This window comes from Vicia villosa, linkage group LG7 (assembly GCF_029867415.1).
Source record: "Vicia villosa cultivar HV-30 ecotype Madison, WI linkage group LG7, Vvil1.0, whole genome shotgun sequence".
Taxonomy (NCBI): Eukaryota; Viridiplantae; Streptophyta; class Magnoliopsida; order Fabales; family Fabaceae; genus Vicia; species Vicia villosa.
Window position 1 is genome coordinate 107,878,058 of NC_081186.1, and position 72,089 is coordinate 107,950,146.

Genomic DNA, 72,089 nt, shown 5'->3' on the forward strand with positions numbered 1-72,089 from the left:
ACTACCTTCCAAATGTACTCCACAAAAAACACAAAATAAATTCGAAGCGGTCAAATGAATACCCCTAACCTTTAGAAGATCTTTTGTTGGAAGTCTATTCACAAAAAGTCTCCAAGCAAAGGCTTTGATTTTGAAGGGAATTTCCAACTTCCAAATTTTTTCCAACGCTCCATCATTCTTATTAATAGGACCGAAAGGGATTCGCCGGGACTCGTACCGTTTGTAGCAAGAAGAAACCGTGAAGCATTTATCCGTCTCAATATTCCAACACACGGAGTCTTTCTCCAAAACAAACCCCGTAAAAGATTCTAAAAAATTCCGTAAGGACACTAATTTAGAAACTAACCCCATCTCTACCGCCACTTCCTCCGAAATGCCCAAATCCCCCCATTTCCAAGAACCCTCATTCCACCCTCCCATCACCGCTACGGACACATATTTCAACAAAGAGATAGCATAAAGTTCCGGGAAAACATCCGATAAACAAACATTTTTAAGCCAACACCCCTCCCAAAAAGGTGTGTTAAAACCATTACCCACAATAAAGCAACAACTCTCTATAAATGGATCTTTTAGAAAAGAAGATATTTTACCAACCTTTAACAAGTCGCGCCACCAATGAGAAGACAAAGGATTTTTGGTATTAGCTCCACCACCGAAAATTTGCATATTAAGGTCACCGTAACGAGCCTTCAAAACATCCAACCACAAAGCCTCCCCCCCATTAACAATCCTCCATCTCCACTTATTTAAAAGAGATAAATTGAAATCGTTAATATCCTTGATATTTAAACCCCCTTTTAAATAAGGCAAAGTCACACCCCTCCAACTCACCCAATGAATTTTCCTATTCTCATTCACCCCTCCCCATAAGAAATTGCTTTGTAATTTAGTTAATTCACTCACCACTTTAGCCGGCATCTTGTAAAAAGACATGGTAAAGATAGCTAAAGAACTCAAGATAGACTTCAATAGCGTTATTCTTCCACCTAGATTCAAAAACCAATTTTTCCACCCTAACAACCGAAATTTCATCTTTTCCACGAGTGGTTTCCAAGTCCCCTCCTTCCTAGGATTGAATCCAATAGGTATGCCGAGAAAATAAAAGTTACTACTTTCAATCTTGCAAGAGAGATACAACGAAGCCGCTTCCAAAAAATTAGGCGTGACATTAATCCCTATCAATTTGCTTTTGTGGAAATTGATTCCAAGACCCGACACCAACTCAAAAGCTCTCAAAACAATCTTTACCGCCTTAACATGCTTCCACGAACCTTCACCTACTAAGAGAGTATCATCCGCAAATTGGAGAATATCCACATTACAAGCCCGATTAATCACAAAATTTTCGTATTCTCCAATCACTATTGATTTCCGCACCAATCTGGTAAGCGCCTCCGCCACCAAAACAAAAAGAAAAGGCGATAAAGGATCCCCTTGTCTTAGCCCCCTCCTAACCTTGAAATCTCTAGTAGGACTCCCGTTTACCACCACCGACATGTCGCTATTGAACACCAAAAGCTCCATCCAACTCCTCCATTTTCCACCAAACCCCATCTTTAAAAATAAATGCCTCAAAAATTTCCAAGAAACTTTGTCATAAGCCTTTTCAAAATCAACTTTAAAAAGGAGACAAGATTTACCTTCTTTGTTTGCAAAATCCACAACTTCATTTGCCACCAACACCCCATCTAGCAAATGTCTATCCGGAACAAAAGCGCTTTGGCAAGGCGAAACTATAGAATTCAACACCACTTTCAATCTCCCCGCCAACATCTTTGCCATGAATTTGTACATGCACCCCACCAAACATATCGGTCTATAATCGTCCAAAGAAAGCGGATTAACGGACTTTGGAATCAATGCCAAAAAAGAAGAAGTGACCGCCTTCGATAATTCTCTTCCCTCGTAAAAGTGTTGAAAATAATTCAAAAAATCTACTTTTAAAAAGTTCCAACATCTTTTGATAAATAGAAAAGAATAACCGTCTGGACCCGGGCTCTTAGTGCTTCCAGAACTCTTCAAAGCCTCATTAATCTCTTCCTCTTGGAAAGGTCTTTCAAGCCACTTCTTATCATCTTCACTAATACGATCAAAATTAATACCTTCCAACACCGCCGCCCTTTCCTCGTCTTCAAACTTTTTAGAGAAGTGGTTAGCCACATAATCTTTGATGTCATCGACCTTCTCCAACCTCCCATCTAACGTGTTAATGGGCCCTATATGGTTGTGCCTTCTTTTCTCCTTCATAACTTTGTGAAAATAACCACTATTAGAATCACCTTCCCTTAACCACTTCATGTTTGCTTTTTGCTCTAACATATTCTCTTTAATTCTCAACTTCATCCAAAATCGGCTCGTAGCTTCCTTCCTTCTAATCAAAGAATCCGGATTGAAATCATCTCCCTCTAATTCCAACACATCATCCACACAATTAATCTCTCTCACCTCTTTTTGAATTTCCAAGTCGATTTTCCCAAAGATCTCTCTATTCCACCACTTTAATCGCCCTTTAAGGAGAAAGAGTTTTTGTTTCAAAATGTAATCCCCTCTACCTTCCACCTTCAAGCTTTTCCACTCCTTCTCCACAAAAGAATAAAAAGCTTCATGAGAAAACCACTCATTATTAAATTTGAATGGTTTAGGTCCCCAATCTTTGTTGTCCACTTCAAGCCATATAGGACAATGATCGGAAATATCCCTCTCTCCCACCATTTGCCCAATCACCCCCCATTCATCCAACACTTTCTCCGAAACAAGAAATCTATCTAATCTACTCATAGATTTACCATCACCGCTATACCAAGTAAATTTCTTTCCTTTGCAAGGAACATCCACCAACTTACTATTTTCAATAAAAACCTCAAATTCCATAGCTTCGTTAACATTTGACAAGACACCTCTACCCTTCCTCTCTTCCCTTGTCTTTATAGCATTGAAGTCTCCTCCAATAATCCAATCCCCATCATTGAATTCTTCTTTTAAAACCAACAACTTATGCCACAAAATTCTCTTCTTCGTAATGTCGCAAGGGGAATACACATTAACCAAATAGATAAAAGAGTTATTTTTAATAACTTTCACGCCCAAATACCCCTCCCCTTTAAAGCTCAAAATAACTTCTACCTCCTTCTCCCTCCACAAAATAATCATACCGCCCGATCTACCCGCGGAATTAGAGAAAGAATAACCAATGTCTTTATCATTCCAAAAACTTTTCGCTACAAATTCATGCATGTTTGTCAACTTTGTCTCTTGGATGAAAAAAATGTCCACTTTGCTCTTAATCACCAAAGAACTGATTCTTCTTCTCTTAAGAGCATTTCCACCCCCTCTAATATTTAGAGAGCATCATAAAGACAATATGTTAATCTCCTTCAAACCATCTTTTCGCAAGGATGCCTCTTGTTCCATCACATCAATTCTCTCGATGACCTTATCATCTCCCCCCATAGATACCACCCCCAACCCTTCCATCGCTTTCCAAATTTTCGTACCGGACTCCTTGTCTAAAAAACTCCACTGCCTCCCATTGTTCCTACTAATGTCGCTGTTACCACTGAGGTTATCGTAACAAACAGCCCCCCTGAAACATTCCCCTTCATCCTGAGAAAACCTGGCTGAAACTGAAAATGCACTTTTTTTCATTTTCGCTACTGTTACTACCGAGACTGCTTCCTTTCCTTTCAACCTGGGCAGATTCCTCAAGGTTTTCCTATGCAGAGAACCCCCACAGTCGGATAAATTCTTAAAGTTCACCTTCTTGCTACGACCACACTTTCTGGATTTAATACGTTTTACAGCGTCGTCGAAAGCCCCTACCTTATCATCTTTCCCCGAGCCCCCAGACTTATTATTAACAGAATGAGGCACCATACCATTGATAACCCCATCCAGCCCATCATAACTACCGTGAATTAACACTGCCCCATGCCTGGGACTAGCAGCTGGCGTATCAACAGCAACAGCAACAGCTTCTGCCAAAACCAAGCTGTTACCGCCACTCCCGACCAGACCTGGAGAAACGATAACCGCCTCCGCTCCCTTCGTTTTAATTCCCAAATTACGCCCATCAACCGACCTTGAACAACCTCCAACGCTAAAAGAACCGGAACTATCAATCCCCTGCGAATTTGGAGACGAAATCAAGCTCTCCGGCACACGAGATTCCTTAGATCTGTTACTGCCTCCGCTGGCCGTCGCAGAAATACCAAGAGCTGCCTTACTGTTTGCCTTCATCTCCCCAGAAAACTCCATCTGAACATTCCCAGCACCTCCGCCGATAACATCACCATCCGCCCCTCTACTCTTCATACCACTGGAACTCGAGAACTCTTCAATCTCATCTTCCGATTCACCGGCAACTCGAGACATGACATCTCCTGATTCGGAAGATACAGAAACAGAGGGTTCCAAGACAGAAGAAACATTCAGAACCTTACCGTTTGTCTCCACAGAAACACAGACACCAAAAGATTTTCCATCCACCATAATATCAATCTTATCGGGCAACCGAAAATCCAGCGCTAACAGAACCCTCACCCTGGCATAGTCGAAAAACAAGCCACTAGCGGTATGATCATCCACCGATAAAAACGTACCCAAGGAGTTAGCAAGCAAGGCGAAGAAATCTGTATTCCACGCGTGGATCGGGATACCACGGAAAATGATCCATACCGGTCTGCAATCACCCACCACCTCCTCTTCCCATTTGAAGACCTTTTCAAAACAATTCAGCCACCACGGTTCACCCTCTGCTATGAAATTATCAATTGTGCCCTCCTCATTCTCCTCCAACAAACAAAGATATTCTCCCATTGGAGAAGCTTTAATATTATAGTACCCCTCCATCTCGAACTTAGTTTGCAGACTGTAAGTGAAACCGGGTATGCTTACTCTGCCTACATACGCCTTAGCTAACTTCTGCCTGGCTACCGTACTAGAGGAAAAAGACACCTTCTTCCTGATATCCTCTACATGCCCTTGCCTGTTATTACCCACCACATCTGCAAAAGTCCTGTGTTGACCCCCCGAAACATTGATGCCCGGTGTCTTCGGAATCTAATTCCTACCAGCGGATACCCCAGGACCTTTATCCCTAAAGTTCCTAAAGCCGCTCATACTACCATGAGCTTTGGGTGCAAAGCGATCGAACCTAGGCACATTAGCGTGAATCTTCCTCCCTCCGATATGAACATTGTCTAAAGATATTGCCAACAACCTCGAGTCCTCAACCTCCTTGAACCTCGCAAAACCAAATCTCTTCCCAAATTTATTCCTCCTAGGAGAAATAGCAACCTCTACCACCGTGCCAATGCAGCCGAATAAACCATACAAATCACAAGCTTTAGTGGTATCCGGGAAGTCAGAAATGAAGAAGGAAGAAATACTCCCCGGATTTGCAACCTTCGACCTGCCATTGAAAGGGAACGTATCCCATCTCGCTACCCAATTCCTGAAGGTTTTCTTTCTGACATCTATCCACCCCTCCTCCCTACGATTATCCATAAGAGAAAGAACAGACCACAAAACAAAGACTTGACCTAAAACAGCTGCCGGAAGCCAAAACACAAACAGAAATCTTGACACAAGACGCCGAAAGCCCCAGCTGGGTACAAATGCCAAAAGCCCCAACTTCCTCTCCCTCCACCAAGGTCCCTGATCCTAAAACCAGGAGTTTAAACCAAAGATGAAGTGAGTGGACTTGGAAAGAACCCTTGACACAAGATACCCAGAACGAGAGCGAAATACGAAAATAGCGTACAAAAGAAAACCCAGAGAACGAGATTCAGCCAATAGCTCATAGAACACCAGATCCACCACCGCATTAACCGGTGGAGACCCGCCGGCAGACGGAGCTGAAGCTAACCATAGTCGCCTTTTTAGTCAGTATAGTATTCTTTAATTCATTTTTAAAAAGATCGTTACATATTGTATATAGAAGAAACAAAACAGGTAATAAAATATGATGCGCGGAAATGTGTTTCGAAAATGTGTTTGAAATTGATGGTAAATAAATGTTAGTCTCTAACATTGAAAAATGTATTTACGTTATATTTTATTATATTTTAAAAAAATATTATCGATGTTAATATCTTAGTGTGTATTTATTGTATACTATCTTTTTAATAAATATTAAATAAATAATAGAAAAGAAGGAAAAAATAAAACAATAAAATTGGAGATAATACAAATAAAAAAAATTATGCAAAGGAAAAAGATGAGAAGAAAAAATTAAACAATAAAATTGAGTACACTTTCTCTGGCCATGCAATCTTTATCTCGTTGCACACCAATAATGGGACTCTCTATTCCAAGTGGATCCACAACCATAGCAAAATTGATGACCACACCTGCATGTTATTTTAGTGCATCCACGAACTTTTTCTACATAGTATTTGCATTTTGGACATCTTTTCCAATTCTTTTTCTTTGCAAGATTCATTACCAATTGATCTTCCCTCCCTCCCTTCAAGCTTCGGAACGTTCTACAATCAACTCCTGAATGCCACGAAACCCTACATTGCGCGCAGAATAGTCTATGACAATGTGGACATTCCGAAACTGTCACAACTTTATTCTCATCATTCAGTAACATAGCTGAACAATCCTTAAAAGGACAATAAACTTTTTGTGATTCTAACACCGAATTCTCACAAAGTGTTTTTTCCCATCTTTCAAACATAACTTTTGGTATAACTGAAATACAATGATAAGCCTCTAAAATTTCTTTGCAGTTCGGTTCAGGACAGTTTATTCTTGATATCTTCTCTTGAATTTTTGCAGCTAGATATCTTCGGACACACGTTTTACAGAAAGAATGCGAACAACTTCCAACTTTGAACATTTTTTTAATAGGTTTAGATTCCATGCAAATACCACAATATAAATTTTTCAATTGAGGAGAAGATTTGCCTTCAATAATATTTTTCAATTTCAGTTTGAGGTTTCTTAAGAGGGTATTTTTATCACCAAATATTGGAAAGTTTTCTTGAGCATCATAGAAAATGTCTTCATGTGTTGTAGAGGAAGAACTTCCCTCCATGCTTTCACAAATATTTTTCTGAATTCTTGAAAAGAACTTGCCAATTCCCTTGGATCTATTTCAGAAGAATAAAAAGAGTATCAAAACAAAGAAAAATCATCGGAAAAAAATAAGAGAAAGAAAAGAAAAAGACTTCAAACTCACACCCCGCCGACGACGACTCCGCCTGCGACAAGAGACTTTGCATATTCACCGGCCATCATGGAGACTTAAGGCTGATCAGTTACAGAAATACAATAGCAGCAAATAAAATTTCTCAGTTCAAACAAGTATTATATATAGCAGCATAAACGTGTATTTTTTTAAGGGATTTAATTTAATGATTTGATTTTTATTTTTTAAGATTTTATTTGGTGTGAAGCAAAGATATCGGGGATCAAAGCGCGTTTAGGAAGGGATACTCATGAAGTATAAAATCTTATATAAATAAATTTTTTTACTTTAGTTTCTAAGTTGGTTACATGCGTACACTAATTATATTTTAGTTTTAATTTGTAAAATAAGTATTTTTCTGGTTTTTGTATCTGCGGAATTTTCTGGTTTTGGTTATAGGTGAAAAACAAAAACAAAAATTTAAATCAAATAATTAATAATTATTGTTACTTTTTTAAGATTTATCAAATACTTTAATTTTATCATTCTTTATTAAAAATAAATTACTTAAATATGTTTATAGTTTTTATAAATATTCTAAATTTCGTTTTTACTCCCTCTAAAATTTTCTACAAACGATAGTCCTCTTAAAAAAATTTATTCACAATTTTAATCTTTGTCGTCAATTTTCATTAACGAAAACTGATGTGACATGCCACGTGAAAGATAGCTTAGCAAATTTTAAAAACGTCTTAGATTGGGAAGGTTACAAACCTCCTCTAAACAAATCCTAAAAAATTAAACAATACCTTCTAACTAACCCCATAAATCTCATGTGAAACACAAAAACTTGTCCCTTTCTTCTTTTTCTCTCATATCTCACACAAACCAAAAGATTACAAAACAATAACAAAAAATTTAAATCTTTTGCATCATGAACTCAACAAGTTAAAGAAAATATGAATGAAGAAAAATATCATTCACGTGGACTAATCGGTCTGGTCCACTCCATCCATCCATGAGAAGGAAAGACAAATGCAACGATTAATTGTTAAGTTTCATTTTCTCTTCTTCTTTGTCTTGTCTCTTCTTCTTCTTCTACGTTTTTCCTCTCAAACTAATTGAATTTTCATCTTGTTCTCATCTCACCATAATCTCCACATCCTCTCTCACTCATTCACCACCTTCAAAACTTGAATCCAAACATCAAGAAACTTGTATGGTATTAAAGTTCCCAAAGATTACTCATCAAACATCAAGAAACTTGTATCAATAAAAGATCTCAAGTTAATTGGTTTAAAATCTTGTATTGATGCAACAACTTCTATCAGTAGATATCTGTGAGATCCTACCAAAAAAAATGTGAGAGTGACTATAACGAGATTGTGCTTATTCTTCAATGTCATATGTAATAAAGTTCTTGATTTCAAAAAATTAGATGAATTAGAAGATCATGCTTCCATAATCTCATGTCAATTGGAGATGTATTTTCCTCAATCATTTTTTGACATTATGGTTCACTTGTTCATCTAGTCACAGAAATCAGATTTTGTGGTCCAATTTATTTAAGGTGGATGTATCCAATAGAGCGATATATGAAGATCTTTAAAGGATATACGAAGAATCATCACCGACCGGAAGCTTCGATTGTCGAAAGGTATATCACAGAAGAAGTTGTTGAGTTTTGTTGAAAGGATAGATGAAGTTCAACCTTTCATAGATACTCACAAAAGAATTTTGAGGAAAAAATATCCCCGAATGAGTGACAAGTTGTTGTTGATAGAGCATAACAAGAGATTCATTGATTGGTTTAATGAAAGTGTATCTAGTGATCGTAGTGCATCCGATATACTTAAATGGTTGTCGTACGAGCCAAAATTTTGTGTCATAACTTGGACTGCATACGACATTGGTCATTATACCTTTTGTACAAAATCAAGAGATGAAATTTGTTACTTATGCAAAAAATTTAACGGTAATATATCATATCCATTATAATATCTCACGCGCTTTCTAGAAAAATATAAATAACAAAACGACGCAGTCGGGAATCGAACCTAGGACCTTTAATTTACCATAACGGTCCTTAGTAACAACCATTGTAATAGGGGGCGCACTTTCCAGTTTATGACAACGGTTATTGGGCCGTGATTGTAAGTATCATATATACAACCACACGCTACATAACAACGTCTAGGCCTGCGTGATTATATATTTTTAACAACCGCTGTTGTTTGCCTTTTTCGTAGTAGTGACATGAGTTGTCCCTCTCATACTGTTGCAAATATTACCAAACAGGGTCCCTCACCGTCGTGAGAAAGCCCTAACCACAATCACTTACTAAGACCTCTGATTATCCCTTACTCGCATAGGGATACTGCGCACTCCTGTACTTTTTGTCAAGTACAAAAATTATCTTATAACCGATGCTCTCTTAACATTATGATTTTTGCTTATCGAGAAAAAATAATGATTCTTTGGAGCCTAACCGTGTTAGAATCTTAAGAAAAAACTTAATGAATCGTGATTGATTACATGTTAGTGATATAAGTTAGATAAAAAAACAAAATTTGGCTTATTGTGAGTACAATACACAGATTAAGCAAAACACTTACCATGCTTCATTAATACATTTTGTGAGGATTGTGATTCAGATGGATTGACTTTTGATTGAAGTATTTGAGATCAATATTTGATTTAACAAATCTTATGTCTACTTTGATACACTAATAGCATGATATTTCCTTGAACATTGTTGTTGGCACAAATCCTACAAGTGTTAAAAAAGAGGATGGGAATTTGAAAACATTTTTTGATATTTACAAACCTAGATTGTTCAATTGTGTTATGATGATATATTCTAACAATACTCTATGTGAAATTTAAAACTTTTGTTTGGTTAGAGAGTGGAAATCAGGAACCCAATTTTTGAATGAAGTGCTAATTTGTTAATTAAGATTACATCGGAATTAAGGATTAGGTAGTTAGTTTATACCTTACTTAACGCCTAAGAAAGCTCACTTAGGTGAAATTGTTAAGAAACAAAAGCACTAATTTATCTGTGTTCAGAGTTCATCATTAAGTTTAAGTTTAGAATCTATGAAAAATTTAATTAATCAACACAACAAGATATTGAGGCAAGCCACATTTGCTCTATGCCTATCCATGGTGACACTGAAAAAACAAATACGACTATATAACTTTTTCATTCTTTGACAAAAAAACTGACTATTCAACTAGTTATTGGTTACATGGAATTTGTTTATACTTTAGATTTCAGTCTTTGCATTCGAATGTCCTTCAGAATAAGGCTTGTCTCTCTTCGTGCCTCATTACAACATTGCCTATAAGATTTCACTATTCTTTTAGTAGAGATCTCTAATTCTTTCATCTCATCCAAAACTATCTGTCTGTTCCGGCACTCTATACTGCAGAAACCTTGATCTCCTCTGCATAATTAATTATTACAAACATATCAATAACATGCCAATATTTTTATGTGTAAAACAAAAGCATACATACTATAAGCATATGTTATCAATATATATATATATATAATATATAATATATATACCTGTACATGTAGATATCTTTGTCTTGGCTGAGGTTTTTATCACACAAATTGCAAGTTTTGAGGAAGCAAAAATCCATAGGGATGGTTTGGTTTGGTTTTTTTAATGCAGATTTGATAAGAATATTTGAGTTATTCTTTGAGGTGATAATATGAGGAAGGAGTCTTAGACCAACTTCCATGGTGATAGTATGAATGGAAAAGAATGGAAGATGGTTGAATAGTGTAGTGGGAATTAAGTAGAGGGAATTGGATGAGGTTTGAGAAAGGAAGAAGTGGTGGATATTTAAAGGGAGATAGGCCCCATGAAGAAGACAAGCATGTGTTTTTAGTGTTTAACACATAATTAACACGTGCTATGTTAGAATATTGTATTTTTGATCAAGTTGTTTGATACACTTTTTGAGATCTTTATATTTCATTTGGTGGTAGACCGGTAGGGACAAAAGTGAATACTTTTTTGAAAATGTTTAGATATGTTTATAATAAGATAATTGAATAGAATATTTATACCACAAAAAATATAGTGTGTAATAAAATGAAAAAATGGGTACTTGGTTTTTATTTCAATCTAGAATGAGAATTGTTGTTGAAATGGTGAGATGCATGTACGAGGGTGCATTGAACTTTTGATACGATGTTGCATAGGTAGACATGCAATGTTAACACTCTAATATTCAAGTTATTAAAAGAATCGAAGTGATTTGAGAGTGATGATGGATTTGAATATTTAAGAATGATGCATTTTTCTCTTTATATACATAGAGTGGTTAAAACCACCTGCGAGAGAGAGAGAGACACAACACGCTGCATGGACAGACGTCTGATTGATTTGAATGTTGGGTGATGCATCTATTAGAAACTTAACTGTGTTTCCTTATTCTTTAGTTAGTTAGACTATTTGTTAAGTTGTTGGACTATATGTGGTTAGTTAGTCAGAACCTAAGTGTTTATACATCACACTTGAGTCTTACCTTTGTAGATGGAACATATCATTTTCTGTTAATAAATTCATCTCATTTCAATGGGCCTTTCATATCATATCAGTTGTAATATAGTATCAGTGAACAAAAATTTTCCTCATCCCTTTTCCTCCTCATTTTGCATTTAGAGTTCCTCTGAAACCCTCATTCATCTACCTTTATCCATGGCCACTGATGAAGACTCTAAAACGAACAATCTCACCAACGATTATACCCCCACTGTCATTATTACCGATCAATCCACCACCACCTCATCCAAATATCCAGCAAAAAACCCTATAAGCCCATTTTACCTTCATCCTGGCGAAAAACCTTGGTTCAATTCTTATCGCGCCTCCTATTGACAATCACAACTATCACAACTAGCGCAGATCCATGTGTCACGCTCTTACATAAAAAAAAGTTTTCTTTCATCAATAGCACTCTTCGAAAACCTGATTTCTCAGATCCCAATTTTGAACTATGGGATTGAGTAGACAACATGGTTATTTCATGGATTAACTCAAGCCTATTTCCTCACATTGCTCAGAGCACCATATGCTTCAATTCCGCCTATGAACTCTAGGATGATCTCTAAGAAAGATTCCCCAAGGGCAACGTACCATTTCCGCATCTCTGATCTATTACGCAACCTCCACTCCATTAAACAAGGTGATCATTCTCTTTCATAATACTTTACTGATATCAAGATTCTTTGGTATGAACTTGAAGATCTTTATCATGTGCCTTCTTGTTCTTGATCATATCCCTAGCATCAGTAAAGTATATTCTCTTATTATGCGGCAAGAAGTATCTATACCTTAAACCTTCCATCATCCTCTTTTCTAATAACCCTAACTTTAGTGGGCATGATAGAGGATGAGGTCAACTTGAAAATCTGATGTTTTTTACAAATTGCAACAAAACCAATCACATTGTAAATACTTATTACGTTAGACACGGGTTTCCTCCTAGCTATTGTAGTAGAAACTCCAAATCTTCATCAAATTCCAAAACCACAAACAACTAGGGCAAGCAAGGTGTCATATCCAAGGAAGACTATCAACACTTGCTTCTCCTTCTCCAACAATCCAAGAAAGATGCTCATGCCACAAATCCTGGTAAGACATCCTTTGTTGAAACTCCTCATGTAATTTCAAGTATCTCCAATACAAGTACTAATTTAAAACACTTATCTATGTGGATTCTTGATTCAGGGACATTTGATCACGTATTCCCCCACATCAAATATTTTTCTGATATTCAACTAATTGATCTCATTCCTATACATTTCCCAAATGGGAACACTCTCATTGCTAATTTTTATGGCACCATCATTTACATATTTTTTAGATCTAATTGCTTTGAATTAGTGTATATGGACATATGAAGACCTTTTAATGTGAATTCTATAGATGGATTTCAATATTTTCTTACCATTGTAGATGATTTCACACGTTATACATGGACCTTTTTTATGCATCATAAATCGGAAGCTAGAACATACATTCAAAATCTTGTTGCATATTGGAAAACTAAATTTTCATGTAAAATCAAAACAATCTGTAGTGGTAATGGGGAAGAATTACTCATGGAATCCTACTATGCATCACTAGGCATCATGCATCAAAGAAGTTGCATTGAACACCTCAACAGAATTCCATTGTTCAAAGAAAGCATAAGCACTTATTAAATCTTACTAGATGCCTTCTTTTCCATGCTAAATTATCTAAAATTATTGGTCTTTAGCTTTATGTCATGTCACTTAGTTAATAAATAGGATATGTAGTCCTACCATTAACAACAAAACATCTTATGAGTTATTCCTTAAAGAACCCCCATCCTTTACAAATCTTAGAACCTTTGGTAGCCTCACCTATACCACCACCATAACCAGACATAGAGACAAACTTGACCCTAAAGCTATTACATGCCTTTTCTTAGGTTACCCCAATGGCACGAAGGGATACTTTCTCTTTAACATTCAAACGTACATTTATTTCCAGAAACTATTCCTTTTATGAAAATGAATTTCTTGCACTTCTCCTACCCCATCCACATCCAATTCTGACCCACTTCTAGATTCTACAACTTTAAGCCTAAATTTACTTTTTGATTACCCTACAGACCCTCATACCCAGCCCATACAACCTCCTACTCAACCTATACAACCTACCATACCAACACTCTCATCCCAACACCATACTCAGTCTCATTCTCCTAATTAGCCCTCCTCGCCTCAAGAGACCATTAGTCAGCCTCCCTCACCCATAAACACTATTAATCATCCTATTTTTAGAAAAACAACATGACTACTCGGTTGGAGGATAACATTCATGAATATATTTTCCTTTAATGATAGCCATCAATTGGAGAAAGAATCAGTATCCCAATGATAACATGTAAATGCCTCTATATAGTTCTTGAATCTTCTTTGAGTTAAGGCTAGCCCAATTATTTAAATCAGTTAATCAAGAGGACTCATACCATTAAGTGAATTCACAGTCTCATAACAGACCCTGAAATGTTGAAGAAGTCTAAATTTAATATCAATCACACCATAAATTTGGGGATGGTAGTACTTTGTTTGAGCTTGTGATTTCAAATCATCCTTTTCTACAATGAAATCCAAAATGGACAACATTCTTTCAACAATATAGGAGTCCAGTCAGGTGATATCCGAATAAAATCAAAGAAGACAACAAATTTACTATTGATAATAAATTATTATTTGTCTACAATACTTTTGTCTATGAAGTAGATGATTTAGTCTCTACCACTACTACAATTAATACATTTTATGGAAAATCTTTCACCTCGGCCAAAATAAAATTGAGGTACTATGCCAAGGCGTGCTATTTTTTTATATAAAAAAACTACATATTTTCTAAGTTTTTAATATAACTAAGGGGAAAAACAATTCATAACATGCTTCGAATCCTAAATATTGCAGTTTATATTTTTATTTTTTTTATAAGTGTATTCCAAATTATCTATCCCATTTGATTTTCGTAATAACCAAAGGATACAATAATCAAATTTTACTATAAAAACACTCGTTAAACATATTTTACCTTAATCCTAACTTATATGTAGACGCCTCAAACTCGTACGCATCATTCTTTGGGATTGATGGCAAGACAAAAAAAATCATCAATGTTTTTCTATCCTTGAACAAAGTATTTTTTTCTACCCTTGCAATCTATCTCACATAACGGTTTTGGCTTTGGCTAATATGCATAAGGATTTCCTTATGCACCATGCATAAGCCTACATAAGTCATTGGATCATGTTTTTAATCCAGTATTGAGTATTGAGTATTGAGTATTGAGTGGTGAGTATTGAGTAATAACAATTGATGTCTAGAATTTGATCCAAGGGTCCATAATAATCTATGCATGGTGCATAGATTTTTATCTATGCACGGTAACTGCACCCAACGGTTTTGATGTTGTTGTTGTTGTATTTTTGGAACAACGCTCTGTTAAAGAAGGTTGGAAAAGTTATTTATGATAGATTGCAAGTGTAGAAAATTATTATTGCTTCAAATTTAACAAAGAAGTGAGTTCAACCTTTAAAAATATTAGAAGTTGGATGCATACAAGATATGCAACAAAATATTGAATTACAGCGACGATGATGAATCTGGATTTGTTTAATATTTTGTATAAACAATGTAATATTAAAAAAAATTATTTACAAGGTTTTTTTTAAACTGAAGGGTAAACATATTTTACCTTAGTTTTTATAAAAATCGAAGGGATAATTTTTGCGTAATTATTGAGGATATTGATCACTGTCCTTAAACAAATCCTTGTCGTCCATTTCATGAGTATCAACGCTCAAGACACTACCATTAGTGATTTGTCTAAAATATAAAAAACTTCCATTATAAAAGTATTTTAAATATCAAAAAAAGATAATGAAACATCATGAAGCACTTAAAACCATCTACATCCACCACTTTAAAGTTTGCAAGAGCATTTGCCTTGAAAAAGATCTCTATGATGGATAGCAAGAGCATAAAATTATTTGGGTTTAAAGTTTGTGTTCTTATATATTTATTTGAGCAGAAAATCATTTATTTATCTAACCCTTTATTTGTTTTATTTCATAAACAAATTCATACAAAAGCATTTGAAAATATTCTGCACTCAACGTTTTCTCTTCACCAAAAATCCATAATTTGAAGATCTAAAATATATATCTTCAGGGAAATTAATTTTTACTTTAATATTTTGTGTAAACAATGTAATATTCTGGGTAAACAATGTCGTTTGTAAACAAATTAATTTATTAGTATTTTGTGTAAACAATGTAACGAGTTTTAAAAAAATATATCTTACCTCTCGGTTTTGTTGATAAATCGAGTGGTATGATGCTCTAGTTTTGAAAATAATTAAAATGCAAATGTTGAGGTTTGAATCCATGTGCAGATAACTTAATCCATCGGTTTTATATTAACTGAGGGGTAAAGCGGCAGCATTTCATGACGTCCTCTGTTACCTCGCTTTTGTAGACGAGGTTAAATGCATTTCACGTCTGAGGTAAAACATGTTATTTGTAGTAGTGTATTGTAAAAATTTGGTAGAATAAAACAAAGAAATTAAGAATAGAATTCAAATACACTAAGAAATTTTATGCGTGGAGACAAAGAACAATTTCAATCAAAATAAATGGTTTAAAGCAACACAACAACCCGCCAAAAGTGAAAGCAAAATCACTGCAAGTCATAAGAAGATAAAAGAGAGGAACGCGATAAGTTGTTTACTCTGCTTAATCAAACGATCTACTCTGAGAGAAAGATGGTAGCTTTCGAATTCATTAAACTTTCAAAAGTTGTTACAAATGAGTTACAAGAAAAAAAGTCTTTGGAGTTTCCACAAACCAAACCCTGTTTCTACACAAGTGTTTTTCAATCTCTACAAATCTCAATATAAAATGTTGTGTCTTGGCGATTCACAATGTGTTTATAATTGTTTTCCGGACTCTTTAAATACCTCCAAAGGTTTTCCAAATTTCAAAAACTCCTAAGAATTTCAACTATTACTTCTTTAAGTTTACTGGGAATTGTTAACTCTTCTCTCTATCTTCATCTGATAAAATTCTAAAGATTGTAAAAACAAAAATGATAAAGATACATGTTTATAACTGCCGAAATTCGACGAATCCTTAATGAATCCAAAACACAACTCATTATTTATTAAAATAAAAATATTATAAATATCTTATAATATTTTTTATATTAATTTAGAGTACTCTAAATATTTTTTATATTAATTTAATATATTTTAAAATATCCATAAATTAATATAAAATATTCTAACATTAATTTATTAACCGTATTAATCAATTCCTATATTGTGAATCGTCTAGACACAACTATTTTTTGACAGTCTAATTTTGTTATCGTCTCAAAACATTTTTTATTTTTCTTCTTCTTCGCTAAAACAATTTTAAGTATACTTCTACGATCACAATTCTAAGTCAAATCACACTACAACAATCTTTATTGTGAAACAAACATAAAGAATAATTCTAAATCAAACCACAAACAATCTTTATTGTGAAACAAACACAAAGAATATAATTTTGCCGTAGAAAGTTTTAAAAAAAAAAAATCTACGAGGACTTTAATAAGATATTTCAGACTAAAACCATTGGCTCATTTCCTTATCTAATAATGCAAAGATGACGTTGGAGTAAGTTGCATGATTTTTCCATGGTAGAATAACAAAAGTGGAGAGAGATGACATAAAATAACCAGTCATAAAAATATAATAATTTTTTTAAAACACCCATAACATATGTTTGATTACAAAACAACGCGGTCATAAATAAAATATTTTTTACTTTTTTTTTGTAAACACCAATAACATATGTTTAATTAGTAAATATGTGATTAATTTAGTTGGATAATTAATTCAATGTATCATCAAAATTGTTAATAGTCAATTTTGATAATTTAATTATATGAACTAATAAATTATTTTACATGAATTGAATTAATTATTTATTCACTTGAATTAATTATACCTTTATATATAATTAATTAACCTGTCAAAAAATATATATAATGAATTAAATATTTTTTACTGAATAATGTCTAGCCCCTATTTCTACAGTTTACATTGCTTAAATATTTGGCCCCACACGTACGAAGGAGTAACAAGGACGGAGAATTATTTTAATTATTTCGAATATAAACACATGGAACTTGTGGTACAGATAAGCAAAGATTTCTTCATGAAATCTTTCAGTTTCATGTCTGTTTTCTACATGCTACTAACGGATTTCTAAAACGAATCAATTCTGATTTCAATTTAAGTTGAAAGTTTGAAAAAAAATATTGATTTAGGTTGAAGATTTGGGAAAAATATTGAGTGTGCACTGAACTAATGTTTTGTAAGTGGCATAGCTTATATCATGTAAATGTGTAGCAATAAAAATTGGTGCATTTGGCTTTTCAAAAGAAAATCTATGAAACTCCTTGAAGTACCAAACGAAAACTATATAAATTGTGTATTTTAAATAATAGAGTGAGAGCATAATCAAGAACCGTAAAATATTCATAAGTTAAATTCTATTTTCGAGAATTAAAAGCCACAAACACCATGTACAATGATTATATTTTTAAGACTATTGAACTTGAGACTCTTTAATAAACAAAACTTCGGAATCTACTAACCACCACTAAGAATAAGCTTGAAATTCTTTAATAACCAAAATTTTCACAATCTATGATCAGCTAAAAGATTGGAAGTTATATAAATTATGGTTATCAATTATCATTGAACAAAATTGGAAGTTATACAATTAGCTGAGGCTAATGACAATTGCTCAAATAAATCTTTGTTAAATTCAAAGAAAGAATGTTGCAGAAATGAGACTTGGAGTAAGCTATTGTGGATAGCAAGATTATTGAATCAAAATTATTGAGGATCTTGTATGTAGAAATTAAGTATTTGCATCAACAGAAGGAAAATTGTCATTTAATTCGTTGATAGGCTAATACAATGTGGCTAATAGCATTCAAATTAGTGATAGTGTGTTATATCAAAATACTTGTATATTAGTTTTTTAAAATAGTGGAAGACATGAAAATTTCCCAATAATTTTAAACCGATGAAGAGTGGAGTAGCCATAGCATAGACGGTAGTGGAACTACTATATATCTCTGTGTAGTTTCATTCTCCCTTATCATCCTTTAATTTTAAATTTATGTATTTGTTATGCACATGTTCATTATAGTATGGCTTGTATGTGTTGCATCAAACCAATTGAATCGTCTTTGAATCAATTGTAATGAAAAATTTGTCTATATTGAAATACTAAATTGCTTGGATCAAGCAACTTTTTTTTGAATTATCATATTTGATATATTTGATTTATGTCAATGGTATGGTTTCATTTGCTTTATATCCAAACAATTTCCTCAAAGCCCTAACTTTTACTCTCTTGTGGAATTCTTGTAACTATTTTTTGTTTTTGCAAGAATAAGGTAGATATCTAAAGTCATCAATCAGCTAGCTACACTCAATGTATGTTTTTTTTCTCTCTCATTTTTAAAGGGTTGAACCACTTTTGAGTTTGTATTGTGTGAACATTGCTTCTGAGAAGTGATTAGTTGGACTGCAAATAACTTTTTTTTTTCGGGAATATAAATAAAAAGATTTAGAAGGGGAAAGTTGAATATATCGATCTCCTAAAAAATAATTTTAAAATATTTAATACAAAAACAAAAAGTTTTAATAGGCGGAAGCTAAAAGAAAGTTAGATGGGAGCTATTCCATAAGACCATTTATAATGGGGTGTTGAAAAAATTATTCAATAGTTGAATAGGTGCAATGAGGTGTTGAATAAAGAGTTGAAAGTGATGTGGATTAATATGTGTTGAAAACATTCAACATGTTGAATGAGAAAGTGTAGGCCACATATATTACTTTTCAAAATTTTATTGGTTGTTGTGGTTGTTTAAAATGGTGTGATTGGGTGTTGAATTTTATTGGGTTAATGAACTTTTTGGTCCCTCTAAATATTGCAGATTTCGTTTTTAGTCCCTCTAAAATTTTCCTTTAAGAAATCGTCCCTTCAAAATTTTTCGTCTAAACTATTGGTCCCTAACGTCAAATTTGCTAGAGATTAGCTACGACTTTAGCCACCGATTAACTACGAAATTTGACTTTAGGGACCAAAAGTTCGGAAGAAAAATTTTGAAGGGACGATTTCTTGAAGAAAAATTTTGAAGGGACTAAAAACGAAATTTGAAATATTTAAAGGGACGAAAAAGTTCATTAACCCAATTTTATTAAACAAAACCATTGTAGTAAGTAAAAATTAAATGAATGTTGAATTATTATGTGGAAGAAAGAGAAGATGATGGGCCGGCCCAATCAACGCGAAGGCCCCGTTCTAATTTAAAAATGGACTCAAATTTAAAATAAATACAATTATAATAATTTAAAAAACACATAAAAATTACATTTATGTATTTATCAATAATATATTTAATTATAATTATAACACTTTTTGATTTATTGAATTTTTATTATAATATTTTATTTATTTCAATTAATATTTATTTATGAAAAAAATTAGACCTTTTAAAATTTTGGGGTCTCTCAAAATTTGAGGCCCTGTGCTGTAGCACTTCTTGCACATGCACAGGGCCGGCCCTAGATGATGTGGAGAATAAAAAGTGAAAAAAAAGTGTTGAATATGCAAACCATTGTACATAGTCTAACATGATACTTAGGCTCTAGTAGCTTATAGTTGGTAGCTTATAGCTTGTGACTGATAGCTGATAAGCTAACATGATTGTTTGGTAAATTAGTTGTTTCATTAGTTGATAGATACAAAATGACATAAAAGATTATTTTAATTAATAAGGGTAATAATATTTTGTTAAAATAATAAGGGTATAAATGGAAAGAAAACACAAGCTAAAAGCTACAGGCTCAAAAACTATTTCAAATAACTTTTAAAAAAAGCTAAAAACTAGTAAAAAAGCTAAAAACTAAAAGCTAAAATAGCGTTATCAAACAAATTTTTTTCATTAATGTGATCTGAAAAGCTAAAAGTTAAATTGAAAAGACATAGTGTTATTGAAACAATAGTCAATTATAAGAAAAATGCATAAGAAATATGGCTAATTAAGTTTCATGGCTAAAACCGTTAATACAAAAAAGTTAGATTTTCTCTTTTTGTTAGGTTTATATAAAACGTAGGTGTATATAAAACGTAGATCTCTTTTTGGAGAATAAAGTTAGATTTTCTCTTTTTGTTGTAGGTGTATATAAAACGTAGATCTCCTCTTTTCTTTTGATTTTGGAGCATAAAGTTAGATTTCTATTATCTTGCTTATTGGCTCTAAAATTATATTATATTTATATTAATTAATTAGTCTATGTATTAATCATATAATATTTTTTTGTGATAATGAAAGATATTATGAGCTGAATTAGTCATTAATATAAAATAGTATTTTTCTTACAACATTAAATATTTAAATATTATTTTTTATTAAGTTTTTTTAATTACAACATTTTAGGATAAGAAAGTATTTTATCATGTTTTTTAATGGTGAAATTTGATAATAGGATGGATAAGGAAGTATAGGACGGAGTGTTAGAAAATAGGGGGTTTGTGTGTGAGAGAAATTTGTTAAATAAACCTTTTTATCACAATGTAAGACAAAACATGTATGACACATTATTTTTAATGTAGTAAAAAAACATTAAGTTATTGATCCAAATTTTGAATATTAACGGGAATAAATTTTAAATATTAACGAGAACACGAAATTACTGATCAAAATAATAAATATTAACAGGAACACAGAGTTATTTACAAAATATTGAATATTAACGAGAATACGAAGTTACTGATAATTGTTTTGAATATTAACAGAAACATTAAGTTACTGATAAATTTTTTGAATATTAACGGGAACAAAATTGGAATATTAACGGGAACACGAAGTTATTGATCAAAATAATGAATATTAACGGAAACACGAAGTTACTGATTAAAATAATGAATATTAACGGGAACATGAAGTTACTGATAAAAATGTTAAATATTAACGAAACAAATTTAGAATATTAACGAGAATACGAAGTTACTCATCAAAATAATGAATATTAGCGAGAACACGAAGATATTAACGGGAACATGAAGTTATTGAATAAAATATTGAATATTAACGAGAATACAAAGTTACTTATAATTTTTTTGAATATTAACATAAATATTAAGTTACTGATAAATTTTTTCAATATTAACGGCAACACATTTGGAATATTAACGGGAACACGAAGTTACTGATCAAAATAATGAATATTAGCGGGAACATGACGTTACTGATAAAAATATTAAATATTAACGGAAACAAATCTGGAATATTAACGGGAATACGAAGTTACTGATCAAAATAATGAATATTAGCGGAAATATGAAATTACTGATCTAAAAATTGAAACTTAACGGAAACATGAAGTTACATAATAAAATATTCAATATTAATGAGAATATGAATTACTGATCAAAATATTGAATATTAACGGAACAAATTTGGAATATTAACGGGAACACAAAGTTATTGATCAAAATAATGAATATTAACGATAACACAGAGTTACTTATCAAAATAATGAATATTAACGAGAACATTAAGTTACTGATAAAAATATTGAATATTAACGAAAACAAAATTGGAATATTAACGTGAATACGAAGTTACTGATCAAAATAATGAATATTAGCGGGAATATGAAATTACTGATCTAAATATTGAAAGTTAACGGGAACATGAAGTCACTGAATAAAATATTCAATATTAATGAGAACATGAATTACTGATCAAAATATTAAATATTAACGGAAACATGAAGTTACTGATCAAAATATTGAATATGAACGAGAAAGAGATGTTTATTGATCAAAATATCTCAAACTTTGTCTCAACCTATTGAAAAGAAATTTCTATATTTTACACATCTGTTTTAGGACATTTATCTCTGCAATAATATCTATATTGAACAAAATAACATGGCCACAACGGGTATCCGTGCGGACGTACGGGTATCGCACTAGTTTTTAATTAAATATATTTGATTCAAATTTTAGCAGGGAAGGGGAGGGGAATAAAATTTCTTTAAACCACACTTTTTGCGTTCCTCTAAACTGGAGAAATTTGGAGGAGAGGGGAAGGAATATAAATTTTGATATTTTAAAAATAATTATATTTACTAAAATATCTTCGATTTAATTTTATTATTTCAAAATTATTTATTTTCTTTCGTGTTACTGTTTTTTTTTTATATGATTTTTCTCGATTGCTTACATTTATTATAATTGTTATCTATGCTCAAAAAAATTTCAAATTTTTGTACTTTATAAAAATTATTATTATTGCACTTTTTATACTTTATTTTTATTTATATTCATTTTTTCTTCTAATCTTGTTATTTATTCTATCATATTTTCTTTTATATCAAATTTTAAATCATTTTCATATTATTATTGTTTGCTTATACATTTTACTGAAAATTTTAAATCATTAATTTAATAATAAGTTATTTTATGTATTTGTCTTGTTAGACGATTCATCACGATTTACAAGTTATTATTAGTTTAATTTGTATCAGAGAATTATAATTTAAATCAAATGCACTCAATTTTTAACGTTATGTGGTAAATTATAATATTTTTAGTCATTTAATATTAAAAATTTTATTCCCAAAAAAAAAATATGTATGATTTGTTACATTTGAATATCATATCACTTATATAAAATTATAAGAATGAAAATGTTAATTATTAATAAAATCTCTCACCTCTTGAACAAAACATATTTTTAATTAAAACTCTTTCATTTCTCTCTCCTCCCCTCTTTTGAATCAAACACTTATCCGATTAAAAAAAATTATCACCTTCCCTCCCTTTTTCTCCATTAAAATCCCTCTCATCTCCTCTCTCATTTAAACCAAACTGACTTTAGGTTTAAATATAAGAAATATTTATATTTAAATTGGATTAAAGAAATCAATAAGGATATTTATTAAAAATTAAGTTAGAAAATTGTTAATGATATAATTATAGTCTGAGATTTCAAAACTAAGAATCTATAAAGATTTTTAATTATTGCAATCTTACAAAAGATATTATTTAAAAATAAAAATATTTTTTTTATAAATAAAATAAAATCTCCATAAATGCTTAGTGATTTTGATGTGGTTATATGTTTTTATAAAAGGGAGGATCATCTACTATTTTAGCAACAAGTCTTAATATTCTCTCTTTGTATCTTATTGGCTTTTTTTTCTTCTATCATCTCTTCTTTTGGAAAAAGATCCAATGAGTTCTTCTTCTGGAAACAACACATCAAGAAAACACAACAACACAAGTAAGAAAAACCCTAAAATCAAGAAAGGAGAAAAATCAGACATGTGTCGCATGGCCTTCTCAAAGCACAAACTAGGGCTTTTCAACAAGGTCACAGAGCTATCAATTCTATGCAAAGCAAAAACTGCATTGATCATCACTTCACCAAACAAAAAAATGTATGCATGTGGTTACCCTAATCCTGATGCTGTGATTAGTCACTTCATTGGAAAGGAAAGCCATGTGATCGACAATGAAATAAGGAGGCAAGATGAAGAAACAATTGAAGCCTTGAGTCTTCAGCAAGAAGCACTTTTAGAACAATTGCAAGAAGAGAAGAATAAGTTACAAGAAGCAATAGAGGCAAACAATAATAGTTCTAATTTTCCTAATTGGTGGGATTATTCTATTGATGACATGAGTGTGGAATCCCTTGAGCAATATAAGAGTTCTTTAGAAAATTTGAAACTTAATTTAGTTTCATCTTTGGAAGGGAAATAGAATTAATTCAGTTTTAATTTTCGGTTTGCACTCCATATGCTTATTTGATTTTACTTTGTATTAAGAAAACAAAACATGTCTTCTTCCAATTATATTTAAAGTTTATACACTATGAGTATAATGGTGATTTCAGATTTATCACTGTTAGTTTTATTTATATTTTTAGTTGTTGTTTCTCATTATTAATTCAATCACAAAATCTTTTGTTTTTGTATTATTTAATCAAAAGATAATCTATAGAATTGGTTACAATAAATATTTTGGTATAGGAAAACTTCAATTAAAATGAAACACAAATAAACATTTACAGCGGGACTAAGAGTTTGAACTAATTAACAAATAAACTCAAATGTGTGAGGGTGCGTCGTGTGTGCGGATAAAATAATTTTAAGAAATACTTTTGGATTTAATTTGGGTTTTAATCAATAAATTATTTAAAATATTTTTAACATCCCAAGATAATTAATTACATAATAAAGTTTCAATTAATTTATAAATAATAAAGTTTCAATTACTTTATAAATCGGAGAAATAATGAGAAAATGGGTATTCCATCGCTATAAAGTATGAGAGAGGATAGAGAAAGGAGAGAGGAGAGAAATTGGACAAGAGTTCCGATAAGGAGGAGACGTTAAAAGTGGGATACTAGTGTCAACACGATGAGGAGAGGCAAGGAGGAGGCAGATGGGATATTTCAACGTTCTTCTTCACATAAATTTTGGAGGATCACGATGCAAAGGAGTTGTATCAGGTGTTCAGTGATTTTGGTAACGTGGATTAGGTGATTATTCCACCAAATAAGGGGAGGTAAAAGATATGATTCCGTAAGGTTTTTCGACATAGAGGATGAGGCTTTCATGGCGACAAAACTAGATAACATATTTATTAGTAAACGGAAGTTGCATGTGAACCTCCCGAAACATGCAAGGAGGCTTAATCCAAAATCTTTCACGGCAGGGATAGAGCCTCTGAAGGCTCATCAAAAACAAAGGTATCAACCTGGGAACAACAATGGCAAGGGTGAAGTGCAGGTTAACGGTGGGGGAGGAAGAACATATGCTCAAGTAACAAGACCAAGTAAGCCTAAACCATTGTTTACTCACACGGAGTTTAATAGAGAACTTGCAGACATGGCTAGATTTGAAAAGGCTTATGTGGGAGTAGTGGAGAATCTGGGTATGACCTACAATAGTCAAGATTCTTTTTAATTGGAGGGGTACTCATCGATTAGGGCAAGACCTTTAGGTGCAAATCTGTGTCTGGTAGAGGAGAATGAAGAAGGTGAACTGGAGTATTTGGTGAATGAAGCTAAAGATTGGTTGGGTCAGTGGTTTAGTGAGATTCATGAGTGGATCCCAAGGGATGTGGACAATGAGAGGGTGACATGGTTACGGTGCTATGGTATTCCTTGTCAGGCACAGTGTCCAGAGTTTTTTCAATTTTTTGTGTTGTTGGTCGGCACTTACATGTGTAGTGATGAAGAAACACAAAATGTAAAATTCAATGTAGCCAAAATTTTGGTTAGGACAAAACATAATTTGGTCCTTAACCAAGCTATAAACATTGGTGTTAATGGAGAAACTTACTCTACAAGATGGTAGAAGATTATCAGGGTTCATTAAGAATCGTTATGCCACCAATAAGCGGTTTTAAACAAAGTCGGAGGTGTCTTTCATCTAGTTCTGGCGGTGTTGGGTCAAGTGGGGAGTGCAATGATGTTGCTAGTCCTAGGCCTTTAGAAGAAATGGATGGTCACGACAAAGACTAAGAAAAGGTAGCAGAGTCCTTTCATGCAGGACAAGGTGCAGGAAAAATTGCATTAAATGATCAAGGGTTTCTAGCTGTTACGGAGCCGATACAGACGAATTCGAAGGATGTTTCCCAGAAAAGGCAAAATGGGGGTTCCCAGTGTCTGTTGGTAGTAGGATTCATTAATGAGGTGCAGCAGACCATTAATTAGGAGGCAAGTGTCAAGGAGCCAATGGAAGAGAAAAATGGGAAGGTGACGTGTGAACAAAAAGGAAAAAGAAAAATAGAAATGGTCAGAGAAGTAAAAAAAGTAGCATTTGTAGTGTTGTTTTGAAGGGTAGTCTTTTGTTGGGCCACCGGTTTCAATCAGGCCCAAGAAAATAAAAAAAACTTAAGAAACAAACTCAATTGAAGGTTCATAGGCAAAAGGCCCATTCAATTACTGTTGGGTCCATGAACCCAATTCAGTCCGATTTTATGGAGTCTTCTCATTCCATCGCTTGTGTTTATCCTAAATCAAAGATGACAGAGGGAGGGGTTTCTGTACCAGCTCAGGAAGGTTTGTGAAATTAAAAATAGAAGTGTATATACATAGTTGTGATTCAAAAAATGATCCAGCTGTGCAACAAGGCAATAGAAGATTCATGGAGGAGGAGAAGAGGAAGATTGCGGAGGAATTGTGGAAAATAATCTCTGAATTGCGAGTGGTAGGCAATGAAACTGATGAAGTAACGAAAAAATAGTTCAGATGGCGGCACAAAATCAAGGATTATAATGAATATTGTCTACTATAATATCAAAGGCAGGGGAAATCCTTTGAAGAAAAGAATGATCAAGGGGAGCTTAATGAAGAGGAAAGCAAATTTATGTTTCATACAGAAATCAAAATTTAAAGACACCATAGAAGTGGCTGTGAGAAGTTATTGGGGGAGTTGCAAAGTTGATTGGTCGGTAAAGAATTCTCGAGGGTTTTTAGGGGGGTTGATGATAATGTGAAAAAGGATATCATAAACACAATCTTCAGTTTCAATGGAGATGGTTACTTAGGAATATGTGCAACATTCAAGGGCAATCTTTGCTACTTTGTTAATGTGTATTGATCATGTGTATTGGATCATAAGTGTAGGTTGTGGGGGGAGATTGATATAATTAAGAGGTATTTAGGGGGATGTGAATGGTGCATTGGTGGGGATTTTAACACGGTTAGATTCGCATTTGAACGTATTGGTCGTAGCAGCTTCCAAAGTTCTCAAGACGCAATTGATTTCAACAATTTCATTGGCATTATGGACTTAGTGGACCTTTCAACAGGCCCTATAAATTTTTTATTGGAGTAGAGGGTCTAGTGGGGTTATGAGCAGAATTGACAGGTTTCTCCTACCCAGTGGTTTTGTATATCTTCTATATGCAGTCAGTCAAGAAATATGTGCCAAGTATGTCTCTAATCATAGTCCAGTTTGGCTCAATTGTAACACTTTGAATTGGGTACCAAAGCTGTTTAGGTCTCTAAATGGATGGTTGGAACATCTTGGTCTTGTAGTGTTTGTTGAAAAAGAATGGAAGGCATTAGAGATTGTAGGCACAATTGCTTTTATTGTAAAGGAGAAGTTGAAATTCTTAAAGGCAAACTTAAGAAGGTGGAACGTTGAAGTTTTCGGTTTGATTGATGTATGAGTGTTGGATGCAGTAAAACAAATAAATGTTTGTGATGACAAGTTTGTAACAACTTATGGAGAGGAGGGTGCTTTAGGGTTGTTGAATGTGGATGCTGAAGGAATGGCCATATCAGTAGATAGCGCAGAAGCTTCTCATTCTTTTTGGAATAATCTATAAAGACGCGAGTGCTTATTGAAACAAAAGTCTATAGTAAAATGGTGCAAGGAAGGGAATCTAAATACAAGGTTTTTTCATAACATGGTGAAGGCAAGATTTAGAAGTAATTATATTGGCAGTGTTGAAACATTTTCGGGTAGAGTAAGTGATGTTAAAGGGGTAAAAGAGGAAGTTAAGCGTTTTTCCGATGCCAAGTACAAGGAGTCTCCAATTCGTAGACCAAGGTTGGATGGGGTGCCCTTCATTCAATTATCACAAACTGAAGCTTCATTGTTGGAGTATCCGTTCTCGGTGGCAGAAATTTGGGAGGTAGTGTGGGAGTTCGACGGGAATAAATGTCCGGGACCGGATGGGTACGACTTCAATTTCATTCTCAAATGCTGGAATTCTATGTCAGGTGATATTCTAAGTTTTGTTTCTGATTTTTATGAAAGAGCTAACCTTCCAAAAGTTGTTTTGGCCTCTTTTATTGCACTGCTCCCGGAAGTTGATATTCCCCAGTTGTTATTAGATCATAGACCCATTAGTTTGGTGGGGAGTCTTTACAAAATAATTGCAAAGTTAATAGCCAACAGATTGAGGAAGGTGGTTGGTAGTTAGCCTCTTAAGAAGTTTGAATTGTTTAAAAATATGAAATAAGATTTATTGTAGGATTTGGTATAGGGGAGGAAACACTATGCTTAAGGACATCACAAGGGCACACTGCATTTGTAAATAAACACACAAAAGTGTGCAAAAAGAATGAAAAATGTCAATGAGCATTACAAATAAAGTTCATGTGCCTGAAACTAGAGGAATAATGGATGTCTTTGCCATTCGTAACATGTTGGACTTATTACAAGTGAGATTTCGTCAAGTGAAAAGGTGCAGCATCTAACAAAACTTATCAATAATAATAATAATGCAAGTGGAAGCCTTAAGTTCAAGATGAGCTAAAAGCTAAGAGCAAAATAGTTTATCATCCATTCTAAAATTAAAAAATGAATTCTTGGATCATAGGATAGGATAACAAAACTAGGATCTAGGTTGACTATCTTAACTAAAGAATTTTGGTATGACAAACAACATCAGAAAGCACATGCGTGCGCACACACATACAAACACTAAGAGGACTAATTTATAAAATGATTGAGTTGTGCCAACTTTTGTATGTGGTTCCCTTAGATAGATTATGAGTTGTATATGAATTATGCTTATAGAGTAAGAGATGAAAGGGAGTAAATTTTTTTTCTTTTCTGATATTGTCTGTTGCATCACATGAGGACAGAGAATTATTCAAATTTGGGGGATGTGATAAATCACATTTTCTGAGTTATTATAAATCTTAACACTTGAATTTATCTTTTTAATTCAATTATTTCATAGATTAATTTGTTACATTTTTTCATTTTAAGTAGATTATAAAGAGTACAATAGGTGCTCTATTTGCTTAGTTTTTATGCATTTGTTACTCGTGTAAAGATAACTTCTGATGAGTCCTGGAATGACAGTTACGGAACAACGCTTTAACCTCAATTGAAAGTGAAGGGCTGGATGTAATGGAAGTTACAAAGAGTGGGCGTTCATAATTTTAGGGATTACGTGACAATAATATGCATAATGGAGAGTATTTGAATCAAATAACAAAGAGATAAGAACAATGTTGTCATACCCCAAAATTTGCCCTCATATATTTGCAAATGTCATTTTATTTCGAATAAGTGATGTTGCACAATTGGTAAGTGTCATACCCCAAAATTTTCCTACCATATTTCAAGCTTTGATTCACAAAACAGCTCAAATGGTCAACAGTCGACTAATTTGACCTAAAAGTCAACTGTTGTCAAAATACAGTCAAAATTCTTGATTTTTGGTCAACATCAATATTTTGAAGTAACATTTATCATTTGATCAAGGGTTGATCATGATTCATCAAGGAAAGTTCAGAAATCAACAAGACCTAAAGTTTCTAAATTAGGGTTTTTGACCTAAAAGTCAACTGAACTTTGACCAGCCATAACTTTCACATGGAACATTAGAAATTTTCCATCCAAAGCCTATTTTGAAGGAAATTCAAGTCTCTACAACTTTGATGTTGGGTCTAGGTTCAAGAAATGCTTCTGCATAAGAGATATAAGCCAAAACATTACAGGTCCTTCTAGAAGCTCGCAAAAAGCAGTTTTTTGTCAGGAGCCGTATCATCAAGATAAAATCCTCAAATGGAAAAAAGGTTCCGAAGTGGCATGTAGAGGACATCTTGGGATTTCCAAAAAGTCCTAGAACACTTCCATATGATAAAATTTGAGGGAGTTATGGATTGTACAAGTTGGCCAAAATGTGAGAGGTGCATAAAAGTCAATTTAAGTAATTTGGAGGTTTGTGACTAATGGGCCTATCATCTTGTTTATAAACAGGCCCATGACCTTGAGAAAGCCTTTAAATCAATTATTTCATTTTTTTAAGGGTTTTATTAATATTTATTTGATTTTTTCATTTAAATATTAGATAAAATGCATAAAATATAAAACAATTGGATTAAATCACAAGATTCTTTTAAAGTTCTTTTAGAAACCAAAGATTAGATTTTGGAGGGCAAGAAATCGTGTGGAGTGATTGGTGGCTTGATTGGTGGCTTGATTGGCATGATTGAAAACCAAAATAGAAGTTTGTTATACCTTTTCCAAATCAAATCTTCATCATCTAAATTACAGAGATTGGAATTATAATTCTTGACCTAATCTGATGTTGTATATATACACAACAATTCTAGGCTTGAAAGAGAAGGATTGGCAGCCTCCGTAACCATGTACAAGCTTCAAAAATCGTGAATTCAAGTGCCATAGCAGAAAATTATTAGAGGTTAACTCAAGCAATTCTAAGCATCAATAATGATTCCTCCTCGCCTTCTGGAGCTATTGGAGTCATCATCATCATCTAAAACTTCCAGAATCACGTCCATAATCGTCACGGTTTGCCAATTTACAATTTGAATCGATTTACGTTATTCATGCATCATGAGCGTTATTTGGTTGCATAATCGTGTTTATGTTAAAGTATAGAACGTTCCTGGGCTGGTATTATTGAGCTTTGATGCAGGTTTAACCAGACACCATTGTTAGGGTTTCGGTTGCTCCAAAGAGGGATTGCGATTAGAGGCGATTTCGCGTCAAATTGACAAGTCCAATGGATTCGTGAGGGTCTTTATATTTAGTTTGGCATATTTTTGTGTGTTTATTGACGTGGATTTGCAGGTTGGGGCGATGAGAGCCTTTAGCCACACAAGGAAACCGTGCGTAAAGGTCTGTATTTCCAAAAATCCAAGGTTGAAGATGAAGGGACCTGGGCGCGCGGTTCAGTTTGAATTTCTTTGATTTATTGATTTCATATATTTTATTTGTTAGTCATTATGTGAACAACGAACAAAAAACGGCGCAGTGGTAGAAGAGAAGATCCATATCTTGGTGTGCAAGGGTAGGGGTTCGATCACTGCCTCTTGCGTATAATATTTTTGACTCTTCTTTGATTTCAAATACAAGGCGCGTGGTAAACGAAGGCGTACAGTGCACTCTCTTATCGCTACCATCAGATTAACGCAAAGCCAGATCTAAGGGCCCTGGAGACGGTTCCTCATGACGCTCCCTCAGTGTTCAGCCACGCCGGATCATGAGCGCTGGAGTTTCTCTTACAGATTGGGCCTACTCCAAATTGCTGGACTCATACCATATTTCTTGACTGCACCCCCCAGGCCCAAGTTCTTTTCTCTTTGTTTTCATTTTATTTTATTTGTTGTTTTTTTATCTTTCAAGCTAACCTTTTCAATTAACCAATTAATTAGTATAAATTTAGGATTAGACTTTTTAGACCACCAATGATTTCATTGATTTAATTTAATCATAAAAGTTAATTAATTAATTAGGTTAATATAAATTTCCAATTAGTTAATTTTAATTAGTCAATTTTAATAATTAGGGTTAAAATTATAATAGTTAGGTTAATTTAATTAGATTTTGTAACTTTAACTTAGTGCAGTTAGGCTAAGTAATTAGTTACCCCGTTAGGTTTTTGACTTTGTAGGTTTATTTTACCCATTAGGTATTTTACTCTTAGGGTTTTTAACCACCACTGTATTTTTAGGTTAATCATTAAGATTTAAGATTTATCACCATAAAAACCTCTAACCCTGATTTTTTTCCTAACTATATTTTATTCGCGACTTTCTCTTCTCATCTTATATTCTATGATTGTCGTATGCTTGTTCCCAGCCTTTGAGTAAAACTTGTTTATTTATTTAAATTCTGCCTTTTAAATTCTAGAAAATATGTATAGGTCGCAATAAGTTTTCTTGTAATAGTAATTAGGGTTTATATTCCTGCCTTTAGTTTCTGCATTTTATTTCTGCCTTTCCCCCGGTTTTTGGTTTGTAATTCCCCTCCCCGAAGCCTTGTAATAGCATGGGACTTTTAATTTCTGCCTTTAATTTTGCATATATTAACTGCGTGGTTAGTAATCTAGGGAGTGACAAGCCTGCTAATGAATTTAGTTTGTCTAAATTATAAGATAAAATATTCGAACTGAATCACTTGATTGTGCCACACACACACCATTGGGGTAACCTCTCTTGTTGCCTTGTGGCCTGTTGCCTTTTTATTATGATTCTAAAATAGTCAAGTCCCTCGATTCCGAGGATACTTAAGCAAAACAAATGTTACTCTCAATTCATCATCATAAGATCATAGTCCCTTTGAAGTTGCCTTAACAATAAATGATCTTGTCCCTCGAAGTTGCCTCGGTAAATGATGATTGTCCCAATTTCTAGGGTATCCTCGCCTGGTGCCTAAAAAAGATTAATGACTATTATATCCCTCCCTAAAGACTACCTACCTCTATATGGTAGGGACAGTTTTATGGCAAACGATAATTTCTCGATGACCCTTTACATCCAATGAAAGGACTTCCTACCCTCCTATGGTATGGATAGCCCTTTCAAACTGAAAAGCTAAAAGAACAATTTTTCTAACTTAGGGTAGGTGCTCCTGATTGCTTACTATTTTCAAATTTAAAACTCTTTTTCCCACTCATTTTCAAATACTTTCAAAAACAAGGCTAAGCTTATTTACAAGCTAAAGTCCTTAATAAAGTTTTTCAATTCACACACGACACTTTTCAAACAAACAAGTGAGCTAAGCAATTAAGAGCCCATGGATAACCATGGATACAAAGGGTGCTTACACCTTCCCTTTGCATAACCTACCCCCCAAACTCAAAATATTTTTAAAAGGTCTTTTCCTGTTCTTTTAGCCTTTCTATAAATTGGATAAAATAAAAGTCGGTGGCAACTCTTGCTATCCGCATATTTCAAAAAGTCAGTTCTCCCACCGTATTACAAATGCGCTAGAGGATAAAACACCGCACCGTAGTACACCCACTATAGCGACTAACTTGTCTACAGTTTTTAAAGGACGGGTGCAAGACACCACCGTTTGAATACCCGCGCCACAAGACACTGTGTCTCCTACATGTTGAGTGTACATGGCTCTGCAATGGTACAAAAGGAAGAAATTGAGGGAAAATTGTTGATTCCTTTAGGCCAAAATTCACAATTATTCAAAAGCCTGTGATCTAAGACAACATAAAACTCTATATGCAGGTGACTATAAAAGGATCTCTTGGAGGAAAGGCAAATGGGTTCAGCAATTCATAAAGACAAACACTTAGTGAAAGTTGGTGAATAAAATGAGTTGAACAAAGTGGTGAACTGTTTCTTCTTATTATCTTAAGTGTATGCTACCAGTATCTAGCGTGACATAACCCGCTTCTTGTTAATTGAGGGTTGCAAGAAGACGAAGAAGCTACTATTAGATTTCCATTTATTTCATTATATGCTTAAGAATGTTTAGCTTAGATCCAATATTGATGTATGTAATAAGCTCTTCATGAGTTAAACCTTTTTATGTTGAGTAATGTGAAGTTAATATAAAACAGTCGTTTGTGTTAAGTGATGTGTTGTTATTGCTTAATTTTATTATGTGTTAAACGGTCATAAATCTGCTTGCATTGATCCTAGGTCTTAATCTGTTGTCATCTTGGGGGATTCTTGTGATCAACTTAGGAAAAAAATACAAGCTTATTGTTGTGAGAGATCTAACAACAAGTGGATTTCATGATAAAATTGATTGAAAATGGTGTAATATAAATATTCACTAGATTGGCTACTTTAGATATAAAGAGCTACAATCATAAAGGAAATTCATAATAACAGACGACATGTATTAAAGTTACAAGCGAGACTTAGAGATTTGTCCCCTTACTTTACTATATATATTTCGGATGCTGTAAAGATACATCTCAAGATCATTTTTGACCTCTTCTGGAATGATATAACACATTATGTACACACAATGGGTAGGTTATATTAACGGATCATTGCCCAATACGCTCTTCATTACTGATTTCATTCTACTCTTATTAAATTGTTTTTGCAATAGTTTAGTCCAATACTGGACCTGTGACAACCATCAACTATTATTATTTTTGCTCATTCTCAATTACAAAAGATAGCTTTACAAAATCAATCTAAGTTATTTTCCACTCCCCCGTGGGGTTCGAAATCCTTCCTATTCTATCACTTGCTACTTCAAAATACATGTATACTTGCATGTGACATCTCACATTTTCAAGCAACACTCTCCATTCAGAAAAGTTGTCTTTACATTAATTTGGTGAAGTTCCAAATTAAAGTGTGCAACCAAAGCCATAATAACTCGAAAGACATATTTGGGAGAGATATATGCAAAAGTCTCATTGAAATAAATCCCTTCTCTTTTACTATATAGCCCATTGCCACTAGTCTGGCTTTGTATCTACCAATCTTACCATTTGGATCACGGTTAGTTTTGAAAATTCATTTGCATCCAATAGCCTTACAACCAACTGACAACTCTGTGAATTCCCAAACACCACTATGAGACAAAGAATTTAATGCATCATGCATAATATTCGACCAATCATAAGCACGAGAACAGGAAATTTTTCATTAAAAGTAGTAGGATCATCATCATCACGAATATTAAACTAATGCTCTTGAAGATACACAACAAAGTCACTTGATATTGAAGGCTTGCGAGCTCTCTGAGATCGTCCCAATTGAACTACTTCAACAATGTTATTTGATTCAGCAACACCAATAAGCTCTAGAGTATCAATATGTCCACGTTCATCCGTGTGAGGTGCCATAACTTGATCATTATTTTGAATGGCTAAAATCACAACCTCATTAGGGAAATAAACAAATGGTATAAGGAATAAAGTACAATTTTTTCAAGAGTAACTAGTCGTGGCGTAAAGACTTCACTATTTAAATCATCATCAAAGAAAATCGTTCAACCAAATTCAATGACTCGCGTAGAATGATAAGCACGATAAAATATGCAACTTCTGATGAAGAAACCACTAATAGTCATTTCAAGTTTCTTCTGTTGAAGGTTATAATGTTTCACTTCAATCTTACAACCCTAAACATGAAAATGTCTCAAACTTGACTTTCCATCGGTTAAAAATTTATAAAGAGTCGTCAACACTAATTTACTAGGTACTTGATTAAGAATGTGAACAAACAGTCTTCAAAAAATCACCCAAATTGTCAATAATTATTATTTTAAACATAATTAAAATAAAAAATATAATTTAATATTAATTGAGAGTGTAAACTTTTACATTAATGACTAAAACATAAGATTTTTTTTTTTGAACAACATTAACTTCACTATTAATGCATACCAATTAATCCTTTAAATATACTAGTATATCATAAAAAGTTGTATCTAAATCACACAACTTTACTCTTAATTTCAAATTCACAAAAGATTGTTACTACTATTATTTATTTTTCCAAAAAGAATCAAAACGACGTCGTTTAGTTTTAAGAAGAAGAACAACATGAAAGAAAAAAACGTGAATCCGCATCGCTTTCCGAATCCTCTTGTTCATCTTTGTTCAATCTTCATTCTCAAATCCAATCCACAAATCGCGTTAGGGTTTCCACTTTCCCACACTTCAACTTCTCGTTTCATCACAAACTCACCTCTTCCCCTTCAATCAACAACTCACCAAACCCAACGATGCAACGCAACTTCACAATTCCTCCGTAATTTCGCCGTAACGGTGTTTTCCTCGTCGGAGAATACTTCCGAACTTCACCTCATCGGTTCGTGTAATTTGATTCGTATTCAGAAGCTTATTTCGTTATCACTTCAGTTTTTTCTCACTCTCTTTGTTGTTGTTGTTGCTTTGGTTTTAGCTTGAACGATGTTGCAGTTTCATTCTCAAGGAGCTTCTAAACAGACTTGTACTGTTCTTGCTGTTACTTCTGATACACGTTCTGTTGAGCAGAAGCTTCCACTGAATCATAGAAAGTATCCTTTCCCTGAGTTGGTTTCTTCGGGGCGTCTTGAGGTATATAAATAAATTTCACATGAAGTATTGCAATGTAGGTTTAGAAGTTTCTGTTATGTGTTACTAATTCTGTTTGAATTTAATTATGATGTGATTTTTTTTTTACTATTTTTGTTTTTTTTAATGAAGGTGCAAACTCTATGCAATCCGGAAAAGGAACAATTTCGTAAAGTTCTTGAATCGTGTCAGCCGAGTTTTGTTTACTTACAAGGAGAGAAGTTAGTGAACGAGGAAGTTGGTCTATTGGTTTGGCAAGGTGTGGAATTATCCACTCCTGAAGATGTATCAGAGCTCTTTGGTACCACATTGCCGACAGTTGTATGTAACCTGAATTTTAATATGGCGCCTTTGTTTTTTATTTGTAAGATAAGGGTGCTAGGTTAGGCGTAAAGAGATTAGTGAAGAAACATATTTGAGAGTTTATAAATGTGTTACTTTTTAAGGTGTTAATTTCTGGTGGGTAGTACTTACTATTATTGATCGTGGGAGAAAGATGGTAAACTGTTAAAATTATAAATTGTGAAGAATGTTAGAGACCACGGTCTTATTATTGTGTTACTTTCTAAGTTGTTAATTTTAGGTGGGTAGTGCTTACTATTATTGATCGTGGGAGAAAGATGGTAAACTGTTAATTAAAAACTGTGAAGAATGTTAGAGACCATGGTCTATGTGAAGTCAGATCACTTGTGTTTCATATAATTTTGTAGTCATGTCAATATTAAATATTGAACTAATCAATAGATTCAATACTATTCACGCCCAAATGGCAAAAGTGTTGCTGGGCTAATGATTATGAGACGATAAATTTAGAAATAATAGAACATGCATAGATTTTGTGACATATCACCCATTGCTCAATTTTTTTACTTATAATATAAGGCTTTCCTAATCTCTGCATTTTTATGTTTGTATGATCTCTTTTGATGTTAAATTAAGTAATTAAACTTAACCAATTAAGAATTTTCCCTGCCTCAGTTCATATTGTGGGTTTGGTATTTTATTTGATGTAATTTGCAAAATCTCTTCAGGTTTATTTAGAAATCCCCAATGGAGAAAGTTTTGCAGAGGCCCTTCATCTTAAGGTACATTTGTCTAAGCTGAGAAAACTTAGATATCAAATATAGACAGACTATCATTATTGATACTTGGTTGTGATTGATGATAAAGCGAAGTATTACGCTCACAAGAATACCGTGAATTCTGGTAATGCTATAGGGAATATTGGCTGATTCAGGTTGTTTGACTATACAGGGAATCCCATATGTTGTATTTTGGAAGAATGCTTTTTCTCGATATGCTGCCTGCCATTTTCGTCAAGCATTTTTTTCAGTGGTGCAGAGGTATGACATCATTTATTGGATTGATTGCAACTTGCATGAACATGATGCTTTGACTATATACAATGGCTTTTTATGTCCTAAATTTAACACTGTTGTACGGATACAACTTACTAGTCATTTTTTATGTGTGATTTATGGTTACATATACTTGATGATACATCCATGGGTCCTTACGAGAGGAATAATTTCTTGCAAAATTTGTGTATCTGTATAGTTTACATGTCATGGTAGTCAATCTATGATTATTTAACTCATTTTTGTTTTGAATCATGAATGGCCAGAACTTCCAAGTTCAGTATAACTTTTTCTTTTTGCTTTGTAGGAAAAACTGAAGAAATCAAAGTAGTTCGATTTCTTAAGGATTTTGAAATATTACTTAATATTTAATGCTGTTTTCAAATTTATTGCAGTTCATGTACACATACATGGGATGCTTTCCACCTTGCACATGCTTCTTTCAAACTTTACTGTGTTCAAAATAACCAAGTACTTCCTACTGATAGCGATGATGCTGATAGTGATATGGGGCCACACCTTCTTGGTGACTGTCTCAAAATCAATGTTGACCCTCCAGAGATGGGTGAAGAAGAAGAAGAAGACGATGACGATGATGAAGAAAGTTCCTCCGGCAGTCTTCCTTCTATACAGATTCATGATGATGAAATGAACTTGAGATTTCTTATCTGTGGTGCACCTTCCACTGTTGTAAGCTTCTTTGGAATTCTACTTCCTTTTTTTGGTGCTAAAATCACACTTATGCATGCTTAATGGTTTGCATAAAGTAATATCCATAGAACTGTCACACATCGACACATCCACAAATGCATGTTGAAAATATATTTTTCTCAATGTTTTCCAATTATAAATATGTTCGTTTCTTTTCAGGATGAGTCATTGCTGAGATGTTTGGAGGATGGACTAAGAACTCTTTTAACTATTGAAGTATGTTGAGTGTATCATTTGATCAAATTTACCTTATTACGATAAAATTTCATTTTCCCTAAAATGTTTACTATGAACATATGCCGGGATTTCCATGAAAGCAATACACATAAACTGATAAAAGACCACTTGTTGTTGAGTGGCTTTTTACCACTTTCCTGTCTGAGAGCTTTTTGTAGTAATTTTTCATTCCTTCAAAATGATATTTCATGTGGTTTTCGCAATTTTCTTATCTTTTCAGATACGCGGTTGCAAGCTCCATGGCAAGTATAGGTATGTTGATAAGACTTTCATATGACTAGTAGTCTAGTACTTATACATTTGACAACTCACCTCACACTTCTCTTCAAATTATTGTGTTCATTTACTTTTCATTAAGACTTCATTAGAAATATGAATATGGATTGCAACATTGTAATATATGCCTTTATGGTGTTGTATAGCGCCCCTCCACCGCCTCTTCAGGCAGCTTCTTTTTCACGTGGAGTTGTGACCATGCGATGTGATATATCAACCTGCAGTTCTGCACATATCTCACTTCTAGTATCTGGCAGTGCACAAGCCTGTTTTAATGATCAGGTACCCTCCAAGTGTCTGCACTATGTTTTTATTGCTGAAATAGTAACTGCAAATAAAAAGTAATTGCCTGACAGAATGAACATACACATTCAGTTTTGGTTTCTAGTTTTTGGTTTGAATGACAAATTGTTAATAGTTAATTGTTAGTATATATTTTACACCCTTGCTAGGTCTAAAAATTGCCTCCCAAATGTGTTGTGACATTAACCCATACTAGCGTTCTCACGAGCATGATTGTCCTCTTTTTTAGTACGCATGCACTCACGTGAAAATATAAATGGTATTTTTTATTTAATTTCAATTCTAATTTAAATTATTTCTGTGATGAAACATCATTCTAATTTTGATTCATATATAGTAAAATTTATTTAAAATAAGTTTATTAATTGTGGTACAAAATTAATATAGTCATATCATCATATGTAATAGATATCTATAACAATAATAAAGTTCAAGCTCTACAAAAATACATAATTTAAAATATGCAATGTCTGAAAATAAACATAAGGGAAATGCTTAGGGCACATGTTAAAAAACTCATAAATGGAAATTGTGCATTGATTTTATTAAAAAAGTATAGTCAAATTTATTTTTATTTAGTTTTTCAAAGACATTTTCCATTTATGACATTTTTAACACGTGCCCATAAATGGAAAATTTGTCTTGAAAATAACAATTAAAATAAAATTAACTATAATTTTTTAATAAAATCAATGCACAATTTCTAAAATAAAGTTTCTACATATATAAAATTTCCATTTATGGATTTCTTTACATGTGCCCTTAGAACACAAATTAGCATAAAATAAATATGTTGTGTTTAAAGTTGTCATTAAAAATACATTGTTCAACCTTCACATTTTTAAGCAATGTGAGACTTCTAATTAAGGGTGTGATAATCAATTTATGATTATCAAAAGAGAGTATATTCTCTTAAGTATCAATAAACGGTTGATGCACAAAAAATTCTGAATAAAACAATGAAACATTATGTATTATAATTGCAATGTTACATTATATCCATTTTCTTATTTTAAACTGTGCGTGTAGAGTTCGAACTAAGATTATTTTATAGATGATTATTCCTTAACAATATATAAATAAAATTGTGAATAAAACAATGAAACATCATGTGTCCAAAGTAGCATAGTCTCTTTTTATTTTTTCCTCTCTCAGATTTCTCTTATAGAATCTATGTCACACACACACACACACACACCCTCCTGTTTATGAAGTGGTCTCCATTACATGCCAATATGAGATGCAAAATCAATATGTCAGATTACATACGGATACATATCACAAATTTTATTTAACAAATAATTTAAATTAAAAATAGAATTAAGCAAGAATTTTTATAATTTCATGCGTGTGCGCGGTAAAAAATGGACAGACCTGTCTAATAGAAAAAAAGAAATGATTTAGAAATATTTCCATAAAAATTAGTAAAGGTAGTTAGTTCTTTGAACCGTCTTTGCATTGTTAATAACAAGTGTTTTAATTAATAAACAACAACAAAAAACTTAGAATTATAAAATATGAGAATGTCTTGCAATCCTTTGTTTACCCAACATAATTAACCTTTATTGAGGCACATATTACTTTGAACTAAAGAATACAACTAACAACGGAAAGGAGAAAAACCCCTAATTTTGATTCTTCTTTGATGCTACCCATTTTCCTACAAAACAAAAACACCCCTTACTTTTCACCCCTTTCCAAAATTCACCCAAATTAGAGGCCATACAAGAAAAGATGAAGAACCAGGGAGTTTGGATAGTCTTACAATCAAATCCAAAACCCTAACTAACCAATGGCCCATTGAAAGTGGTGGCATTGGCGGATGTGTGATAGTGAAAACTCGATTTTGATGGTGATGATCTCCTGATAAACCCAGATTTGACAGTAAGTTTGTGTCGTCTAATGGGTTCATAAACAAGAGTGGGGCAGCACGAGTTTGTTGGTGGCGAGAAGGGAAAAACTAAAAGAGGAGTAATTAGGTTGTGTCGTGCTTGACGGTGATGAAAGGAGAACAAGAGAAGAAAGTGGGATGTATCTCAAATGGAACAAAAATATGAAGAGACATATGAGGCGGGTGATGTGCTGATTATGCAGAGAGAAGTTGGATAGGTGAAAATCAGAGAATGAAGATGAACATAATTTCTAGTGTTCTAATATTTTCAATTGTTGCTTTTTAATTGTTTTTAAACATTTAATTATTCTCTATTTATAAATTGAATATGACATTATTGCTCACTATTTGTTTTTTAAACATTTTAATATATAAATTATATTATTAATTTTAACAATAATAACTTTGAAAACATTTTTTTCCAAGTCGTTAATACTAGCTAGGCCCCACATCATAAAAAATGGAGGGGATAAAAGAATCTCAAATTGCTTAATATGGGAACAAAAGACTGATTTTAAAAATAGGGGACTTAAAGTTCATTATTTTGCCAAAACAGGGGGCCAATCTATAAGCCTATAGATTATAAATCTAAGCATTGAATTATTATTATTTTTTTCTTGAAATATGTTTTATAACAATTTTGTCTTCAGAATTTAAGCTAAAATTTTGTGTGGAAAGAAACAGTCCTTTGACCAATTTTCCATTAAGTTAAATATTAAATCAATTGTGTAATATACGCACTGTGCAAGAAAATATTGTTGAAAATTTTGGATTCTTATTCTTTGTCCAATTGTTTTTACTTTTGTCTTTGTAGCTCTTGGAGAATCATATAAAAAATGAGATAATTGAGAAGAGTCAAATAGTTCACGCACAACTCAACAACGAAGTAAACAAACATATTATCTCCGAACCTCGCAGATCTGCTTCAATAGCTTGTGGAGCAACTATATTTGAAATTACCATGAGGCTTCCTCAATGGGCTTTGCAGGTTTTAAGAATTCTCAGTCTTATTGACATTCTTTATTGCATTATTATCTGTATTAATTGTAACACACAAAAAAAGAGTATTATCTGTATTTATGTTGTTTAATAAAATAAAATTGTGAGTTCTGAATGTGTCATCCCTTCTTGCTAGTTTCTTATTGGGAGATTCATCAATATTCGAGTCATATATGCTTTACCTGATTTATTTATTTTGAATTTTTCCAAATAGTTTTATTATAAAAATTAAAAACAGAATTCATGTAGTTGTGTTTGTGATAGGACACCATGGCCCAATGGATTTGATGGCTTAATCATTGGGGCCAAGTCACCCACCTCATGCTCACACACTTAAAGCTTCTAGAACACTTGCAGCTTTTAAAAGTTGAATTTTCATCGAAGACACCTCCATTTCTCTTTTTCTAAAAATATTTTAGCAAAGTTTATCAGGACAATTAGTGCTGATAAATGATAAGGATTTAAAATGTTGAGGCAAGGATTTCTTGGATTGAGATAACGGAAAGAGAGTTTCATAATCTAAGAGGTAGTCTCTAGTGTTGGGTGGGTTACTCGAGGTTAGATATATCCTTTCATCCAACTTGGCTGCTCATAATGCTTTGACTTCAAAGTATGCAACAGGACTGATTAGATTGTCGTTTTAAATGAAACTACTAGTTACTCATTAGGAAAGGTTGAGGTAGTAAACCAGTAGCTCTATTCCCCTATTTCCTACAGGGAACATGGGTCTGCTTTCAGTAGTAGAGCAGTGAAAGTGCTCGATCTGTTTTCAAATTAGATGATCTACATTCCTACGGCAGATAATGAAGTGGAAACAGGATGTTGCAAAGGTTTTCTTGCCTATAAATACCTGTGTGTGGAGTATAGCATCTAAAGTGTTGTATCTTATAAGAATAAGAATTGGAATTCTATGTCTAAACATATTTACTTGTGATTCGAATTCTTAATTAAACATCTTGTTACTCTCTTCAGATTTTGCGACAGCTAGCACCTGATGTTTCTTATCGAAGTTTAGTTGCACTTGGCATTGCTAGTATTCAAGGGTTGCCTGTTGCTTCTTTTGAGAAAGATGATGCGGAGCGCTTACTTTTCTTCTATCAAAGCTCTGAGAAAGATGAATGTGCAAATGGAAATATAGTTTTCAGCAGCCCCCCCATTTGGTTGAAACCTCCCCTTCCTACAAGAAAGAGATGCGAATTAAGCCAAGGGGCTAGCCATGACATACACGATGGGGTCTTTGCAGGGCAGGGTGCTGTTAATAAAGTAGATGGAGAGGAAAAGGATAGAAAAATGGTGAATGGGATTAGTACACCATTAACTCCAGCTAGGCAGAGATTAAAAGTATCTGCTATGAGGCCAATTCCTCATGTTCGTCGCCATAGAATGACACCTTTTTGTGGACCTTCTGAGATAGATAGTTTCGGTGGTGCCCATGTTGAAGCTAATGTGCCACTTATTCCTATGAAGCGCAGTAGTGTTGGAACATCATCCACGGCCCATAGAAAATCATTTTCAAGCTCAGCTCATTCTAAGCAGGTTATTTCATTGAATCCATTACCATTGAAGAAACACGGTTGTAGCAGAGGCCCAGTACAGACTTGCTCTGAGGTGAGTTTACCTTTGTCAGTTGTTTGTAATATCACTTTCGGTATGCCTAGTATGATACTGTAACCTCCAAAGTTTAAATTGTGCTGAAACTTTGATGCAGTACATCCAACAAGAATATACTCTTAAACTTTAAAAAGTTGAACATTTTATGTAGGATGAATTTATTAAAGATGTCATGGAGTTTCTGATTCTCCGAGGGCATAGCCGACTGATTCCACAAGGAGGGCTTTCCGAGTTCCCTGACGCCATTCTGAATGGAAAGCGCCTTGATCTCTACAACCTATATAAAGAGGTGAGTTAGTGAAACTGTATTCTTTAAGAATTATTATGGATGAGTTTTTATGTAGATTTTATTTCTAAATTTGTTGGTTTTCTTAGGTGGTCACAAGGGGAGGATTTCATGTTGGCAATGGCATCAACTGGAAGGGGCAAATATTTTCAAAGATGGGAAATTACACATCAACCAATAGAATGACGGTACGTTTTACTTTTATGATTTTGTTATTTTGACTTTGGAATTTCACTTTGAAACTTTTACATTGATAAGATACAGGCTTTCCGAAGTCTTTAACAATTCTTCAAACTTCCCAATAAATAAATAGTTTAAACATGATTTTCTCGGCAAAAACAATTCATACTGCTTGAATTGCTTTTGCAACCTGTGATCTGTGATGGTTTCTTTCCATAATCTGTAATGGCTTTATGTTATCTGCAATGATTTTCTCTTCTTCTGTCCAAGGGTCTGATGATTCTCGAACTTCTTCACAAATTCCAAGAACCAGATATAGTGGTTAAGTTGGTTTAGAACAGATTTATAATTGTTTCACTAAAACCGAACTGTTTAAGTACATTTGTTATAAGATACTTCAATCATATTTATGAACTAAACCATATTGATTTAGGTTTGGTTTTTAGATTAGACCTGGCCATGCTGATCCTTAACATGAATCCTACCAACTAAGGTTTTCATAATCGAATTCAATCCAATGCCAACCGTAAACACCTAATTGAATATGGAAATAGACAAAGATATATAAATTCATTATATTTCGCAAACCCTCTCTCTTCCAAATTGCTTGCACTTATCACAACTTTCATCAGAAACTTAATTAGACAATTTTCTTGTTTTATTTATTCCCCGTGCTTTGAGCAAAAAAGTATGCAAATTGTTGGCTTTTTTGGTTTAGACATTGAGAAAAATTGGCGTTAATTACAAATAATCAAATCATGTGCTGTGTTGGCATGGGTTGCCTTCGTCACAGTCGTATATTCTTAGATACCACCATTAGGTACACAGCAGTAAAATTATTTTGATAAATATTTATAATAGTTAAAATCACAACAAAAAAAAGGTTCACAAACTAATTCAGGTTTTATGTAATAACTTGATGTTTGTTTATCATGTCAAATTAACTAGCTGCTAAGCTTTTTTTCCATGTTGTCCTGTGCAGGGAGTTGGAAATACACTCAAAAGACATTATGAAACCTACCTTTTAGAATATGAATTAGCACACGATGATGTGGATGGAGAATGCTGCTTGTTGTGTCACAGGTTTGTACTAATTTATAAGTCAATGAAGCTATGCAATTGGTTTAAGCATAATTTTAAAACTGTTGAGAAGTTGTAATTTATCATTCAATTCATGATATGATTAGCAACCAATAGAGGCATGGTATTAATGTATGTTCAAGTAGCAGCAGCTAATCTAATTTTTTGTAAATGTTTTCCTTACAATCTTTACTGTTCAACAGTAGTGCTGCTGGGGATTGGGTGAATTGTGGCATATGTGGTGAGTGGGCTCATTTCGGCTGTGACAGAAGGCAGGGTCTTGGCGCATTTAAGGTATTGCATTTGCATCATTACTTACAATTATACAAGAGTATTGGTTTTATCCAATGCAAAACACTTCAATGTATCAAGTTTTCATTTTTTTGTTCTTTCACAACTTCTGTAGGATTATGCAAAAACAGATGGGTTGGAATATATATGTCCTCATTGTAGTATTACAAATTTCAAGAAGAAACAACATGTTGCTAATGGATATTCGCAAGGGTCAATGTCATCAAGACCCCTTTGATATAGTTTCCTCCACCCCTTTTGGAGTAGTGGCCAGCTAGTTTGTCCCTTTGTTGATTGATATGTATTCTCTGTTTTAGATAGATTAATTAGTGAAATATATAGGATAAAAAAGAAGAGAGAATTAGGTTTGATTCACACGTGTCATTAGAAGTAGGCTTTTTTCTTCCCCTTCAACCTCTGTTCTTTGATTAAGGGGGACAAATATCCTAATTGAGATTATGGAACTCCTTACCAATTTGGACTATGATCAAGCTCTCCATTACCAGCAGTGAATTGAAGTTTACTTTCTTCCCACTGTCCTACTGTATCGAAAGGTAAATGTATAGTATTAGGCACTGAGTATGTTTATATGATTTAATCTAATAGATCATTTTTAAGTCTTTCTATTTCATGCAGACATTTTTGCATACTCATTCATTGTTTAGCATAATACTGGAGAATATATAGAATAACTTAAATGGTGATCATGTTGAAATGTTTGTAGTTCAACGATATTAACACCTAATCATATATAAAATAAATTAAAAAAATAGTTCAGAGATTTCATTATAATATTTTTTGTATTTTATATATAGGAATCAGGTGAGTGATTAAGGGGAATCTAATTATTAATTATATTAGATCCCATAAGAGGGAACTAAATTCTTGAACTAATGTAAAAGAAAGATCTAATTATAAATTATATTAGTTCAAGAATTTAGTTAAAACCTTTAAGTTTAAGAATCTATTTAAAAATTCACAAATAAGAAATTTTTTTACATGAAAAAGAGAATTAAATATTTTTTATAGGAAAAAGAGAATTGAATATTACTACCCATGTTTCTAGTTATTTTCAATTATAATAATTACCTTTAATAATACATCTTTAATTATATTATATTTTTTCTGCAATTTCAAATAAATATTTGGATATAAAAACATAAATTAGTTCACTTTTTTGAAGTGTAAATATATAGCTTTTTTTAATTCTCCTAATATAATAGACTCCACTAACTTTTTATGGTAGTAAAATTAGAATAAAAATAAAGTGAAATTAGCATGCAGGTGTTTATAATTCTATTAAATGTTTAAAATTGTATTTTTAATTATTCAAGTAATTGAGTTTAAGTGATTAATGAATTCTACCTAAAAAAGAATCTTTTGAAAAAAAATCCAAATTTGAATCTTAGTTGGAAGAACTTTTTGTCATTCTTTATTTTTCCTTCTCGCGGAATTTGAATTTATCATATACTTTTTCTCCAAAAATCGCATGGTTAACACAATTAATTCTAGTTTTTATAATATAGTACTTATAGATATAAAATTAAGATTTGAAATTAAATCATTTTCTAATTAATAATAAAATTAGTGATCTTAGGGTTTTATAATATAGTTTCGCTGTCGCATGGTAATCTCGAAATTTATTTTGGCTTCTTAATTTGAAAAAAAAATATATATTGATCTTTGATTGCTAAATTCGTTGCTAATTAAAAAAAAGGATTAACATTGTATGTTTTGAAAAATTAAGAGATCGATATAAATATATTTCAAATTAAGAGACTAAAATGAACCTAAAAAACATACTATATCAGAAAGGATATTAAACTAAAAATAAATATTAAATATATTCATGAAATTGATTAATTTTTTATTAAATTAATTAGTAGTAAAATTAATGACTAAATTTCATATTATGTTACTTCAAAAAACTAATATTAATAAAACTACTAGTATTAATTAAATTAAAATTATAAAGGTTTTAGTCCTTTTATTTATTTATTTATTTATTTATTATGAAGTTTTATTTATTTACTTATTCTAACATATAGAATTTGTGCTTTTCCCTTACTGTTTTCGGATATGATTCAAGTCTGATTTAATAATGAATACCTAAAAGTTTGGTATTCTTGATAACTTTCCTTACAAGGAATTGTTGTGGTGATAACTACAAATTAGAATCAGTATCTATATGGCTTTATAATGCTTGTAATCCATTCAAGTTGGCTTAGAATCTCTCATCTCATCTCCTAACTCTACAAGATATCTAAAATATTTTATTAATATTTCCAAATATATTGATATGAAGTATTTTTATGTATTTAAATGAAGTATCTCATTCCCCTAAAAAGAATCCTCACATAAAAAATCTTAAGATCATGGACAAAATTAAATGCCATAATCTGAATGTGACATGTCTTATCTTTTTCATAGATTTTCATTCACAAAATGTTTATATAAACCCATTCTTACAAACTCTTGTCCATAACAACTCACTCTTTGTTTTTTCCTTTTAACATTTGTTTCTTCATAATGTCTAATATTGCTGCCAATCATTTTCTCTATCTCAGGTTAGAAACAAATATTCTTCCTTAGTTCTTATTTTGTTTTGCATGCTTCATGTGATTATTTTCTTTCAATTTATTTTCTCTTTAATAACAATGGTGCAGAAAGCAATCCTATGCAGTTGTAGCAAAAAGTGTAAGGATTCAAGTGGCAAAGAGTAATGTGGAGGTGGTTAAAGCAAATGTGGGGAGTGAGTCAACTTCAGTGGGAAATAGAGATGGAAAAATCTTTTGGATGAAAGATCCTAAGACTGGAAACTGGATTCCAGAGAATCACTTTGGGGAGGTTGATGCTGCAGACCTCAGAAATAAGTTTCTTCCCAAAAGATCACAAAACCAGTGAGACAATTTACTTGTATGCTGTATAAGTTAAATAAATTTGACCAAAAAAGTGTTTTATATGTAACACGTTGCTCTTTAGTTTACTTATTATGATGCAAATAGATTATGGTTTTTCAAGAACTAATTCTCACCACCTACAAAAAAATTCAAAGTTTAAATTTGTTTCAGCCTTATCTTTAAATATGAATTCGACCTTTTCAAATGTTTATTTAACTTATTATCTTATTTAAAAGTCTATTTGTTTTAACAAATATAAATAAATTATTTTACTAATGTTTAAATAAATTAAAAAAATCAATGAGATTAAACATTTATTCGCAATGATTTATCTAATACTATCTAATAGTATAAGTTTCATAAGATAATTTGTTTAGAAGAACTTATCAAAAGATTATATAACGTTGATAATTTTTTTCCAGATTATTTTCATAAGTTTCTTCAAGATACATTAATAACTTCTTAAAGATACCAAAATTTTATTTTTATATTTGGGTTAATAGTCATTTATCTATGAAATATAGACAAATTTTGATTTACTTCCTTTTAAAAATAAATTAAATTACTCTATGTAATTTTGGGTATCTCTTAAACGTGTGAAAACCAGGAAAATAAATAAATAAAATAAAAATTTACAAGGATAATTTTTCCACTTGAGAGACAAAAGATTTAAAATTTTAACATTTCAAGAGAGGGATCAAACTATTATTTTAAGGAGGTAAATCAAAACTCGTCTATATTGCAGGAGGTAAATGACTATTTAACCCTTTATATTTTAATTCAGAGTACAAAATATAATGAATAATAACAGAGTTATTTATATATTTAAATAGGTTGATTTTATAGACTTACGGTGTGTTTGGATTGACGATAGATATAATTGATTCTAGCAAAATTGAGTTTGATAAATTGATTATAATAGAATTGAGTTTAATAGAATTGGTTTAATGTTTGGTTATATTTATGTAAAAGTGAGTTTAGCAATAAATTTCAGTGCAAAAGTGATTTAGAATCAATTCTGGGGGTAGAAACTATAAATTCAAGTTTCAAGTAAAATTAATTCTGGAGACAGAATCAATTCTACTTTTGATAAACCAAACGTCTCAATATCATTCAGAATCAATTATACACATCTAGAATTGTTTTTTGTCATTTCAAAAACTAATCCAAACATGCTACTCCCTCCGGTTTTTATTCTAAGTCGTTTTAGACTTTTCACACATATTAAGAAAAATAATAATTGTTGTATGAAAATGAAAAATCATGAAGATTTTTACAAAATTATCCTTCATTAATGACATGTGGAAGATAAATTCATATAATTGAAAGGAGAGAGAATAATAAATATTTAAGAATATAATAGGAAAAATAACATTAATTATTTATTGGAATTGTAAAACGACTTATATTTAAATACAATTTTTTTCAAAACGACTTATAATAAAAAACGGAGGGAATATTAAAATACATTTTATGGAATGGGGCGTTACTCATTATATCTCATGTCTTACTCACACTCATGTGAAATTTTAAAAATACTCTCTTTTAAAAATACTCTCTCCGACCATAATTATAAACAAAAATAACTACTTTTCCAGATGATTAAGAAATGTACAAGTGCTATTAATTTTCTTAATTTTATGTGCAAACAAAGTAAACTTTATTATAATATCTTTTATATTTAATGAATCAACTAACAACATTAAATCCTTTTGAATTAAATAAAGTTATACTTACTAATACAAGCATTAACTAGTTTAAACTAAAATTTATTGACTTTTACTTATAAGTGACCAAGATTTAAAGGCTTTTTTAGAAAATACTCTCAAAATCCAAATGCACCAAATACAAATCAAACTCACTTTGACAACAAATCAAATCATAGCTAAATATGAGTCCAAATTTTGAAATCCAAATTAACAACATACAAAAATTGAAATTCAGATTTGCCTCAACACACCACCCACACCCAATCTCAAAACCACACAAAATTAAAGTTAAAAGGTTTGTCCAAATTTTAAAATCCAGATTATATCATGTTATCACAAAAATAATCTCAAACATAATATTAAAATCATAACTTAGAATAGATCTTTGTTATAAAAAAAAAACATAACATATCATAAATATTTGTTAAGAAAAATAAGTAATCAAATATAATAGTTTTTTTTAATGCAGCTGAATATTAAAGACCATCACCATACTTTACTAACTTCACATTGGTGTAACAATACTCACTTGTAGCGGAAAAAAAGTTTTCAGCTGTATATAACATCAAAAAGGTAATTCAATGTCCTTAAGGAAAAGCTACAAGACATGAAAAGGGATGCAGATACACTAAAATATGAATAACAACAACAGTTGTCTAGTGAGAGATGTATGCATGGTAAACCGTCCGGCAGAAAGAGTTAGTCCTGCATAAACAACAATTCAAATCGCAGCTCGAAGAAGGATTCGCATTTAGTGTCTAACAGTATCTTGAACAGAATTCTCTCTTATGATTACATGGAGAAAAAAAACAACCAAAATTGGATGCATGGTAATAGCAATTAGCAAATAACCAAAGGGAATGCAATTATACGGGTTGAACTCGCAACCCTTGCATTTCTTAGAAACTAGACCTAACAAATACAATAGAAACTCTCCCCAGTGATACTGAACTTGTATTACAAAATTGTTTCATAAGAGAAACTATCTTTAACTGAGGCAGACATTATGAAAATCAGAAGAGAACTATATGAGGATGATTATAAGTATAGCTGGATGAGTTCATCACTAACAACCGATGGAGTTAGAACGCCTAAATCTGTGAAAAGCAAAGTCAGATACTGTGGAGGAGTATAATCCCGGGCAGAGCATTCAACCTCAACCTTGGATGGAATAGGAACACCGAAATCAACTGGTCGTAGGGCAGGCGCCAAATCCTTTTGGTCGAGAGGGTAATGACGAGCAAACTGCATAGTAACACATACAGAACATGTAAGACCCTAGATTTTCGATTGTTCTTTTTTCTAGGATACATTTCATTTTTCAACTTCCTTAATTCTCGTGATTTAGTTAACAAGGTTTATATTTAAGAGCAGAGGAAGCAACAACTGAAATATTAGATTGATAGTTGTAAGTAGTAAATAGTCAAATGCACCTTGTAGCTTTCAGCAGCCACATAAACTGGCTTATTCATACTCTTTGCAACCAACGCAATTTGATATGTTCCCATCATATTAATTATACCACCACTTTCAACAACTCCATCTGCCCCGACAAATACCATGTCCACATCATCCATAGTATAAGCCACTGCGGAGTCTATCACAAGTTTCACGGGAACATCAAGCTTGGCCAGCTCATTGGACAACCTTAAACCTGTTCGATCTGGTCTCCCCTCTGCAAAGTTAGGTAAAACAGTTACAAAGTTTGAACCTCAAATTGGTAACAAAGAAAATGTTAGAATATAAGAAACCACATTATAATATCTTGATAGTATGTTAGAGTATCTATGATTATATAGGGTGAGTTTCTTATCTTAGAATATCTCCTAAGATCAGTTTCCGTATTACTTACGATTTATCAAGATTGGTCTCCTGATTTTGTTGATTTGTTTATTAAGGACTAGGAGTTTTGTATCCCTATAATAACGGAATAGTGTTTTCCGTATTACAGCATAATCATATTTCTTCTTCTTTCATCTAAAACTCATAATGTAAACAGAAAACGTTGAATGAAGAGACAAATTCCCCATAGAGGGGAGACCATGTGACGTTAAGGAAATAAATGAGAGAAGACTTATTGCATGATCAAATTAGCAGGACAATAGAATTCAGAAATATAGCCCCAACTATCCTCCACAATGCTTCTATCATTGGAAAGAACATTCTTATATTACTACCTGGAGAAAATAGATCAATTACCATGAAATTAAGATGACTGCATGAAAAGGTCCTGACTTTTGGTTTGAAACTAATATTACGAAGTCAGGAGGAGGAGTTCAATCAAAATGAAAGAGATCTCCATTAGTGATCTTGATCCTACATCTTCATACAAATTCATAAGATATATATGGTCTGTTAGGGAAAATTTCTCAAATCATTCCCCTCTTTTTATAATATGATGGAAACATAATATTAGCCGTACGTCTCTTTCCCCTTCAAAAACGCTCCCCCAATCTCCCAAACTAGGTTAAGGCGAGGAATTTCTCTCCCCCTCCTCCCTCATAGCCCTCTCCTTATTTCCCTTTCCACCTCTTAAAAAATGCCTAAAATATGAGTCCATTTACTTGGATAGCTGTATCATCCTCACTTAACCCACTCCTAACAAACAGGTAATTTTATCGCATTAACTGCATGTTTGGTTTACAAGTAAACATTATTTTAACCACATGCTTGTATAAAACAATCAAGTTGGCTACTATTTGAACACCATATTATTGAGTCTCAAACCATGGTTTTTGTAGAAGTAAGAAAAATTTAGGTTTTCCACTGGACCAAACTACGATTTGTGAGCCATTATCAAAACAAGTTATAAATGTGAACCAGACATTTTGGGATATATCCTAATATGCAAACATATACATATAGTCAAGAGTTTAGATAGAAAAAAACCTGTGCAGAATACTCGAAATCGTTTTTTATTATGTGCAGCCAATTTAAGAACTTCAAAGACAACTCTAGAAAAACCATGAACCAAAATGGTACAACCATCAAATATAAAATCTTGACTAAGCATTCCAATGACCTTACGAGCCTGAAAAAACAAAACAAACAAATAACCAATCACACCAACAGGAGTAGAAAGATTAACAGCACAACCAACCACAAACAAACAAACAAACCTTATAGGAGATTTCCCCAAACTTGTCAGCACGCTCAATCAAGCGAGCTTTTGCAGAATTAAAGTCTTCAAACTCCAAAGCGGATGTTCTTGTAACGTATCTCATAAACAGATCAGACGCCGCTGTCAATGAGATAGAGGTTGTATCCCATGCCTGTCAATGTAAATGTTAGATTAAATCCACATAATTCATCTTATTCTTAGCAAATTCATCACAAAACTCAATAACTCAAATACATAAAATAAATAAATAAAAACTACCACTTCCGATTTTTCAACATTAATATTATTTATTTTTCATATCTCATTGAGGGTTCATTTATCTGACTAAAGGGTTTATCACACATGTGCACATATGAAGCTGTCTCTATAATCAAAACAAATACAAAATTTGGTTAAACTAATATTTTTATAAACTGTCCAGAAAAGGTTGTTGAACTTGAAATAAGCCAAAAAATGATTGGCCTGTTTGAATAAACAGCTTATTTGGAGCTTATAGCACAAATGCTTATCAAAATAAGCACTTATGACAAAAGATAAAATAAATTTAAATTATTCTTATATGTGCTATAAATTGTTTTCATAAGTAATCTTTAAGAACTTATAAAAATAAGCTCAAAAAAGTTTATGAATAATGCTATAAGATGCTTTAATAAGCTCTTCCAAAGAGTGTCACAAAACTTATGGCATAATATAAGCTCAGATAAGTCGATCCAAACAAACCCTATGAATATATCATAAGCAATGTAGCATCTGCACTTCAGATTGAAAATGTATTCAGTGTCCAACAAGCATAATTGTTCGAAACCAACACATGTGATTACATACACTCGTTTATATTAAATCATTTCCGGTGTCGACATGTCAGCATCAAAATTGTGTCATTACTTAATAGATCATAAGCTATTTCTATAAGTTCAAATAAACTATTCAATAACTATTCCAAACCAAACCAAACACACTCATAGTTTATACAAATTTATTGGGCGATTAAAATGGTTTCAGCATGAAATTAAATTACAAAAAAAATAAAAAATTAAAGCAATAAAGGAGAGAAAGATGCAAACTTTGAGAGTATCAGAGGCGTTTTTGAGCTCAATTTCAAGCTGCATCATAGTGGAAGCTTTACTGGAGCTGATAACAGCGGCGAGTGCCCGAATTGCAGCGACAGCCTCGGCCAAATCGGGATGATTACGCCACCTATTGAATTCATCAATTACGGAAAAATTGGCATCTTTATCAGTGTGTGTGTCAGTTGATGATGATGGGATGGGTTTTGTTGCGGACTGAGCCTGAGCTAGCCACTCGGTGCTGACGACGCCGAAGTGAGCTAGACGAGTTTGATAGTAGGCTGAGATTTTGGGATTCTCCATTGATGGAGCTTCACCTTCCATGCGTTGTTGTTTTGGCTTGTTCAGTTGGGTTAAATCCCTAATTTAATTTTGGGATTTTCCTTTTTGAAATGGGACTCTAAAATTTTGGGTTTTTTTATTTATCAAACGAAAAGGATTATTTTTATTAAAGTTATATTTTTATTTTTTTTAAAAAATTATGTGGAGTTCTTATATGTCATTCAAGGATACAAATTAAATGTACTTAATCATTATGTCTTGAGTTCGAACTCTAAAGACATACAATTATGTTACATTCTCTTTAGCAAGATTTTTACAACAATAATTATGATCCATACAACAATAATAAAAGCAACCAAATTTTATTCCACATCAATCAACCTCATTGTAATCTTATATAAAATTATGTTTCTATCTCATATAATCTTTACACGTCAAAATTTCCTAAGTCTATTTTCCACTATTTTTTTTACTACAAGTGTTGCCATCAACACTCTTTCATATTGTCATTTATAATCTTATTATGTTTAGTCTTATCACACATCAATACAACAATCTCATACTTGTTAAACTTATTTTATTCTCTGATTATTATTTTAAAAGTATTTGGCCGAAGAACAATATCCTTTATCTAAACCATAAACTATCTAAGTGATATTGATCTTGCACCGGAAATGGAGTGTTCTTAATGCTTCTTTTGGAGACCTCTATTCTATTGACAATGGTTCATACTAGTTGAGATCTAATTTCTCTTTTCATGTAGGTCGAGTTGTTATTATTTTTCTTTTTCTTTTTTATTCCGTATGTTTGCCTCCTCCTTTTTTTGAATTTTTTGAATTTCTCATAAAGATTGGTAACACCGCTTTTTATACTTTGTTGAATTTTGCCCTTTATATTATATTTGTCATTAAAAAATATTATATTATAGAATGACCTACTTATATTATTTTTTATTACTAGAATAAATATTATATAAGAATTTTTTATTTTAAATTAAGTTATATTTTAACATTATATCATACTAAATACTAAATTATAATCCTACAACTTCTTTTCACCAATTTTTCTCGCCAAAATTTATAATAAATAATGAATTTTCAAATATTTAATAATAAATTAATTAATTAAATAATTATTAACATTAAAAAAATGATAACTTCCATTTTCAATTATTTTTATTAAATAAGCAATTAAAAAGTTACCCATCCCATATTCTCAACGAATATTTGCACTTCATTTTTAATTATTTAATTAAATTAAATAAAAGATTGAAAAAAACTCTCATTTTAATTAAATAAATAGTTATTATACTAAATAAAAAAAAATATGACACACATATTTAATAAATTAACTAAATAAAAATGTTATAACTTCTCCATTATCTTAGAAACCACTCTCCACTCCCTCAAACTAATGTTTACTATCCACTATCTCTAGCCAATCTTCACTCTCTAGATTAAATAAATAGTTAGAGTTTAAAGGTAGTGCACTGACAGTGTAAACAAACTTTACACATACATCCAATCAAAATCTTCACACTTGCCATGTCATATTAATTTTTTAAAATTAAAATTGTGTTTTAATTGGATGCATAGTTGTGATTGGTTGACAGTGTAAAAATATTTTACACTGTCAGTGCATAACCCTTTTTCTCAAATAGTTATTATACTAAATAAAAAATAAATATGACACACATATCTAATAAATCGACTAAATAAATATGTTATAACTTCTCCATTATCTTAAAAACCACTCTCCACCCTCTCAAACCAATGTCCACCACTATCCACTATCTCTAACCAATTTTCACTCTCTATATATAATTTGCATTAAATTATTCATTTATATATGTCCACCTATCTTCTTTTCTTTTTGCCCTTCTCTTTCTTCATTTACCATTTTTTTCTATATTTTATTATACTTTTCTTTTTCCATTTATAGGTTACTTCCACTTCCTATTAAGGTGACCCTTTCTCTTTCCCATTCAAAAGATTACCTATTAAAATCAACATTGTGCAACATAGAGTTTCAATATTATTATTCTTATCTTTTTTATTTGTTTTTTTTTTGTATTCTACTATACTTTTTTTATTTGTTTTTACAGATTACAAGGTTGTAATTTTTTTATATCACACCGAATTAATCTGTGAATTAAAAGTTGAGAGATTTGTTGATTAGATCGTCATTGTATCTTAGATTTTCTTAATCCGGTAATATTCAAGTCTTTTTAACCATTTATAATGTTTAGTTTGAAAAGAATGAGTGCAAATCAAATACTCTCTAAACATGATAAAAACAAACTACAAACAGTAGACAGTGTAACACCCTATATCTTCTCTATATTAATTTAATTAAGATTTAAATTAATTAATTGGAATTGTTTGGTGTTTTAATTGAGTTATGTGATAAAAATGAGGAAATAATATAATTGGACCAGAGTTGTGGTTAGTAAAGAGGAGGTGTGATTGTTAGGCCTTTTTAGTAAAGTTAGACTCTATTTTCATAAAATAAGGAAAATAATGAAATTGGGAAATAGAAGAGAAAAAGAGGAGAAAGAGAAGAGGATGAAAGAGAAGAAGAAGAAGAAGAAGAAGAGCATAGAAAGAGGAAGAGGAAGAATTAAGTTTTTGGGTAAGGTAAGGGGGGACTCTTCTGATTATCATCTTTTATTGGTTTGTAGATGATAGGATTGAAATGGGTATATTGTTTGTGTCAATTGTGATGTGTGATAGGTTTTGGGAATTTTGGGGTTTTGGAACCTATAGGGTAAATTGGATGTGTTTGTGATGACATGAATGATGTATGATTTCTGTACAGTGGATAGAATTGAGGTGTGTATTTTAATAATTACATAATGTTGGCGTTGAACTTGAAGAATTAGGACTTATAATGATTTTCTAGTGTGTAAAAGATGGGTTTTTGGGGGTTTGAAGGTAGAATCCCGTAGCAGAAGAAAAATATAGATTTTGACACTTCTTCAGTGATGTAACCGGTTACATGGTTGAGGTAACCGGTTACCTGTGTGAAAAATGATGAAAAACACAACTTTTGAGAATTTTTGGGTGATGTAACCGGTTACATGGTTGAGGTAACCGGTTACATCGAAGAAAATGGGGTATTTTCGCTACTGGAACTGATGTAACCCGTTACATCACTGTGTTGGCAGATTTTTCCAAAACTTTGAAAATTCATATCTTTTGATCCGTAAGTCCAATTGACGCGCCGTTTGGACCGTTGGAAAGCTAAAAATATTATCTTTAACATGATCATAATTTTGGGTTTTTAAATTAATATTTTTCTGCTGTTAATTTATATTTTGGGTGTTAGTGTTGCGTATAATGTGATGATTTTTGTGATAATTGATGAGGATGTTGTCGGGATGATGATCCTGTAAATTGTAGACTATATTACAATGATGTTATTATTATTGTTGACCTGAAACGAAAAGAATTATTGTGAAGGCTTATGCCTTGTTGCTTTATTATGATGTCATTTGTGATTGATACATACTATGTGAATGCTATTGATGAATGTAACAATGTGTTGATATGGTGATGGAATTGTCGTGAATATCATCATAATTGAATGATATGTTTGATATAAATATGTGTGATATGATTGAATGATTGCTAAGACATGTGCATGCTTATTGGTGATGAAATGGTGAGTTGTAATGAGACGATGTGATGCATCGAATCGGTGATGTTATAAGTATGTCATATGTGTGCATTCATTCATACGCATTTTTGGTGATGGATCCCAGTGATGTTGTGGATCGAATGGTGGACATAATTCCCATTGTGTGGAATTTGTGCCGGTTGGGCTGTATCTTGGTGATGAATAGATCCATCGGATGGGTTTAGCCCATGTGTGGTACCACATGCATAGTGTCAGTACATTGCATATGCATATTGTTATAACATGATTGGATGGTGTCCAGTGTAATATTTTGGTGATGTGTCTGTTGTTGTTGTTGTTGATGAATACCTTCGGAAAATCTGAATATGATACAATTGGGTGAATAATAAACTTATGATAATTTATTGTTTATGAACTAATAACATTTGTTAATTGTGAATGAGACTCACCCTTACATGTTGATAATTTTCCGCTTGAGGAGTAGTGGCCTTATTGTTCGGTGAGGATAGCTCGTAGAGTTTATCCAATTATGTTGGGTCGTGTCGGTCATGCTCTGGCCTTGTAACACGGGAACGATAGTTTTAGAGTTTAATCATTATACTCTATTTTATTAGTTTGGATTATATTTCCATTGGTTTGAATCGATGATGTTATACTATTCCGCTGTGATAAACGTGAGATTGTTTCTTTTATGAACCGTTCCTAATAAAGCATGACAAATGACTTATGTTTGATTTTAAAATTTAATTGTGGCATCCTTGTTTTTATGTTTTACTCTGATTATTTTAATAATTTCCGCGGGGGTTTAGAAGGGTGTTACAGACAGCATCACCACCCTTGCTTGTGGCGAACTGTTAATTTTCATCAGCTCCAAGCATTCTGTTATGTTGCAAACAACCCCAACAAATTGCATTTTGTGCAATAGCCACGTCCAGATTGGGATAACATAGCTATACTCAAAGAAAATGTGTTGCAAGGAATCTGAATTAGAACTACACAGAGAGCAAATGGAAGGGCCATAAAAACCTCTAATTGTGAAATTATCGTCTGTTGGCAGCCTATTGTGAATCACTTTCCAACCCACAATAGCATAAGCTGGAGGCACATGTTTATTCCATTAGATGTAGAAGTTATTCTATTAGATGAATTTGAGAATATCCAAGTATTTAACCATTGTAACAATAAAATTAATATATCCAAGTATCCAAATTATTTGTTTTGTTTGTGCTACATTAATAATAGTTTATTTTTTTTAACATAATAATATTTCATTTTAAATTGGCTAAAAAATAATCATATAAATAGGATAAATATTTGTATATAAGTAGGCACAAGAATGTTCAAAATAAGATATTGAATAAGAATGATCTATTTAGAGGTTGTGATTATACAATCAACAATGTTCAAAAATAAAATATATAGAATATTGAATAAGAATGATGTCTAAATAGAAGTTGTGGTTAGACAATCTTTTCTCTTTTAATATAATAATTATTTAACAAAGTGATACACCAACCCCTTGCAGCGCACAAAACAATCCATCTCCATTTTTCGATGTTTTCCTCTATCAACCATTTAGTTGCATTTACTCGATATAACCAATCATTTTTTAAGTATCAATTTAATAACTACAGCTCATGCTCATTTTCTATTGAGAGGAGATTTTCTTTGAATTTTAATTTTTTTAATTATATTGAAAATATATTATAATTCTTTATAAAATGTAAACTATTAAATTATTATTAATTTCTTTAAATAAAATAAATTCAACAAACAAACATTAATACAAATATAATTAATATTTTCTAAATTAATATTTAAGGAAAATAATTTAAGAAAACTTAACCCTGCATCGCGCGGGTAGACGTCTAGTTTTATGATAATTTAAATTTACTAACTATATTAATGTTTACATATTAAATATATTATGAGCTTAAAGATAGTGCACTGTCGGTGTAAAATATTTTACACGGTCAGTGCATCACAACCCTTAAAAAGAAATATTTTTATTGTGATTTAAAGAAAAAGTCAAACGTTTATAAAAATTAACGGTTATAATTTTACTGACGGTGTGAAACTGTTTTATACTGTCGGTGTATTTCCATTAAATCCATATATTATTGCAACCAAAACTAAAAATACGATATTATATATAATTAAATTTCCTAATATGTCAAAAAAAAAAAAAAAGAAGAAGAAGAAGTTGGAGTTGGAGTTATTGGAGTGTATTTCAAAAGCTAGTTGGTGTAGTAGTTCAAGATTGTTAAGTTTGTTGTGTGGCTTGCATAACAATTAAGTGAAAAGTTGTTGGTCGTTGGAGTTTAAAGTTTAGCTTGTATATAAACATAATTATGTTTCTTGACTTGTGTGGATCAAAAGTGAATAAAGATTTGATCATTCGTTAACTTAACTTTATCTCATTGTCTTAGTTTCTTTAAACCTTTCACAAATTGCTATATCAAATTGGTATCTATAGTTTGGTTCCATAATTGTAGGTTCTCAAAACAAAATGAATGCAAGTTTGAGTAGTTCTTGATGGAAAAACTATGATCAATGGATTGTAAAGATGAAAGTCCAAGAACCATGGTGAAGGATCTAGCAATGATCAAGTATACAATTCACATGAAAGGAAGACTAAAAGTTGGTTCCAACAATCATTGAGAACAAAAGCAGATCAACAAGGACATCTAGTGCTACAATTGTCAATAGAGTGACCACTTTTCAGATGAATGCAACTCAAAGAAGGATCCAGTAGACAAAACAAACGAGTTACAATTTGCTCATGATGATTCTGACTCAGAAGAATTTTGGTTAATGGCAACAGTTAAAAGAGAAGATGAAGATGGAGACAAGTGGTACATTAACACAAGATGCTCAAATCTTATCAACACTCATTTTAAAGTGATTCTCACAAAACACAGGACATAAATTGTGGTGGAAGATTACTAAATAAACAAATATTTCAATCCTCATCACAAAATTCAACTCAGTGTTTAATTCCAGTCCATCTTAAGCCTTACATTGAAAACTTAATGTGTTACAAATAATAATACATAAAGAATATGTAAGCTAAATTGGAGGAAAATAATAATATAGGAAGAAAAGTAAAATGTAGAACTGCCTCTACCTGCCTTAAAAAACTATGACTTGTGACAAACCACAGCAGTGCAGGATAAATCACTGTCTATACTCCACAATTTCAACTCCTCAAGCCGCTTTTGAATCGAATCTGGCTCCATATCAGTTGACCAATATACCAACTTTTTATCCCCTAGAGAAGATTTACTTACGCCACCTGACTCAATCTTCATGCCAAAAGAAGTCTCATCAGCTTTTCTAATACTTGCACCATTCTGTTCCAATAATTTTGATACAATGTACACAAAACTTAGGCTACCTTGGGTTGATGAGTCTTTTCTCCCCAAAGAATCTGCCATGGCGACAACTTTCGACACAAAGCCATTAGTCCAAATTTTCTCACTAGATGATGAGCTTTTAGCATAAAAGAGTTCCAAGTTGTTTGCAACACTGAAGTCGTCTTTGGGATCTCTAGACTCGAGCACTATATCGGAAGTGAGAAGCATGCTCCCATCCAAAACCCATGCGTTATGCTTATTTTCGATCAACTTTTTAATTACATAAGCCTTTGCCACAATACCCTTGATAGTCTCAAAACTCGAACCTTGGGAAGTCAATTTATTTGTTCCAATACTACTTACAAATTGGTCTACATCGATTACAGGATGTCCCCTTCTTGCCAGATCAAATAAGGAATCTGACGGAGGGCCCATAAGTATATAATTCCTTATATTTAGCCTCTCAAAGTAGCATAGTAGGTTTCTTACTACAGCATCAGATACCCCTAAAATATTTACTAAGAATATACTATCCTGTTTCGGCAGAGAGTGAAGCAAAGCTCCAAGTTCTTCTAAGTTCCTCATAAACCTTCCTGGATGTACTTCTCTGAAACAAAAGTCAAACCACTTTAAGCTACTCAAAGGCCGCATTTCCAATATATTGAAGTCTAGAGATCTTTCCTTCAGTAACTGAGAATCAGGTCCAGCGGTTTTCCCGTAGTTAACTCCAGCATCTCTGTGAGAGACACTTAATGCTCTTTCATGTAAAAAATTTGCATAGATGTTAAAATAACTGTGGGATTGGATAAACTTGATGAACCAAGGTGTCCATATTCTCTCCCCCTTCTTTTTATACCAACCTGTAGTCACCTGTACAATTTTTCAGAATTAAAATCAGGAATGAACTGAACAGCTGATGTATGCCTGAGAAGCGAACAAGAGTGAAGAACAAGAAACAATTTTTTATTACCATCCCCTCAAGAAATGGTTTATTGCCCTTGGCTTTGTTCTTGTCATACCACAACCTGAACTCTTTCCATGGCTTTGGAAAGAGAATTTGTCCCCATGTACCAACCAACTGGTATAAGAAAAGTCGTGTCTGGTCATCCAACTGCAACTTGTTGCCGTGTTTACCTGCAACCAAAAACCAATTATACCATCAATAAACTGAGCACATATTCACAAAATAATGAAGTAGAGTACAATCATAAAGGCAGATTAAATACATATGAGCAACACCAAAAAATGGGTTACACTTGGTGTCACTTTTGTTGTTCATCGACCATACGGGAGTACGGGACCATAACACAAAAAAGGATTCAACTTAGTGGCACTTTAGTTGCGACAAGACCAGAATACACAAGCATAGCATCATACTTTAAAATTGGATAGATTCACAAATCACAAGGTATGTTCACAACTTAGCACACAAGAAAACATAAGGTACATAACAAGTTCAAAAGCGATAGATTAGACATATTGACAAATCATCCGAAGGTTCAAAATTAATAACGAGTAAAGGATGGAGGCATTGGGCTCCCTTGTATTCAGCTAATTAGATTTGGTTTCATTTACCTCATTGACCTATGGTGTTCCTTGCAAGTTACAACAATAGGGTTGTTCTTGTTCAAGTTTTCTGGTTCCTGACTTAGTTAAATCTTAGGAGCTATGGGATTGAGGGTTCACATTGTGGTGTTAGATGTAAGATGTATCTATATCTATTCAACTTTCATGAGCTACAACTGTGAAGTTAGTGTCAAGTGCACTAAGAAGCTTTATCATTCAGCTAATGTATCATAGTTTTTAAAAACACAGAATCATTGTCATTTATAGGTAAACTAATCATTACATTGTAGCCTCATTTAATCGTCCTCAAACTTGCAAATCAAAGTCAAAATGAGTCTATGCAAGTGTAACAAAACTCAAAAGCAACTTTTAAACAAGTTAACTTAATTTTGATACCAAAAATTGCATACTTGTTTGATTTTGAGTTAACTTGAGAGTCTAACAACCACTACAACATGGTGACTAACACAGAAAACCCCATACCAAGTCCTACAAAAGACTATCAACACACAATCCAACTGTCACTACAATAGAGGATCATAGTAGCTAACACTTGGGAAACAGTAGGTATTTGCAGTTTCCTTCCCTTATATATCATTCATTACCAAAACTGACAAATAACAATATGATAACTCCAGCTAAGTAATTCACTTCAAATATCAGAAAAAAACAACCAAAAACCTAAGCATACATTATAAGCCAATTTACTCACAAATTCAAGCATCCATGACAACCATTTCTACTCCATCTCTCTCACCAATAACAAAGGCAACAAACAACATATTATCCTACTAAACAATGAATTACTCCCTAGTAAAGCAACATATTATGGTACCTGGAACAAACCTTGCACGTTGCAACGTAACACCAAAAACGTAAGGACTATAATTGGAAGCATTATAATAGAAATTCACAATCACCCTCTTAACAAACTCATAGTAAAGCGGCGAAACCTCCAAATCATCCTCCACTACAAAAGCAAACTCATCATCCGACCCAGGCCACCACGCCTCCAACCACTGCGCCTGCAACCCCACATTCCCAGTCCTATAATGCACAACCTTCTCTCCAAATCTCCACTCAAACCCATCCACAAACTCCAAAATCCTCCGCGATTCGCTCAATTTCAAATCAACAGAAGCATCATCGTTCAATAAAGCAAAATGATCAATGTAAACGTGGAGATTCACGCGGTCGCCGAGGTAATCGGCATCGGCGAGGGAACGGAGGCAGCGGGAGACGGATTCGAGGCGGTTGAATGCGAGGAGTTTGATTAGGAAAGTGAAATTGGGGGAAATGGGGTTAGGGTTTTGGTGAATTGGGGTTCGGAGGGTGAAATTAGGGTTTGGATCGAAAGATGGGAGAAGAGTGGTGTGGTTAGTGTAGAAGATGATGAATGCGAAGAGGGTGATGAGGAGGAGTAATGGGAGGAAGTGTTTTTTGGGGGCTACCATTGGTTTAGGAAGGTTTCATGCGTATGTAACATTGCTTGACATGAATGAACGAGGAGGATACACTACAGATCTCACTGAAAGTTGAAACGATGATGAAACTGTTAAACATTTCACTAACATTAATAATTAAAAAATTATTTATTCCTAGTGTTTGAATATTTAAAATAAATAAAGTGGAATGAATAAATAAAGTGGAATGAAAATGTTATTTCAATATTTCATCCATTCAAATTTAAATGGTTGAAGTTTTAAAAATGTAGGCTTCTTTTTGTCCCATACCTATGCTTCGGAGTCTATTTTGTTCCTCTTCCTTTTAAAAGTTTTAAGTTGGTCCTTTACGTTGTATAACAGAATCAAAGTGGTCATTTATGTAAAAAAAAACGGTTAACGACGTTACTTTAGATGACGTGGAAGCTGAGGTGGATTGGTGGAATGTCTATTCATCATCTTCTTCTTCTTTGTTGCTGAAACACTTTTATATTTTCCCCAAATTCAACCCTAACGCAAAATGCTTCCCAAAATCTCCTAATTGAAACCTAAATCATCATATAATCATGAGTTCTATGCGTGGTTCTTTGTCGGATACATTTTAATTTATCATCCATTTTAATTTATGAAAGTTAACTCTTCTCACTCTTCTCACTCTCAGATACATTATGCAAGAATTCTTATATATATAGATTTAGCAAAAGAGGTAGTAGACGAATTGATAATTGAAAGATAAGGTGTTGCAAATTCAAGTGTAGAAAAAGGGTACTGGATGAACAAGGCATCATTGAAGATGATTGAAATTGTTAGAGCAATATTGAAAAACATTGAAGATGATTGAAATGTGACGGCAGCGATGTGGAAGTGTTGTAGTGGTTGAAGGGTTTGTGCGGTGTTGAAGGTTTCAGCGACTTCTCTGTTTTGCAGATTGTGGTAACCTTTTGATGTTTGCGAGTGAAGCGTTTTTCAAGTGGTGTTGATTTGTTGATGGATTGATGATTTTGTTATCGTCGTGGCTGAGTTCTTGGAATGGATTTGTGTTGCGTGGGATGAAGATGAATTTTGTTGTATTGCTATAAATTTGGTTTTTGTGTTGAAGTTTAGAAGATTGAGAATAGGGTTTATGAAAAAGAGAAATTGGTAGAAAAACATTTACTGTAAAAATTTCTGGTTATTCTGAAAAAATTATTATTTTGGTTATTATGGATAATTTTCTTGTTTGTTTCTTATGTTGCTATGGTTTCAAAGTTTGGCCATTGATTTTTATCTTGTTTGTTTCATGGTTTCATATATTTCATTTGTAAATTAAATAACAAATTGTGAAATAGCATAGTGGTATAGTGACTTGTCTAGCAACCAAAGTGTCCATGGTTCAACTCTTGGTTAAGGGCAAACTTTTATATTTTTTCACCCTTTGAAGACGTAAGGGACCAACTTGGAACTTTTAAAAAGAAGAGGACCAAAATGGACCCCGAGGCATAGGTACGAGATCAAAAAGGGTATTAAGCCAAAAATGTATCTCCGGACCAATCAATTTAATATATTATTAGTTGAGCATTCCAGTGAAGATTCTGAAAAAGTATTTTTGAAAACTTAAAATGGAAATTTGAAAATCTGTCATCTTTGCATGTCAGATTTTTCCAGAGATACTTCTCCAAAAATATCAAACATGAATTTGCTAAAAAAAATACGTGCGTGATTAGAACCTATACCCATTTGTTTCTAAAACCTCTTTCCAAAAACCATTCCATTCTTAATTAAAATTTTCACTCTAAAACTTCATTATTGTGTTTCATCACATCAAAAGAAGCATAAGAAATTGAAATTCATGGTAAACTTCATTTATTTCAATCCTCATTGTCCATATTAATCTTGTTTTATAGTTGAAAAAACTCACGTTTAATATGAAAATACATATTCGGATTCAGTATGGACGTATCCGAAAATGCATTTTTGGATCCTTTAAGTCTTCATTTTCCAACAATCTATCTTCAATACTAGTTGTTTTTTTAGTACTGTATGCTACTGTTTTCATCAGAAATGGTGTGTGTAGCAACCTGCCCTAAAATTAACTTTTTAGAGTCGCCACCTATTCTGCAGGGCGAATAAGAAACCCTACGCAGTATAAAGATTCAGGGTAAGATTATTATAATCAGATTAAGGGAAGGTGTTAGGCACCCTTAACCCTTTCCTAAGGGTTGCATTGTAAAATGAAGGTTTATGGCAAAATCATTGAGGTTTATAGCTAAAGAAGTGAAGAGGGCGAAAAGTGAGATTTTAAGTGAATTGAAATTTTAGGGAGGGGGACTCGCCTTGTTCCCAAGTGCCTACGTATCTCCTTAGGGAGAATCAGAGTCAACGTAGTTCGGGGCACGGGTTGTACGCCTTAGAATTGATTATGAACCTGTTTTGAAGGCTTTTTGAATGGCTTATCGTAGTTTTGAATTTGCGATTTGAAAATGAAAGTGTTTTGAGGTTTGGCGTACAACTCAGTTTGATGTGTTTTCATTAGGTGCGATGATCAATAGATTTGATCATTATAATTAACGAATTAGATAATGTATTGCTGACCATTCTGACCGATAGGTTTGATCGTCACGAACAACAAATAAAGTTTATTTTAATCTTGTAATTAAATTTCATGTTTTATCATCACCTCTCATAACCAATAGATTTAGTTATTACACGATAATGAATTTTAATATTTATGTTTTAGTATTGTATCTCTCGCCAATGCGACTAATAGATTTAGTCGGATCGAGGAAAGAATTAGCCAAGAGTTAGTTAGATTAGCATTAATAAATAAATTAATTCGATTAAATTTATCTCTCGCCAATGCGACTAATAGGTATAGTCGGATCGAGAAGAGAATTATATTAAAAAAAGACAAATAAACAATTAAAAAAATTATAAAATTAATTGATCAATTTTATTATTTTGCTGCAGGGGGGTGTATATTGTTCTTGGGTAATATTTTAAGGGGTGTTAAAAGCAACAGGCTGAGCCCATTAAGGTTTTTAAACCACCCCAAGAACCGCCCCTCAACCCAGTTTTTCGATGGATATTCATCGGAATGTTCATCTAAACCCAGAAATCCTTCGAGCCAAACCCAGAAAAAGCAATCCCCAGATGAAGATCATCGCGATCTTCATCTTTCCCGATCTCACCTTCATCCATACAAACCCAGAACCACACACCAACAATGAACCCTATCAATCCAAACCCTAAACCCTACGAAACCTAACCTAGATAAGAACCCTAACCTTGAATTGAAACCTTAAACTCCCAAATTCCCAGAAAACACACAACAATCAAACGATATTAACATGCAATCGAATCTCTTAAGCTAAGTTGAAGATTAGGTTACCTTTTGTTCTTGAGTTTCTGGAACGTGTTAGCTCCTCGTTCTCCTTCTCTGTGTGTGTGTGTGATTTGCAAGTGAAGTGACGAAGGTGAACGGCCAAGCTTCTTAGGGTTTCGTCCAGAAAAGATCCAATCCTCTTCTTCTTGATTTCTTCTTTGCTTTTATAGTGTTAGGGTTAGTTTTATTTTAGGTTAGATTAGATTCAATTAGGTTATTTGAATATTAGATTTAGATTTGATTTGTATTATTAAGAGATTTGATTGATTCATTTTTGTAATTGATTTAATGAAATATCCGATTTGTTACTTATTGATTCATATGTTGATTTGATCTCTATGTACAATTCGTTTTGATTTGGATTCGTTCTTGGGCTTGGATTGATTGAAACTTTTTTTATTACCATCCCCTCAAGAAATGGTTTATTGCCCTTTGCCTTGTTTTTGTCATACCACAACCTGAACTCTTTCCATGGCTTTGGAAAGAGAATTTGTCCCCATGTACCAACCAACTGGTATAAGAAAAGTCGTGTCTGGTCATCCAACTGCAACTTGTTGCCGTGTTTACCTGCAACCAGAAACCAATTATATCATCAATTAACTGTACACAAACTCACAAAGTAATGAAGTTGAGTACAATTATAAAGGCAACATTAATTACATATGAATGAGTAACACCAATAACAAAAAAAAGGGATTCAACTTAGTGGCACTTTAGTTGCGATCAGACCAGAATAAACAAGCATAGCATCATAGTTTAAAATTCACAAATCACAAGGTATGTTCAAAACTTAGCACACAAGAAAACATAAGTTACATAACAAGTTCAAAAGCGTAGACATGTTGACAAATCATGAGAAGGTTCAAAATTAATAACAAGTAAAGGATGGTGGGATTGGGCTCCCCTTGATGGAGCTGGATTCAGCTAAGTTTCAGCTCATTAGATTTGGGTTCATTTACCTCGTTGACCTGTTGTATTCATTGCAAGCTTGCAAGTTACGACAATAGGGTTGTCCTTGTTCAAGTTTTCTGGTTCATTCCTGACTTTGTTAATCTTAGGAGCTATGGAATTGAGGGTTCACATTATGGTGTTAGATATATCTCTGAGTTAAACTTTCATGAGCTACAACTGTAAGTTAGAGTCCAGTGCACTAAGAAGCTTGATCATTCAGCCGATGTATCATTAAAAACACAGAACCGTTGCCTTTTTTGGGAAAACTAATCATTACATTGCCGTCTCATTTAATCATCCTCAAACTTGCAAATCTATGCAAGTCAAAACGAGTTGATGTAAGAGTACCAAATTCCAAAACACAAAAAAAACTTTTAACCAAGTTAACTTAATTTTGATGCCTAAAAGTATAGACTTGTTTGATTTTTAGTTAACTTGAGAGTCTGAACCATGAAAACAAGGTGACTAACACAGAAAACCCCATATTCTCTTGTCCATTACAAGACCTGCTGCTCATTATACTAAGTCCTACAAAAAACTCATCAACACACAATCCAACTGTCACTACAACAGAGGATCATAGTAGCCAACACTTGGGAAACAGTACGTATTTGCAGTTTCCTTCCCCTATATATCATTACCAAAACTGACAAATAACAATATGACAACTTCGGCTAAGTAATTCACTTCAAATATCAAACAAAACAACCAATAACCTAAGCATACATTATAATCCAATTTCCTCACAAATACAAGCATCCATGACAACCATTTCTATTCCATCTCTCTCACAAATATCACATGCAACAAACAACATATTATGCTAAACAATGAATTACTCCCTAGTAAAGCAACATATTATGGTACCTGGAACAAACCTTGCACGTTGCAACGTAACACCAAAAACGTAAGGACTATAATTGGAAGCATTATAATAGAAATTCACAATCACCCTCTTAACAAACTCATAGTAAAGCGGCGAAACCTCCAAATCATCCTCCACTACAAAAGCAAACTCATCATCCGACCCAGGCCACCACGCCTCCAACCACTGCGCCTGCAACCCCACATTCCCAGTCCTATAATGCACAACCTTCTCTCCAAATCTCCACTCAAACCCATCCACAAACTCCAAAATCCTCCGCGATTCGCTCAATTTCAAATCAACAGAAGCATCATCGTTCAATAAAGCAAAATGATCAATGTAAACGTGGAGATTCACGCGGTCGCCGAGGTAATCGGCATCGGCGAGGGAACGGAGGCAGCGGGAGACGGATTCGAGGCGGTTGAATGCGAGGAGTTTGATTAGGAAAGTGAAATTGGGGGAAATGGGGTTAGGGTTTTGGTGAATTGGGGTTCGGAGGGTGAAATTAGGGTTTGGATCGAAAGATGGGAGAAGAGTGGTGTGGTTAGTGTAGAAGATGATGAATGCGAAGAGGGTGATGAGGAGGAGTAATGGGAGGAAGTGTTTTTTGGGGGCTACCATTGGTTTAGGAAGGTTTCATGCGTATGTAACATTGCTTGACATTGAAATGAATGAAGGAATGAAGGAGGACACAGTACAGATCTCAGTGAAAGGTGAAACGAGGATGAAACTGTTCAAACATTTCACTAATATTGGAATTCATGGTAAACTTTATTTATTTTAAGTCCCATTGCCCGTATTAATCTTGTTTCACTAATATTGAAGTCCGCTTACTTGACGCGTCATCTTGGGTACTTTTCATCTTTTTAGGCGCATCCTTAATTTTAATTAGTTGTGAATGTGGTTTCAAATCAGTTGTTTTCGGAAAAGCGGTTTTTCTCAATTGTTCTTTTATATGCAATTTTATGGTGTCATCCACTTTAGAAAATTTATCCATGACCACTTCCAAATCGGTTGTGATGCTTACATTGGATGTACCCTCCTTCGTTGGTTCGTAGTCATCAAATCGAAGTCTTTTCCAATGATCGAAGACTTCATCCATGTGTATGGGCGAATTCAACTTCATCTTTTTAGAAATTAGACAAGCACGTGGAAGCCCGTAAGTTTTTCTAATGGTACATCCACACTTCGTATCCGCCCGCTTCACTTCATGAAAAATAAAATTCACCGTGGAGCATCTGGTTCACCGTGTCTTATTCCCTACAAATATCTCCCTTGCTATCACCCCAACCATTTCTTCAATGCCGCATATGCAGATTCAACTCTGTTGGTTGTTGTACAACCTAAATATCTAATATGGTCTGTCTAACTGCATACAACTTTCTCTTTCACCTTTTCAAGGATAGTTGATTCAACGTATTTTAGAAAATAGGGATGTCACACACAATGTTCTAAAGTGTACCACATTCTCGGTATATAACTCTTCAAAAGATGAATTTAAAATATCTGTCCATGCACCCATTATCTTCTCGACCACAACACCAAGTTTGATGCTCCTTCCGTATTCATCATTTTTTCCTTTGGTGCCAACTGCGAGTTTGAGCTTAGATCTCACAGTTTTTGTTATATGATATCGACAAAGTAATGTGGTTGATGTCGGAAAGACGATACTAACCACATTCATTATGGCATTATTCTGGTCGGTAACAATGACACTAGGCATATTATAAGGATCAACCAACAAAGTCTTGTATATTTCCAATGCTCATGTAACATTATCTTCTTTCTCACATTCCAAAAAAGTGAATCCAACCGTAAATTTCTAACCCGTAGAGATCACACCAACAATTTCTAGAAGCGGAATCCTATACTTGTTGGTCTTGTACGTCAAATCAATAATAAGGAAGGTTGGAAAAGTGTTGAACAACTTGATACTTTTTGGATGAGTCCAAAATATGTCACGAATAATAACATTGTCCTCACAAGCTCTGTACCTTGAATCGTATTGGTAATCGTCCAAAAGTTTCAAAAGTTGTTGCATT

At 32.9% G+C, this 72,089-nt stretch overlaps 6 protein-coding genes across 7 annotated transcripts; 3 read left to right on the forward strand and 3 right to left on the reverse strand.

The window, feature by feature from the left end:
- Positions 1 to 10,225: 10,225 nt before the first annotated feature.
- LOC131618221 (FCS-Like Zinc finger 17-like) lies at positions 10,226 to 10,953 on the reverse strand. Its single transcript, XM_058889486.1, has 2 exons — positions 10,713 to 10,953; positions 10,226 to 10,587 (listed from the first exon to the last, which is right to left on the reverse strand). The coding sequence occupies exons 1-2, from the start codon at positions 10,889 to 10,891 to the stop codon at positions 10,401 to 10,403; spliced, it is 366 nt and encodes a 121-aa protein (XP_058745469.1). The 5' UTR covers positions 10,892 to 10,953; the 3' UTR covers positions 10,226 to 10,400.
- A 13,075-nt stretch (positions 10,954 to 24,028) lies between these two features.
- Positions 24,029 to 24,556, forward strand: LOC131620649 (agamous-like MADS-box protein AGL62). Its single transcript, XM_058891782.1, has one exon. It carries the CDS (start codon positions 24,029 to 24,031, stop codon positions 24,554 to 24,556), a length of 528 nt encoding a protein of 175 aa, XP_058747765.1.
- Positions 24,557 to 36,022: 11,466 nt separating this feature from the next.
- Positions 36,023 to 46,405, forward strand: LOC131616466 (AT-rich interactive domain-containing protein 4-like). Its single transcript, XM_058887800.1, has 16 exons — positions 36,023 to 36,320; positions 36,414 to 36,568; positions 36,698 to 36,886; positions 37,597 to 37,650; positions 37,820 to 37,908; positions 38,319 to 38,613; positions 38,794 to 38,850; positions 39,092 to 39,123; positions 39,294 to 39,429; positions 42,156 to 42,329; positions 43,313 to 43,948; positions 44,103 to 44,240; positions 44,327 to 44,425; positions 45,400 to 45,500; positions 45,701 to 45,791; positions 45,904 to 46,405. Exons 2-16 carry the CDS (start codon positions 36,422 to 36,424, stop codon positions 46,024 to 46,026), a joined length of 2,361 nt encoding a protein of 786 aa, XP_058743783.1. The 5' UTR covers positions 36,023 to 36,320; positions 36,414 to 36,421; the 3' UTR covers positions 46,027 to 46,405.
- A 1,792-nt stretch (positions 46,406 to 48,197) lies between these two features.
- LOC131618223 (uncharacterized) lies at positions 48,198 to 48,774 on the forward strand. The gene is made up of 2 exons (XM_058889487.1): positions 48,198 to 48,355; positions 48,455 to 48,774. The coding sequence occupies exons 1-2, from the start codon at positions 48,318 to 48,320 to the stop codon at positions 48,690 to 48,692; spliced, it is 276 nt and encodes a 91-aa protein (XP_058745470.1). The 5' UTR covers positions 48,198 to 48,317; the 3' UTR covers positions 48,693 to 48,774.
- A 2,343-nt stretch (positions 48,775 to 51,117) lies between these two features.
- On the reverse strand, positions 51,118 to 54,994 carry LOC131616469 (uncharacterized). Its single transcript, XM_058887803.1, has 5 exons — positions 54,583 to 54,994; positions 53,517 to 53,669; positions 53,287 to 53,428; positions 51,831 to 52,072; positions 51,118 to 51,642 (listed from the first exon to the last, which is right to left on the reverse strand). The coding sequence occupies exons 1-5, from the start codon at positions 54,907 to 54,909 to the stop codon at positions 51,436 to 51,438; spliced, it is 1,071 nt and encodes a 356-aa protein (XP_058743786.1). The 5' UTR covers positions 54,910 to 54,994; the 3' UTR covers positions 51,118 to 51,435.
- Positions 54,995 to 61,366: 6,372 nt separating this feature from the next.
- LOC131616467 (uncharacterized) lies at positions 61,367 to 70,804 on the reverse strand. Of its 2 annotated transcripts, none has more exons than XM_058887802.1 (3): positions 70,050 to 70,804; positions 68,635 to 68,798; positions 61,367 to 62,732 (listed from the first exon to the last, which is right to left on the reverse strand). In XM_058887802.1, exons 1-3 carry the CDS (start codon positions 70,666 to 70,668, stop codon positions 61,647 to 61,649), a joined length of 1,869 nt encoding a protein of 622 aa, XP_058743785.1. In that variant the 5' UTR covers positions 70,669 to 70,804; the 3' UTR covers positions 61,367 to 61,646. The 2 variants fall into 2 exon arrangements, with proteins under 2 accessions (XP_058743785.1, XP_058743784.1); XM_058887801.1 differs by lacking the exons at positions 68,635 to 68,798; positions 70,050 to 70,804 and adding exons at positions 62,833 to 62,996; positions 64,264 to 65,000.
- Positions 70,805 to 72,089: the final 1,285 nt, after the last annotated feature.

Bases quoted from the DNA above. Each gene is read 5' to 3' on its own strand.
- LOC131618223 (XM_058889487.1), top strand. From the start codon at position 48,318: ATGTCTAATATTGCTGCCAATCATTTTCTCTATCTCAG. The intron at 48,356-48,454 runs GTTAGAAACAAA...ACAATGGTGCAG, and splicing joins AATCATTTTCTCTATCTCAG to AAAGCAATCCTATGCAGTTG.
- LOC131616467 (XM_058887802.1), bottom strand. From the start codon at position 70,668: ATGGTAGCCCCCAAAAAACACTTCCTCCCATTACTCCTCCTCATCACC. The intron at 68,799-70,049 runs GTACCATAATAT...TTCTGGTTGCAG, and splicing joins ACGTGCAAGGTTTGTTCCAG to GTAAACACGGCAACAAGTTG. The intron at 62,733-68,634 runs GTAATAAAAAAA...AAAATTGTACAG, and splicing joins AACCATTTCTTGAGGGGATG to GTGACTACAGGTTGGTATAA.
- LOC131618221 (XM_058889486.1), bottom strand. From the start codon at position 10,891: ATGGAAGTTGGTCTAAGACTCCTTCCTCATATTATCACCTCAAAGAAT. The intron at 10,588-10,712 runs GTATATATATTA...TTAATTATGCAG, and splicing joins AAAGATATCTACATGTACAG to AGGAGATCAAGGTTTCTGCA.
- LOC131620649 (XM_058891782.1), top strand. From the start codon at position 24,029: ATGAGTTCTTCTTCTGGAAACAACACATCAAGAAAACACAACAACACA.
- LOC131616466 (XM_058887800.1), top strand. From the start codon at position 36,422: ATGTTGCAGTTTCATTCTCAAGGAGCTTCTAAACAGACTTGTACTGTT. The intron at 36,887-37,596 runs GTATGTAACCTG...AAATCTCTTCAG, and splicing joins GTACCACATTGCCGACAGTT to GTTTATTTAGAAATCCCCAA. The intron at 45,501-45,700 runs GTTTGTACTAAT...ACTGTTCAACAG, and splicing joins TGCTGCTTGTTGTGTCACAG to TAGTGCTGCTGGGGATTGGG.
- LOC131616469 (XM_058887803.1), bottom strand. From the start codon at position 54,909: ATGGAAGGTGAAGCTCCATCAATGGAGAATCCCAAAATCTCAGCCTAC. The intron at 53,429-53,516 runs GTTTGTTTGTTT...TTGTTTTTTCAG, and splicing joins TTGGGGAAATCTCCTATAAG to GCTCGTAAGGTCATTGGAAT. The intron at 52,073-53,286 runs GTTTTTTTCTAT...CTAACTTTGCAG, and splicing joins ATTTCGAGTATTCTGCACAG to AGGGGAGACCAGATCGAACA.